Source organism: Colius striatus, chromosome 5 (assembly GCF_028858725.1).
Source record: "Colius striatus isolate bColStr4 chromosome 5, bColStr4.1.hap1, whole genome shotgun sequence".
NCBI lineage: Eukaryota > Metazoa > Chordata > Aves > Coliiformes > Coliidae > Colius > Colius striatus.
Window position 1 is genome coordinate 51,328,068 of NC_084763.1, and position 72,089 is coordinate 51,400,156.

Below are 72,089 nucleotides of genomic sequence, written 5' to 3' on the forward strand. Positions count from 1 at the left end.
GACCATTTAGCTGAGCCAAGTGGAGGATCTGGATTTGATTCTTTCACTTACCATCAGTGCAAACTTCGTGGAAATGCAAAGCAGGTGATGGCCTATTGCAAAATTTGGGGTAAGCAACTAGGCCACTCTTGGAAACAGTTGACATTCACCAGCAATAATGAATGCTTTCAAAAACCATCAGAAAGATATTAGTTAGGAAGTGAACAGGAAGGGATGCAAAAGGCATTGCTGCTTAAAAGGAGAGATTGAAGCTAAAGCCAGTGCACTTCTATATCTGAGTGGGCTGTCACTAATGTCTTTCAACAGTACTGTGGGGTAATTTGGACAAACTTAATATAGCCATTTGCAAGTAGTTCTGCTGCTACACAGGATATTCCTCTCTTGATATGCTTAACTAGCTTCTGTCACCTGATGAGGAGGTTGTAACTCCTTTGATGTGTATTCCATGACAACTACAATAATGAAAACCATTGAAAGTACTCACAGAGGGATAATATTCTTACTCTTCAACTCTCTCTGTGAAGTTTGACAAAATAAATGCACAGAATCCAAAGAATGTCACTCTTATGTGTTCAGGAAATACTAATAATTGTAGGTGTAATTTTCATGAATCAACTAATCAACTATACTGTACCTTCAGTATAACTAAGGCAAAAAGGTGAGCAAGCTCAATTGTCCTGACAGAATTGTTCCTTCATAAGAGATATTAAATATTAACATAAGCAAGTCTGTCCACAGGCTAAAAAATAGCATTGCTAGTTGAAATGTTCTCTAAATTCACTTGTCAATTACTAATAATCAATGAAATAATGAGGCAGAAAATCATCAAAATGTATCAAGTACTTCATAATTATCAAACTGATGTTTTTAAATGGTCCATATTAACTTGGATAACCATCACAAAACATGCTAAATGGGGTATGAATTGGTCAGTAAGTCATGTTGCCACAAACTGAAAATATTTCCTGTTGGAAGTTGTGCATGACAAAACTGTGTATCTATTTTTTAAAAATAGCAACATGAAATTATGATAAATATCTCACTGGCTGCTTTTCAGAATGAAACTATTTATATCCGGGAAGGAAGGGATCAGATACGGCATCGTCACAAACATAGGGAGTTCCTGATTGCCTGGCTCTGATAGAGCTGCCTCGAGCGAGCATCTGATCTGGCAGGAGCATATGGGCTCCATGTGACTGGTCTCAAAAGTACAGTGCCTTCTTGGGCTCTGCATGCATTCCTGGGCACTAAGGAAAGCTCCTCAAAACCTTCCTTGTGGAGGGGTAACCTCATTCCCCTCATGGAACAGTAAGGGAAACATTCTGTGGCAGAAATAATATGGGAGAAAGTCCTCACTGATTTCATTTTCCTTACTCTCTTGTAGGTGGGGTTTATTGTAGGAAAGCTTTGTATATTTTTGTGAAAAATTGGCATCACACACTGCTGCTATGATCGTTCTGCCACAAAGCTGACATACGTTTCAGGAAGAACAACTTATCTAACAACTTCAGCCCTAACGAAGGAGGCATCTTTCAGATATGAAAATCTCATGGCTATGCAGATTAATGGGAGTCCCAGATAAATGCTAGCCCTAGCCAACACTTTCATCCTCGCTGTTATGACGCTTATAATATTAATAATATAGTTGCAGGAGAGACAGCTGGCAAAACCTATCATTAAGCTTGCCCAAGATTTCCCATTGTCAGGGAAGCTGTGGCTGAGCCCTTCAGCTATGCGGGATCACCCACCCCGGGACCAGAGGCGTATTGAGCCTGACTGGCCAGGAGAGGCCATCCAAGTTAGCCATGGATACTTGACTCCCAAATGCCTAGACTGTATTTTTCTGTCTCAATTTTGCTCTAGCTCCCTTTGTTATGTACAATTATGTAAATAATACATGAATAAATTCAGAGGTTTCATCCTCCAGGCTAAGCAGCAGCATTATGGTAGGAATCTGAGGTGAGCTGAGTTTCTTGATTGGAGTTTTCTCTTTAAAGGGCGCTGAAGTAAATGTGACTTCCATTTCATGAAGAACATACTCTTTTTCTTTCTTTTCAGACCATACTTCCAAAAAATGCTTGTAGGTGAGCAGGCGTAGTGAAACAGTAGAATACATTCAGCTGGTCTGGTTGCTGCCATGAGGATAAACTTCTGCTCAGTCACAGTACTAACCTGTGTTGCTAATTCGTTATTCCATGCCTGCCTCCTGACTCCACAGTGTGGAGAAATGCACACAGACATGCAAACACTGCAATAACTTTGTCTTCAAACCTTTCCTCAAATGTTCTTTCCAAAGGTGCCCACCAAAAATTTAACAACAGCTGAGCTGCTGGTGAGCTGAGACTAAGGCTTATGTCGCTGACCTGTGCAGTTTCCTTGAACTCCTCTGGCACTGTAGCCAGTTGTTACTTGTCTTAAGCTAACATTTTAAGTCATCTGTCATGTGGATCATCTATTTCTCTCTTTGCATAGTGTCTAACACAATACAATTTCTGTCTATAGGTAGAGCTCGTAGGTAATAAGAATAAATATGGTAGTCTGGGGATGAATTAAGACCGTGCAATAAAGGGAACAGAATCAAGTTGTTTACCAAGAGGATGTGTTTTCCAAGAACCTTCATCTCAATTTGTTTCAGCAACTAGAAAGTAGGAGTTGAAGAAAGAGAAATGAGATTTAAAGCACTTATTCCCTGGAGCAGTATGATTTATTCATGTCTTTGTCAGAGAATGTTTTTGAAATGCAATGGTGAATGACTTATACCTGGGTTTTTTTGCTGGTAGCCATTATTACTGTATTTCTTCTTTTTGAGGTTCCTGACTTCTGTAATTTGAGCTTGTATGCTTTAAATACATATATGCCTAAAGTTAGAAACTACCCTTGAACCCAGAAAGCACTATATAGTAGTTTGAAAGCTATTGTTTCAAATGGGCCACCCAAAATTAATGAAATTAATGTCTCATTTACTCCTACTAGGTGAGAGCTCCCCTGTGGAAAATTTGGGTGACTCAAACCTGTAATTCACAGAGCTGCTGTAAAGATAGACAAGTACCTCTAGAACTGTTCCTATATTGCTTTGAGGCCTTTGAGGGCCATGTTAAAGCTGAGGAAGCAATTTCAAAATTCTCTCTTCAGAGGGAAAAGAATCAGTAGTGTTCAGCACATGGCCCCAGGCACTGCACAATGAAGAAACAACTGTGTTTTGCTGTTTGCTGTCTTTTACACAAAATATAAAATTAGGAAATGGTCTAAATCCAGCATTCCAGAACCCTTAGGGAGAGGGTCATTCTATTCAGCAACAGAGCTCAGGGCTTGGCAGGCCATGAACATTTAGGGAGCACACGCTACAGGAGAACTTGTCAGACCAGATTCTGTTTTTCAATACACTTCTGTTACTGCACTGTTTATTCTAGGCAAGCTGAGAAGTATACAAAATTACATCAAAGACAACTGAGCTATTTTTGGTGGGGAAAAGAAAGACCATTAAGCTACTATTTGTTTGTTTGTTTAAAACACTCACAGTTCCTTTGTTTTGCAGATTTTCCCAAATTTGCTGTAGTTTATTAAAAGAAAAAAGAGGGATGAAGCCAAGTGAACAACCTCCTTCAAAAACAAAGCAAACTCTTAACAGTTAAATTCATTAGACTGGGTGTGACCTGCTAGATATTTACAATTCCCTGGCTAGTTTTCATGGCTGGACATGATGAGTTTGTCATAGGATATGATGTGAGTAGCATTGCTGGAAAAGAATGCTTTTTCATTCAAATGTCAATACCTGGATAGGGGAAATATTTGCATACTATTATGGGGAAATAAAGTTTATTCTAATATCAAAGGACAAGAGGAAACTTTTGTTTCCCTCTGTTAGAGTTATAAAGAACTCTATATTAATAACATGAACCTGAAAAGCAGGAAGAGTATCTTCAGGAGGCAGGAAATTGCAAAGTGAAGCTCTCGCTGCTGTAGTCTGGCACAGTGAGATTAATAACAAACAAAAATGTAGTTTTGTATTAAAGATGGTTATCATAGACCAAATAACTCAAAGCCCAGAATTCTGTCAGGCAGTGCCTAACACTGATTTAAAGGTAATAAAAAAATGAAAAACTAGGCTAACATATTGAATGACAGCTTTTCAATGTTTTCTTGATACCAAAGTTACCGGAGCTAAATTTCAAAGCCTAGGTCAGTCTTTTAGACTCAGTAGAGGTTAATTGTGATAGCTGAATTCTCTGAGCCTCCCTTCAAGGTCTCATATGCTGCAACTGCTTTAAAGCTAAACTTTCCAGTTCCTCGAGGTGCTAATTCTGGTGAAATCAAAGGCAGACAGAAGCTAGATTCCAGCTCATGGTGCTACCCCATCACCTGCTGTAGTACAGTGCTTACAGAGGGGAAGTTGAGCATCTACACTGCTGTACATTGCAAGGTGCTACTTAGCCCTGCCTAACTGGACAGCTTTTCTTAGTCTCCCCAGGTTCTGAAATGCAGGGGAATGGTTTGAAATACTGCTTCATGTTCTCCTAGATATGTATATATAACACCGTCGGGCAAAGATGTTCTGCTGCATTCTGGGTCTTCAGCAGCCACCCTCTGGACTGGGTAACTGCCTCAGGTAATGCAAAAAAACCTCACAATTCTGTAATATATTAAAACTAGATATGAAAGAATTGCTTTCAACATGCTTTAAAGTACTGTATATGATAGACTTCTGTTTTTAGTACTCTCTTCAGTGACCATTTTACCCAAAAGTGTCCTTCTCTGCAACAAAGGGAGGGGAGGGGGGTTATTGTTTACCTTGTACCCATGACGAAATGCAGGTCTATGCTTGATAACACTGTTTATGGTTCTGCTGTTCACATAACAGCTGCAGCAACAGGCAGGACCAGAATAAATGCTCTTACTTTGTCCTCTAATTGACAAGCTTCTACCTAGGTAAGCCATACCTCTTGAAATATTCTGGATTTTCATACTTTTCTTCTTTATTTTTGGTGTTTACATATTAAACTAAGTTATTAAGTGTTTGTTATAACTTTTCAGGGGGAGAATACAGAATGGAGTTGCAAAGGCTAACAGGTAACTGCATGATAATGTTTCTCTTGGACTGCTTTATTGATACATTCCTATCCCCAACCTTTTCTTTTCAGTATTCCTTTAGAGTTGTGAAAGACTGGGTACTACATAGCCTGCTTTTATCAGTAACAGAGCAAGAGAGGAAAAGACAGGTAACTGAAATGATAAAGGCCCACAATAGAAATATGTCCACAAGGGATCTGCATATGAAGTCTTAACTCACCTTGTTTCTCTGAGTGTTGCTTCTTCCATCTGCTCCTTTATGTATCTTGGCTATATGTCCAGACTGACCCAGACCTACTTGTTAGTATGATCTACCCTAGGTTTTTTGTTCTTTCCTCCTTTGATCCATTCCCATGGTTGTATGTCTAAAAGTGTTTATTCTTTTCCTCCTATTTTTTTTTTTTTAGTTTATAAACAAACAGCTACACAAAAATAGCAGGAATGTTCAGAATGCTTACAGGCTTTTTCACAGCTAAGGCTCCCATGTAATGTTTTAAATATTCATATTTTGGTCCTAATTAAAAAGGGCTTTGAAAAATCTACTGTAAATTCATTTACTCATTCTATATCAGTTCATACTGTGAAAAAAACACAATGTAAACTTTTCTAAGTACATATACCTCCACAGCAAAATCATTAGCAGCTTCATTTCCAATATGCACACAGTCTCATTAGTCCTGGTTTCTATCAATTCTGTGACTTTACAGAACCAAAGTTCCACTTAAACATAAGAAAAAACTATTTCACTGTTGAGGTGAGGGAGCCCTGGCACAGGCTGCCCAGAAGGGTTGTGGAGTCTCCTTCCTTGGAGGTCTTCAAGACCCACCTGGACATGTTCCTGTGCGACCTGATCTAGGTGGGGCTGCTTCTGCAGGGGGGTTGGACTAGATGATCTCTAAAGGTCCCTTCCAACTCCTACCATTCTATGAAAACTAAAAAAAAAGTATTCTATTTTATGCCAATTAAAAAATATTAAACAGAGAAGAGCAACTTTGTGGATTGGACCAGTGTCTGCTGATAGCAGCTCTGCCCTTCAAACTGTACCCCAGCAAATGTATCTAGTTTTTAATTTCCCTACTCTTATTTATTGTTATTAGCAAGTTATGAAACTTCATCACACTTCTTAAGTGAGCCCTGTAGAATTGTTGGAAGAGAATAATACCGAAAGGAAGACTTGACAAAATGCAGTCATCCAACCTTGGCGGGAAGAACAAACATTTCCTGGTTAAGTTTTACAGCACAATGCCAGAGGAATCTATTTTATAGTCTCTTGTTCACGTTGATCTTTTTCGAATCATGAAGCTTCTGTCCATTGTATAGTTAGAATAATCTCTTGTATTACCATGGTCTAATAAAGAATGTTTTTAAAAAGACAGAAAACTCTAATAGTAACCCAACTAGTTCAAAAGGTAGAAGAAACCAGTACCCATACAGCAGTAGCAAAAGTATCCCAAGTTTCTAGTTGAAATCCAAATAGCTTCAGAACTAGAGAGATCAGTTCTGTGATGCTTATGCAAGAGCAGCTTTATCTGTAGTGTGGCAGTAACTGAATCAGATTGCATTAGCTTTAGGGCGAATGTGGGCTTTATGGAGGGGGTTCTTGCCCACTTCCAAGCAAGAAGAATTTTTAAATCCTGAAAAGTCATTGTACAAATCAGTAGGATTTAGTCCCAAAGTTTAAATGAAACCTTAGACTTTCTCAAGAGTTGACATGCAATTAAAATGCATAAGTATTTAGGGATTTTGCCCATTATGAAAACTCATATATATTTTACAAAAATATTTTTATTTACTTTATGTAGGTTTGTACAAGTCTGTATACACTGTTTATCAAATGCATTACTTTTTATTAAGTTTCTTTTAAAGCACTGTGAGCAGGAACTTTTCAGCATACCTCAGTCTTCACATACAGTCATCCTTTTCAAGGCTGACATTCTGGAATCAGCCTCTGCTATTTCATAAACCTGGTCTTCTTTCAGACGTTGTCAATTGTAATGGTAGTTCTAAAAGCAGTTCCTCAGTTCACCAAAAAGCAAACATATGTGGCTTCATGTAAGAAACAAAGCATTTATTATGAGATAATTTCCAATTGCTTTAGTACTTAGCCAGACTTTAATTGGTGATTCATTTATAGAAGCCTTCCTAAAACCAAATTCCTGAACTATTAATTGTTCCATTGGTTCTAGTGACACTATGTCACTATGATTCTATGTCCACTAACAGGATGCACCTAAAAAACAGCCTACACTGGACAGAAAACTCCTGGTGTATAAATACCCACAAGGTTCTCTGGATTCATCTGTTAGGACTTGTGACCTACAAATCTCAATGTCTGACAATTCTAGAACAGTACCATACCAAATTGAAATGTTCTCCTACTTGGTCAATAAAGAGCCACTAACTTACTCTGCCCAGGGGTGTTAACTGATGCCCGCTGAACATGAGCCATCAGTGTGTGTCCAGGTGGCCAAGAAGGCCAATGGCATCCTGCCCTATATCAGAAATAGTGTGATCAGGACCAGGGAAGTGATTGTTCCATTTTACTCCCCGCTGGTGAGGCTGAACCTTGAATACTGGGCCCCTCACTACAAGGACACTGAGGTGCTGGAGTACGTCCAGGCATGGGCAATGAAGCTGGTGGTCTGGAGAAAAGTCTGATGAGGAGTGTCTGATAGAAATGGTTAGAAGAGGCTGAGGAGAGACCTTATCATACTCTACAACTACCTGAAGGGAGGATGTAGCAAAGTGGGGGGCAGTATTTTCTCCTAAGTACTGAACCTTAAGACAAGAGGAAATGGCCTCAAGTTGTGCCAAGGGAGGTTTAGATTGGAGATTAGGAAGAACCTTTTCTCCAAGGTTGTTAGACGCTGGCACAGGCTCCCCAGGGAGGTGGTGGAGTTACCATCCCTGGAAACATTTAGAGACGTGTAGATGAGGTGCAAAGGGACATGGTTTAGAGGTGGGCTTGGCAGTGTTAGGTTAGTGGTTGGACTTGATGATCTTCAAGGTCTTTTCCAACCAAAATGATTCAATGATCTCAAATCTCACCTGATGGACACGGCATACCCACTCGCAGACACTCGTGTCCTGTGTGGTGCTTTCTGAACACTTACCCTGTGACTTTACCTACAGTTTAGCTTACACATTACAGTTTGCATTTTCTCTCCTCTCTGGAGACCTTTAGCCATTATGCTTGTCACGGCAGAAGAAAAGCTGGCGAGTGCCCGCCCGTGGGCACGCCACAGGCTCTGCGTCCTGGGGAGGCGATGACCGGCCCCACACAGGGGTGCAGCCCCCGCGCCGGTGCCAGCCCCCTCCGACGCCCCACGGCCCCGCGGACAACGGGCTCCTCGCCACCTCCCTCGACCCGCCGCGGCTTGCCGGCGAGCCCCAGCCCCGCGGCCCCGCCCCGCCGCAGCCCCTCGGGCGGGCGCGGCGGAAGATGGCCGGGCAAGTTGGGAGCGACTCGGCTCGGAGCGGTGGAGGCCGCGGCGTCGTGGTAAATGCAGCGCGTCACGCGGCGCGGCCGTTCGCGCCCGCGGTGCGCCATCCCCACAGCCCTGCTCCCCCGCCGCCCCGTTCCGCCATGCGCCGCTGCCGTCCTCGCGCAGCCCTCCCGCCCGCGCCGCTTCCCCGCGCTTGGTGCTCGATCCGCTGCGCCTGCCCGGCCCTTCTCTGCCGGGCCCTGGCCCCGCTCCGCGCCGTACCGTGCCCGGCCCCCGCCCCTCTCGCTTTGGGCTTCGCCGGCCGGCACTTGGGCCGCGTCCCTCGCTCTCCGCCTCGCGCTGGCGTTGCCTCACGCCGCGGCCCGCCGGCCCCGGCCCTGCCAGGGCTGCCGGAGGAGAACGCGGCCCTGCCCGGCCCGCCGGCAGCAGCGGTAAAGGGGCGTGTCGGGCTGCCCGGGCTCCTTGGCTTTCGGCAGGCTTTCGGCTTCCACTGGGAAAATACGGTCTGGGATTATCCCGAGCGGCGGCTGTGGCCAGTGCGTTTCACCAGGTTGTTTGAGGTCAGGATCCCCAGGGATCCCGGCGTGTCTGGTTCCACCGAAATGCTTAGAGGCCTTCGAGGATATGGTAGAGCTGAGAGAGAGCAGGCTGTGAGAGCAGGCTGTGAGGCTGCCCCTTCTCTTTCTCTGCGGAGGAAAAGCCGGAACTTTGGCAGTGCGTTTTAGGTACCCGTGGGGCTCAAGAAATCATGCAAAAAGGAACGAATATGCTCCCTGTTCTGAGGGACAAACCAGATTCTCCAGTGAAGCAAAACCCATTACTGCCACCGCCTTAGGTATGTTCTTACTTAATTTCGGCGTTGGGATTTTAATTGAGCGTCAGGACAACCACCCAGGTCATGTTTCAGAGCTGAGGGCTGTGTGTGGGCACCGGTTACAACCTGTCCACACCAACGTCTCTTCCCCCTTCCAAAGAAACCCACTGCCATGTGTTCAAGGTCTGCCTGAAACCACTGCGCATCAAGGACCTGTCCTCGCACCTGCATAATAAATGACATGTTTGAAGTGAGTGACTTTTTTTGGTGCCAAAGCAGCGTGAGGATAATGCAAAGGCAGAGATAGATGCTCATAACCATGTTTTGCTGTATTGGTTTAATGCCTGCTCTTCGCTACACACAAATGTGTGCGTTCACTCCCCACCTCCCCAAAAAACAATCAGAAGTAAGACAGGTACAGTATGATCTAAGTTTACAAACACTGGACTTTGCTTCATACTTGCTTCCTCAACAAAACTCACAAATGTTCTTCCAAAGGTATTGTAATTGAATGTCTCCAGCTTCTCTCTCAGGCCTCAAAGGAACACTTTTGGGTATTGACATGTATTTGTATGCTTTTTTGTATACATTCGCATCAAATTTTAAAGACCTGAGGAATTTCTGCTAGTCTGCTTGAACATCCATGAACTTGAAAAATAGTTCTTTCTTTTACTATAGGACTTTTTTTATATATTTGTGCACCAACATTCTTAGTATATATATTTGTTTACCCAATTGGATACTGTCTAAAGCCAGATGCAGAAAGAAGTTGCGTTTAATTTGGGGTGGATGTCTTTTTTAATGCATAGCTATAAAACTGAGGATAATTTCCCTTTTAAAAAAAATCACAATCAGAATACTGATTTAAATTTACAGCTAGGAAGAAGAATATGAAATAGGCTTATTGTAGTAGAAAAAGAATTGGAAAGTACGTGTGAATTTCATGTTATTTGTCAAGTGCCATTGAGCACTTAGAAGGAGAATCTCTGTATTACATGTTCCTATGTGACCTGATCTAGGTGAACCTGCTTCTGCAGGGCGGTTGGACTAGATGATCTCTAAAGGTCCTTTCCAACCCCTACCATTCTACAGTTCTATGATTACTGCAAGTGATGCAGCTCATGCTCTTTTATTAAAGAGAACCAGAAGGACACATAGGAGAACCAAAATTTCATCCTGATCTTGTTTCATAAAGGACATACTGTAACCTAAGTAAAAACTGTTGGTTTGTAGGAATTCTGAAGCCGTTTCCATCCAATTAGTTTGATCATCTGCATCACGCTGGAAACACGCAATTCTACGAGAATGCCTAAGTAAGGAACACTGACAAGTAGGAAATTTAAAGCGCTGTCTGAAACTGTTTCATTTTATGTTAAAATACTTTTGAACAAAGCTGTGCCAGACAGTTAATTACTACAAAATGTTTTAAACATATCAGCTACCTCTATGTACTGAAAATGAAGATGAGAAAATAGGCTTCCCAGGCTTTCTGCAGCAGTGTTTTTGGAGCAAGCTTTGCCTCTAATTAAAAGCCTCGCCAAGGAGGGTATTTATAATCTCCCGTTTCTATGGAAATGAGGAACATAACTAAGTAACTTTTTTGTTTCTTTTTGTCTAGTTTCAAGGCTTCTGTAAATCAGAGGAAAAGCTTTCATTGATTCTAGTGATCTTTAAGTTATGCTCTTTATGAGCAAATGTTCAGTTGTGATTACCAACAAATAACTTTTATTGAGACAGAAACTGCTGGGTAGAGTTAAGAAAATACAACAGTTGGAGTGCCTGTAACTGTCTATGAATAACCAAATAAACACTAACCAACCAAAAATCCCTGAGACAGAACACCGTATTGTTATGGCATAAGGCGGGGTTAGGCCTGAGCTCAGGAAAAATAGATGTGGAGGAACAGCTCAACACCAAATATCTTGTGTTAGCCTGGATAGTTTTGAGACATGGTTTATGGCTCTACTACATGGAATCATAAGCAGAGGTTAGTTTCAGTGATGGCTCTTTAAAGGCTGTTTTTAGCAGAAAAGTGCACATTAAGATGTGCATTTCACAAAGACAGGTTTCTCACCATTTATTCTTTTACTCAAGGTTCATGTGGTCACACTGTAGAAAGAAGAAAGACCATATGTGACTTGACAAACAGGATTATAAAGAAAACCTATCAGGTGTCACTTTTTATCCTGAACCGATATTGACACAAAGCTTCGTAATGATTCCAGAATACCTTCTGAAGCTGCAGGGCTTCTCTTCCACAAGGCATTGTGAAAATTGTTGGTTTGGAGTTTGTTTGCGTCTCGTGATGATGATTTTGTGTCTTCATAGATGGCTTCTGAAGCCTTTACCTGTTGGCTGATTGTTGCCCTACTACCTGTACTGCCATCATATGCTGTAGGATCTCCTAATTATTGTATTCTAATACTTACAAAACCAACATATATTAAATCTGTAAATATTATTCCTGTAAATATATGGATTTACAGACTAGCTGACAGTGAGGTGAGATGTGAACATTTTGTAATCACTTGCCTTTGATGACTTATCTAAATTCAGAACTTCACCTTTGGCAAGAAGTACAGTCTTGCACTGATTTGTAGAGATGCCGTCCATAAACCACATAATTTATTCTCCCTGTGTGTTGTTTCATCTATAGAATATTTGTTTATTTATGTGTGACTTTAGAATACCTCTAATCTAGAAATGTTCCATTTTAATTTATGATTTTATGACTTTTAGTCCCACTGTCTGAATCTCCCTTTGGAGAATTGCTCTTCATTGGTAATCTTTCATTTGCATTTCAAGTTTGAAAGTAAGAAGCTTAAACTTGCCACTAGTTTAGTATTAAATATTTCCCCGTTCTCTCTAGTTGTTGGTAATTTCAGGTGAAATTCCCCACATTCTGTGGGGCAAAAACTGTAGCATTTGATTGCTGAGATACACTGAGAAGCAAATAGATTAATAGGAAACGCGAAAGAGTAAATTATAACTGGAAAGGAATGTGTCATATGATTTAATCAGGCAACAGAGTGTACTAGGGCACTGATTTTATATCAGTTATGTATCATCAAACACCATGAAGTGTGTTTAACAGTACTATTTGATATTCAGATTTCAGACAATTGGCCCGGATACAGTCTGGATTTGTTCACTTATCCTCAACACTACTACGGAGATCTGGAATATGTGCTCATACCTCATGGCATTATTGTTGACAGGTATGTATAGCTGGAATGTTACTAAATACATTCTTTGGTCAGTAGTATTCTTTTTTATCAAGCCATCTGTAGTGTGCATATAACATTTGTCCTAAAATATTAGCATTTATAAAAATACTTTCTTTCATTTGGAAAGTAACAAACAGCTTGAAGGTTAGAAAGTGATAAACTTGTAGTTGCCTTTGCAAGTCCCTGTCTATTTTCTTTCCCCTCATTTCTGATTTGAGCATTGAATAGGACACTGGTCCCACAAAAAGGAGAGTGTGATGATATAGTGAAGTTGGCATTGGAATATAAATTACTAGAGAGCTGAACTGAAGGTGAAAGCACGGGTGGAAGGCTTTGTATATAGTAGAATGTCTCACTTGCACTCTAACCATCTTGTGTTTTTAATACAAAAAGGAGAAAAAACTCAATTCAGTTATGTAGAACTTTGGCAATTCCCTAGTAGAAATTATAAATGATGATTAATCTCATGGTTCCTGACTGCACCATTGACTTCTGCCACTCAGCACAACTGAACATTGTGTCATGGCCTGTGTAGGGTCCAGATGCTAAGTCTGGAGAGTGCCAGTGGGAAAGTTTGATCATCCCTGATTCTGTACCTTGTGGTAGTTCCCATATGCTCTCAGTGTAGGCATTTGATGGTGCTTTGGTATTTGTGGTAGCCCAGCTCAGTTTTCATGCTCAGTTACTATTTTGGCTTACTGTTAAAATTCTTATGAACAAGTTACAAATGGAAATGGTAATTTTCAACAGTGTATTTCTTGGTAGTATCTGAAAGGAATTTCCTGGGACATTTTCAGCCTGCAGCTTTCTACCTACCACATTTAAACAGCTTGTTATAAGTACTGAAATTGTTGGAACTCCTTGAAAGAAGACAGTAAACATCCATCATAAGGAAGAGTTATGACTCCTGTATTTGTTTTTAAACACAAGTTTTCTTTCATTGACTTTTCAGTTACCATTGTGTTGAATTTTCCATCTCTTACTCAGAGTCAACTGACTTTTAATCCTTCATTGAGTAAATACTTTACAACTTCAGTTAGCATGGAGTTCGGTATAAATTTATTTTAAGTAAGAATTGAACTCCAGTGTTGTTTTGTAATTGAGCAGAATGAACTCCACTGTTTTTTCTTACTCCAGTGGACAAGACTGATTCTGTTCTAATGGAAGAGGAAACAGGACTGAACATATTGTGATCATGCAAAATCTTCATGTAGGAAGAAGATTAAGTGCTTGAGGATGTTCTCTTGTCAGTTGGTAGCAAATAAATATAGGTTTAGAAAACTGTCATTTTTGGTTTAGAAATTGAAATTAGTACGTTTTTGTCTCTGCTGGTGTTCATACTCTTTTAAAGGACAAAGTGGAGTTGGAATATTTGGAAATTTTGTCTCCTCAATCTGAGGGAGGCAATAAAAAAATGAAAATCAGCAGAGAAATGTTTCTTCTTAATGTTAGTTTTTCCTCATTATTCACAGACTTGATAAAAGATGCTACAAGACTATTTTGCTCATCTTCCTTTAACTAATTGTCAGTAAAAGGAATCCTGTATTTGAGGTCAAACAGGATAATGGAATGAAGTCTTCTGTTTTTCAAGTTTAAAAAATACTAAATAAATGCTCTGTAGAGTTTCCTTGAGCATTACAAATACAAAGATGTGAAAATGAAGTGACAGCCTTTGTTCATAATTAATGCTCATAATTAAATCATAATTTGCTCATAATTAAATCTTAAATTTAGAATTTACTCTTCTCTGGTACGTGAACACATGTAGATTTCACTAAAATTCAATGTATTTATGTAGTGGCAAATGGATTCCCAGGCAGTAGAGAAAAAAAGAAGAAAAGACACAAGGTAAATGATAGGATTACTTAATAAATTGCATCCGGTCAAGAAGTCCACTCTCATTGAAACTACTGATCTACTTCAGAGAGCTATCAAAGAACTTTGCAGCAAAAGTGTTTACAGAAAATGATGCCATGAGCTGGTTTTCCTCCAAACATGAAATGACATTCTTCAGACTTCTGTTGATACCTACTTTACGTCTAGAAATGACCTGATACCCTCTTTTAGGTCTAGAAATGCCATCTACCTTGTTCTTTAGAAAGCAAAGCTACTTAAGATAAACATTTATGTTTATTATTTTTATATTGAAAAATTCTATGCTGTTGTATGGCAGAAAGAAAGCCCATTGGCATGAAATATTGCTAATAATTCTCTTCCTTTCACAAATTATTGTTCCTCTGTAGTAACTAATGTAACAAGTTTGGGGATTGTACAAGAATATTTTGATGTTTCCTGTGAGGTAAAAATGAAGGGTAAGTTGCATTCTCTACTCCAAAGTCTCTGAAATCCATAAGAATTCAGTATATGCTGAAATGTATTACTCTCTTTTCTACAACTGGGGAATTTATGCATTTAAGGCTAATGAGTTTGATTCATATGCTTTGTGTCTCGCTTCCATCACTTTGTATCTGCCTACTTGATCCAAACCCAGTCACGTCAAATCAAGATACTTAAACAGGCTGTCAGCTGAGCTATATACTCACCACAGTGTCTGTAACCACGTGGAACTCATACCATGAACTTAGAGGATCTGCACCTAATGTCATTTTATCCTTATTTTTTTCACCCCAGGACAGAACGATTGGCCAAAGATATTATGCAAGACATTGGAGACAATGATATTGTGGTTCTCTGTGTCCTTAAAGGTGGCTACAAGTTCTGTGCTGACCTTGTGGAGCACATTAAAAATCTCAGCAGAAATTCAGAAAGGTTCATCTCCATGAAAGTCGATTTTGTTAGACTGAAAAGTTACCACGTAAGTCAACAACTTATTCCTGTATCTTCTCGTTGTGTGTTCACACTAAGCGGTGGATTTTTGCAAATGGGAATTTATTCCTTTTTTTTATCCCCAAACTGTAAGAAAAACATTCTGAAGAATGTTTTTGTTTGAAAAACCCGTGAGATTTTCTTTCAGAATATCTGCTCATGTCTCTTTATACTTTATGGCTAGTATGAATACGAAACTTCCTCAAGCTGTATCCTTTTATTTAGTCTGCCTTCACTTATGGATAGGAAATTATTCAAATTTCCATCATGTAAAATGTCGGCATCTTGTTTGTTCTCAAAAGCCTCAACAGTTCTGGCAAGTTTATTTCATGTTACTTCATCTTCCACCCCCGCCCCCACAAGGTTTGTCATAACTGCAAGATGATAAACTTATGTCTTATTCTAAATATTTAATGCTAAGTAAATGAAATGCTTTCATCTTCATAACATGCAGCTTACATAGTTGAAAAATATACCGCTAGATGATGATAGTGTTTTATAAGAAAATTAACTAAGCCATTGAAGCAAATCCAGTGTTGAAGTAAGGATCAAGACTTCCTGTTATCTTCAGAGGAAGTTATGCAATAAGGCTTCATTTGTTTCAGTAAGGCAATGATCATGATATGACCAGCTTGTTTTTTAGCATTTGTGGTCACATTTTCTGTTTGTGTGACTTATATTTATATTTCACCTCCCTAGTGAGAGAGCATTTCTTGAAGAAGTTGTTCTAGAAATATCTGAGAAAGTACACTAAATAGCTGGAGTGATAATACAGATTTCTCTCAGCACAAATGCAACTTGAGGAGTTCAATAGCTCCCACAATAACATTACATCCTTTGCACAGACAAAGGTTGATTGGCTGGCATTTTGCTCTGACCCCAGTGACCACAAACTTGTCCTAATTGTCACAAATGCAGTCTGATTTTTTTCCATCACAGAAGAGAAGTAGGTGAGAGCCTTTCTTAGCCATTTGATTAGGATTTGGTCCTGGGATTTCTTGTTGAAGAATTAGGTCTATGAAGGACATGTACAATACTAATATTATACATTTTCTATCTGTTTAGTACTAGTACAGATTTAATTAATAAAGTAAAATATGATGTTTACCTCATATAAAGACACCTAAAAATTATACCTGATTGGTTTTTTGTGTAGCAATGATAGCACTTCAGTAATACTGCTTGGTAAATGGTGGAATTACTTAAATTGGTTTTCATTTTGCACCTACTATGTAGGTAACACACATGCTTTTCTTATTGGGTTATCTCCTATCTAGTATGAAGATACTTTGGTTGTAAAATGTCTTTCCTTGTTGACAAGTCAACTCTGATTATCCATCCTAACCCATAACCAATGAGTGACAAGAGATGTATATCACAAAAGCATGGAGATCTTCACATCATTGCTTAGGAAATAAAATGAAAGCAAGTTCTATCAAGCTGAAACTGCAATACAGATTTTGTTATGTATGGATGCAATTATCAAGACTAAGTACTAGATGATCCTAGTGTTTGGTGTCTGTGCATACTTTGGATTTTAGCCTTATGATTAAAGCAGATAGGTATCACCTTCCCTAGATCTAGTGCTTACATCTAATTTTTAGAAAATAAATCCTTTTTTTCTTATAAGTACTTCAAACAGGTGTATTTAGAGCCTGAAGCTCTGCTTGATTTAGTGGAAAAGTGGTTGGAAAAGTTCTTGGTATCTGCCTGGTCTTGGGAAGCTGAATGGCACCGCAGCATAAATGGCAATATTGGTAGATTCAAAGGCAAATTTTGGAGAATATACCCTTGGCAACATAGCCATGGTCTGAACACTTGAGGAACTCACTGTTTCTAGATTGAGTTACTCTTTATCCCAGCTTTATATGAGACTCACAAATCCCTCATATCAGTTTATTCTGTAATAACATACCTCTCACAGTGCTTTACACTTCAATCAGAGGCAAATAATCACAGTTTTAGAGGTAAGACTCTGCATGAAGTCTTGGAGCATCACCAGTTCTACTCCTTTACTTCCCTTTGCCTTTTCTATTCCCGTTTCTATTGAGACTTATTATTGCTTTTTCTTTTTATCCCTTTTTCATTTTATAAACACTGTTCTTCTCATGTTATTTATTCTACTTCCTTTTACTAACTGTTCTCTGTTTCTCTCCTAAAGGGACTCCTGCTGCTCTCAATATACTTCCTTCAGCTATGTCTCTCTTCCCCTCTCCAGCTGTTTAAATCCAGCAACTAATTTCAGCTTAAATTCATGAGCTTTTTAATTGTCTCATTCCAACTTCAATACTGAAAGGTTAGTTGACTTTTAAAGGTTGTAATTTAAAGTGGAATTTCTTGTTCTTTGCAACGTGATTAATGTAGGAAAAACGGGCTGTAACTGTGACCCAAGGTCAGAAGTTGACATAAGTGAAAGTACACCTTAACTGCAAAGTGTCAGTGGAAAATGTTGTACTCAGATGTCTGGCATACGGACATGATTACAGGAAAAGGAGATTGCAAATATGACTGGCTTTACATGGCTCTTTGTTTTTCAAACCTGTCATCATAGTCCGGAATTTAGGCAATTAGTATGTTAAGGTCTGCTTTCATGTTGAGTAGCTGAAAGTTGGGCATGTAAATTCTTTTCTAGACTTCTTCATATGAGTTCAGTTTTTCTAAAAACATAATGCATTTAGATTCTCTGGTATTAATGAGTGGCTGCTTGTACTTCCATAATCAGGAAGGTTTTACCTGTTTTGCAAAGTATTAACATATGTGTCTAAATCTGGACATTTCTATGAGAAATTTTCCTGTGTCTCACGAGTTGTGTCTTGTTTCATTATCTCAAATTGATATGTCAGGTTACTGAATTTAGTGTTTATACAGGTAATGTGGGAAAATACCATTTGATTCTTATCTTTAGAGGAAACAAGGTGAAATCCAATTTGTCACCTAAAAATATTGTGGTTATACTGTTTATATTCTACAGACATCAATGTTAGTTCTTAGGCTTTTAATAGAATTCCTGCAACTGAAGCTGGAGGTGCAATCTTGTCTGAAAGCATATGTGTATTTTCTCTAGAAATTGTAGTATATTCTTCTATTCCTTTAGAATTTCTTTTTCACTGGAATGCTAAAATCATACAGTAGAGAAAGTTAAGGAGTTTACACATGTGAACAAAAACTTACAGGCTCAGATGTAGATCAGGAAAGTAAAAATAGATGCGCTTCATTGTGAACACATGTTGTATCTATAAACCTAGAAGTACACTATTTGCAAAGAAATGTGTGATAACATTGTTATAACTGAGATTTTTAACATTGCTTAATCAGTAAGAATGATGTTAGAAATAATTATGGCATCCTGGGATGCATCAAGAAGAGTGTGGCCAGCAGGTCAAGGCAGGTTCTGCTCCCCCTCTACTCTGTCCTGGTGAGGCCTCATCTGGAGTTCTGTGTCCAATTCTGGGCTCCTCAGCTCAAGAGAGACAGAGAACTTCTGAAGAGAGTCCAGCTCAGGGTCACCAAGGTGATCAGGGGACTGGAACATCTTTCATATGAGGAAAGGCTGCAGGAACTGGGGCTGTTTAGTCTGGAGAAGAGAAGACTGAGGGGAGATCTTACTCACATTTACAAATGTCTAAATGGTGGATGTCAGGAGGTTGGAACATCCCTTTTTTCTATAGTAGCTAGCAACAGGACAAGGGGTAATGGGATGAAGCTGGAACACAAAAAGTTCCACTTAAACATAAGAAAAAACTCTTTCATTGTTGAGGTGAGGGAGCCCTGGCACAGGCTGCCCAGAGGGGCTGTGGAGGCTCCTTCCTTGGAGGTCTTCAAGACCCGCCTGGACATGTTCCTGTGCAACCTGATCTAGGTGAACCTGCTTCTGCAGGGGGGTTGGACTAGATGATCTCTAGAGGTCTCTTCCAACCCCTACCATTCGATAATTCTATGAAATGTAAAAGACTCTTGACTGGAAGATATGTGAGTAACATTCCTCTGTAGAAATAAGATTTTCAGAGAATGCCGGTTGTTGTAGACTTATAGGTGATATGATACTCTTATTCTCATTTTAATGTTGTGTATTTGAATGAGCTCAAATTAAGGAGATTGTTTAAGTAGGGGTTTGATTAGAGGCTGTATGATGACTTCACAAGCTTCTAGCACAGCAGGCAAATTAAAAGAAATCACTAAGGTGAGAATTAGAAAATAGGATTTCATAAATAAACAGCAATCAAAGTGATAAGAGTTACAAAGTAGATGGAGAGGAAAATAAATTTTAATGGTGGAGATTTGAGTGGAATTTGAGCTGGAGACAGGAGAGGATGTTGTGGCTCATCAAGTCTAATCCCCTACTCGTTGATGCAACAATATCACCTCATCCTACTCCATGGTTTTGCTGAATGTTATCTTTAAACCAAAGCTCAATTCTGAAATGGAAGAGGAAGAGTAAGCTGGAGAAGTAGAGGAAGCATGCAGAGTCTATAGACTTTTTTTGAGATGTTCTCAGCAACCTGTCAGTAGAAAAGAAGGTTAATGTGTGTGAATTAAGATTCCTTTAGTGGACAGATGATGGAAGCTAAGAACCGAAAGAATCATGCTACTTGTGGAAACTAGTGGTGGAAGCTAGTGAAAGAGGAGGAACACCATATGCTTTTATTAGGCAGACCAATGTGCTTTACACATGCAGTGCTACCCATTCTTGTGAAATGTTTTGTATTCCCATACTGTTAGCCATGGATGTATAATTCTCTTAATTAATATATTTTACAAAGTAAGTGTGATAGTAAACCTTACGTTTTGGGGAATGACAAGTGAATCTTGGTGGCACAACTCTTTTTCACTGTAAACCATGGACAGCTAAACTAGGAGTAAGACTGATTCTTTTCCTTCAGACTTTTGTGATTTCTTTGGTTATTCCCATGTATACTAAGGTAATAGAAGACCAGTCATCTCTGTTATTTTGAAATATCACTGCTATAATGAATTCTGTTATTTTGAGTAACTTTGAGACCCCATCTGGAGTACTGCATCCAGCTCCTCCGTAAAAGACATGAACCTGTTAAAGTGTGCCTAGAGGAGGCCACAAATTATCAGAGAGCTGGAATCTGTGTATGAGAAAAGGCTTAAAGAGTTGGGATTGTGCAGCCTGGAAAAGAGAAGGCTTGAGGGAGACCTTATTGTGGCATTTTAATACTTAAAAGAGGCTTATAAGAAATATGAGGACAGACTTCTTAGCAGGGTCTCTAGTGATAGAACAAGGGGTAACGGTTTTAAACTGAAAGAGGGTAGATTGAAACCAGATGTAAGGAAGACTTTTTTTACGCTGAGGGTGGTGAAACACTGGCACAGGTTGCCCAGAGAGATAGTAGATATCCCATGCCTGGAAACATTTCAAGTTCAGGTTGCATGAAGCTCTGAGCAACCTGAACTTTTTGAAGACGTCCCTGCTCACTGCAAGGGGGTTGGACTAGATGAGCTTAAAGGGCTCTTGCAACCCAAACTCTTCTATGATTCTGTGAAAGTACAGTGCACTTCTGAAAGAGGGTAATAGATGAATTGTTGATAATCAGATTATACATCATAATTGTTAATTCTGTTTTGAGCACAGATTATTACAGAATATTGATCTGTTTTCCATAAAGAATCTGAATTGCAGATTCTAGAAGTGCATTTTTCATCTTTGGATGTCAAGAAGGTATTGTTGAAAGTCGTGCTGAAAAATGTGAATGAACTTCAGAGGTGCTTACTAGTCACTTGGAGGAAACTTCTATGTGGATTTGGTCAATTCATGTAATGCTTTAAAAATGAATGCATTATTTATGGTTTCCAGAACATAAGAAAAAGTGACCTCTGAATTGTAATCCATGGACAATGGTTGCATTGAAGTCTGTTCACAAACAAAGCCATTGATATGATCTGTTTCCTCTTCAGCCTCCAGTTGTTTGGAATATATTTACAACTGTTGGTTATTAATCTTGGCATAAACAGGACCATTAGTACTGCAAAATTCTGAAAACAAGCAACAAAACAAGCACTGTTTAGTAGAAATCTGAATGTTTCTGCTATAGGAAACCATCTCAGGAAATAGCTCTGCTGCATCTCCCTACTGTAGGAGTAGGGAAGCGGGGATTTTATAATGAGTAAATTGAAAGCTGGTTGGTAAATGTCGTAATACTTTTCTGTCATGTAGCTTTACTTCTCATCCATCATTACTAAATACTTACGTCTTAAAAAACACAACTGCATGAGGCATCAAACTATAATGAGAGTGGAGAATGGTGTAAAATGTACGTTCCTGCTATGCCTAATAACCTTATTCAGTGTAATTTTACTGTATGGAACCTGTATTTTAAGATCAGTGTGAGCTTTACATCTGAAAACATTATGTTGTACTCCTGACAAGCAAGTAACTTGAAAATGGTTTTATTAATTTAACAACACAAAACAAGGTGCTTGCATTTAATGGTTCATACCTAAACCAGTGTTGTCTCGATGCCTGTGTGTCATGAAAACATGACTCGGGATGTCCTGAGAAAAATACATGTCTTCTGATGAAAAAGAATCCACATTAACTTTTGTACTTACTGGTTTTCTCCTGGGCAGGTTGTGGGCTTACTTTGCTTCATGCACACAGTTTAGCTGATGGCTGTATTGTTTTCATGAGGCTAAGTAGCCAAGAAAGAATTACAAATTGGAGCCTATCTGGAAGAATTGTTTCCTATCAACTTCAAGGCCAAATTGTGTAATAATTTCACAGGATTGAATTCCAAATTATCTGTGAATCATCAATTTGACATGCAAACAAATATCTTCAGTGTAGGCAAAATGTGGCACCGAGCACTTTCTAACCTGTCTCAGCCCACATCAGACCAATTACGAGAGACTTTCTATTTGAACTGCTTTTGCTGACCCAGATGCACTCATGCATCTCAGCCTGCCAGTACCCCCTGCCAGAGGGAGAGTTACAAACAGCTGGGGACAGCTTGTGAGCAGTAATTTCTTTAGTCAGAACAACTCTTGCTGGAAAAAGAAGTCTGTCTGTAGTCAGAGTCCTGCTTACTGAGTGTGCAAGTCTCTGACTCTCTTTTATCTGAGAGATGCTCCTCAGAGGGAGCATGGCTATTTCAACTCTAATTATTTTTGTGAAACAACCTATTTTTAACAGTGTTGTAAGGCAAACTGAGGAAGACTGTGCTATATGTAGTGAAATAAGACCTCAAAATTCAATGTTGTCAACCTTCTCAGGTTTAGAGGGAAGTGTGCTCCTTTCTGGGCATCTACAGCTTCCATGTAATGTGATACCAGAGTTGTGAGAAATGAAAGCTTAAATTCATCACTCACTTGAGGCGGTCTTGAGTGTAAGGAGGAAGAAAATATTACTGATTTATTTTAATTAAACCATACAGTATTTTCCTGTTGGACACTGCTTAGGGGCTTGGAGTGTTACTAGTAATATAAGTAGGTGTTAATTTGTGGGCATAGTTCAGGAAAGGTCATAATAAGCCTATCATACAGTGGGTTTATCAAGTTTATCTGTAATGTAAAACTTACTCATAGAAGGGTGATCTCTGTAACTGTGTGCATCAGATAACACACCTACACACCACTTAAATATGTTAGCACCATCTGAATTCTTAGTGTTCAGGGTTTAAGTATGAGTAAGTGTTTCAGTGACTCACATATGAAAGATTTGGGGGAACCAAACAGCTCAGCCGGGGGAGAACTGAGTAGGAAGTGGCCTGATTGCCATGGGGACAGAATGAGAACAGATGTGGCAGTGAAGGCAGAGTGGTACTAAGCGGTGCTACAGCTCTTCAGCAATACCAAAATATTGTTTTAAGGCATTTGTGGGGCATGTTAAAGCAAGTAATTACTTGCTTTGTCAAGATACTTTTTATCTATTGCCCCTTGCTTAGGTCTTACCTTCCTTTAGAGCCATTTGTGATTTTTATCTGTGGAGTTCTTTTTTTTCTTACTAAAAAAAAAAAAAAATCAGAGTTTTCTTGTATTGTGGGTTGATGCTCCTTTATTCTGGACTTCAGATCTAATGCAAACTCCACAAGAGATATTTTCTAATCTTTCTGGAGACGTTTGTCTCCCCAAGGGTCACATTTTTTGAACAAGCTGTAATGTTTTCTGTTGAAAAAGCTTTTCCAATGTGAAAGAATTGTTTTAAGTTACAGTGTGCTACAATGGGTACAGCTAGTATGTGTAAAAGGAATTTTAGATGTGAAGTTCATTTTTCTTAAGTGGGGTTTTTTTAGTGAGCTTAAATCTTTGGTATTTTTAAGCAATCCAGGTTTCTAGAACATCTTAACATTTGAGACTGTGGATGTTTTTAAAATTGGTCAGTTTTAGAATTCAAAACATCAAGGGCTTTCATTGAAAGTGTTCAAGAGGTCATCTTTTCAAAGAATTAGATTTTAAAGTTCCCCTGGATACAATATTTGTTGTAATGCAGTGGTTTGTTACAAAGCCTAAAAAATTGAAGCTTAGTCTTGGTAAAATATTTAGTTTCATATGCTGCCAATAATGCAGCCAGCCACTACTAAACTATGACATTTGCAGCAATACTGTATGTCATCATTAGGAGAGACTGTCGTCCATATTTTCAGTCGGCTTCACAGATTTTTACAGTGCCAGGGAGGTTGGCTCTTACGTTTAAGAAAGGTCCAGAGCATAACAGTTGCTAATCCCATTGTACAAATAAGATCTGATGAGTTTAAAACTACTGTGACTTGTTTATACACTGGAAATAGATCACCTTGACTACATATTTGAAGGCTAATAATACTACTTAGTCTGTAGGGGTTTTATATTAAGATCTGAAATGCTGTAAAATTAATTAAAAGGAGCTGGAGGGTTCAGACTTTCCCAAGGAATTCTGTGAATCTCTTTTGCTGGCATCTCTTAAATGTTGTTTCTTAAAATAGATCATAGCATGTGTGATGTTCATGCAGTAGCACACCCCATGGGTGCTGTAAGGCGTAAAACAAAAAGGTTCATGAAAGGAATATAGCAATAACAAGAAGTACTGTATTGTTGCAGTGCTTATCTGTGTGACAAATACAAAATTCTCTTCCCTCCTCATTAGAAATTAAAGTCTTTAAACAGAGAATGGATATGATAAAATAACCTTGCAAGAAAACCCACAAAGGATAGGTGAGTGGTCATAAGTTTCCAAGTTGTCACTAGGCAGGGAGCTAAACACAGTGATATGAAAGAGAGAGTTACTAGGTTGTGAGAGTCAATGATTGGACTCCAGATTGCTGGAAGGGACTAAGCATTTGAGGTTTTTATCAATCTCATCTTTTGTGAATTTGCTTACACCTATCTACCTGTTTTCGTAGCCTCTGGCTATTTGACAGATTTGAAGGTTCCTCTCCTACCAGCCTTTCATCACCAAATCCCAGGAACTGCTGATAGTCAGACTATCAGATAGTTAGTACTTCACGCTTAGTCTAGAGAAAGCTCCTTTCCCTTGTGCTTGCAGAACCCCCAAGGGACAAGGTTTTTTATTATGGAGCTACAAATTCATTATACAATTTTTCATTATATTCCTTTACTTTAGTAAAACCCTCTATTGATGCTGGGAAACGTGACTTCTAGTTCTGCTGCTGTAATATTCCTGCATCTAATGCTGAATAATAACTGGGTAAAAGGCAGATGCTCCAGTTAATGTGGACTTGAACCTACACCCTTTTCCTAGCTGAATTCAGTGTAGTTGGCCATAGCATGCTTGATGTCCTTTATGATTTTTGCATTACTACAGCATAGTAACAGGAGGAGTAACAGAAACACTCTTTAACTTAAGGTGGTCTTCTGAGAGCTGAGGAAGAAAAGAAGCCTGAGTCTCATATTCCTAGAGTGTGGACTCACGTTACATTATAATCTCAAAAGATGCACACCCTTAGTAATGCCTCCTGGCAGTACAAAATGAGTACCTGAGTGGGATTATGGCACTTACGGAGAGCACACTTCCTAAATTGTTCTTTTGCTTGTAAGTTTTCAGTTTTATTTGCCTGCTATCTCTGTAGACAAAAGTATGTGTTGTGAACCTCACCTCACACAACTGAACAGCCCTGTGAAATTGTTTCTCATCCCAGAACACATGCAGATTTTATTTCTATGTTTTAGTTATTATTTTACAGAATAAAAAGAGGTTAAAGTGCAAGGAAACCTCAGGCTACACTCTATGGAAACTAACTTGAGTTTTGAGGATATATTGTGTTTCTGATTTATATGTGGTCTGAAACATTTGGTATCATGTGTTCTTGATTGTTAGATCGTGCTGATCTTTCTAAGTGCACAGGTGCTGTTTGTGCCATATGGTTATGTGGGGTTCTGCAATCTCAGTGCCTCATTCTTAAACAAAACAACCCATTGAACCTATACCAAACAAATATATAAAACTTAACTGCAAAACTAGAAGGAAAAATCTGAAATAAATTATTGTCTATAATCTTTATTAGCTAAGTTAACTGGTCTAAATTCTGCAATTTACAACAGTTTGGCCCTTTTCCAGTAGACTTACTTTACGTTTATGCCAATAAAACTGAAGTCATGTCTCTGTTAAGAGATTTTAAGGAAATCTTCACCCACAATAAAACTACAAGAGTAGATCATGTATGCAGTCATGTTTTTACAAAACTTTACTTATTTGAAAACATTTTAAATAACTTTATTCTGTGTATCCACTGAACTTATTAATAGGTGGAAATACAGTGTTGAACACATATCTCCAGCAAAATAAAAGAGTTTAAAGAATTTACCACTTGTAATATTTGCCTCTAGCAAATATGTTCTTAGTTGCAGGTATAATACATATTAACCTGTGTTTGCTGCATTAACATTGCATGTGAGTTCACCTTTCTTGACGTCTGAGAATACATACATGTGAGATCAATTCCAAGTGCCTTGACCAAGAATGGGAAAGCTTCAATGGCAGTTTATGCTTCATTAGATACCAGAGAATCTCCATGGAAGCAACTCCTGTAGGAGATGAATTTCGTAGTTTAACCCTGGCTGGGTGCCAGGTTTAGTGGTTTAACCCTGGCCGAGTGCCAGGTGCCCACCAAATTGTTCTGTTACTCTCCCTCATAAACTGGACAGAGGAGAGAGAAATATAATAAAAAGATTCTCTAGTTGAGATAAGGACAGGGAGATCACTCAGCAATTACCCTCATGGGCAAAGCAAGCTCAACTTGGGGAGAATTAGTTTGATTTATTAACAGTCAATCAAACAGAGTAGAGAAATGAGAAAGAAAAACTGAATCTTAAAACACCTCCTCCCACCCCTCCTTCTTCCTGAGCTTCTACCTCCTTCCTCCCAGAAGCACAGGAGGACAGGGAATGAGGGATACGGTCAGTTCATCACAAATGATCTTTCTACTGCTTCCTGTCAGGGGGAGGCCTCTTCACACTTCCTACTGCTACAGTGTGAGGTCCCTCCCATGAAAGATAGTCCTCCAAAAACTTGTCCAATATGAGTCCTTCCCATGGGCTACAGTTCTTCATGAACTATCCCATTGTGGGTCTCATCCATGGGGGAAACAGTCCTTCAGGAACAAACTGCTCCAGCGTGGGTCCCCCACAGAGTCACAAGTCCTGCCAGCAAACCTGCTCTGGTATGGGCTCCTCTCCATGGGTTCCCGGGTCCTGTCAGGAGCCTACTCCAGTGTGGGCTTCCCATGGAGTCACAGCCTTCATTGGGCATCCATCCGCTGCAGCGTGGGGCCCTTCCTGGGCTGCAGGTGGATCTCTGCTCCCCTGTGACCTCCATGACTGCAGGGGCAGGGCCTGTCTCACCTTGGGCTGCACCACAGGTCACAGGGGAATCTCTGCTCCCATGCTTGGGCATCTCCTCTCCCTCCTTGTCCACTGACCTTGGTGTCTGCAGAGACGTTGATCTCGCATTGTCACTCCCTTCTGCTGCTGCTGCAGTTCAGTGTCTGTGCAGCAACTTCTTCCCCTTCTCCAGCTGTTAATCACAGAGGTGTTACCTCCATTGCTCGTTGGCTCAGCCTTGGCCACTGGCTTCTAGCAGCTTAGCTTATTTTTAGCACCCTGCTGCCAAAAGCTGGCCACACAAACCCACTACACGTTGGAAGATACCTTCTTTGGATTTAAATACAGAGAAGGCATGCAGGAGTCGTGGTATGCAAGAAATCACTGAATGTGTGATCAGATTATTGTAAACAGTACAATGTATTAAGTTTAATAACCTACTATTTCCTGGGGATTTCTTTAAGCTGAATGATCTGTCTTGCTTTTACAGCAGGGAAGAAATGTACACGTGTGTTAGCACAGGTCAACTGATAAGGAGTACCTTGCCATCAGTAAGTTTGTTGGTTTTCTTTCTCTGTCCAAAGCCAACTTCCTCATTACATAAATCTGGCCTTCCCTGCAAATGGATAGACTAGCCTGAATTTGAAGCACTTCCAAACTTGTGTGATGGAGCTTTTAGTTAAGAAGTAGCAACAAGGAAGGAAAAGAATAAAACAAAAAGTTGAAATCTTTAAATTAGTTATATTGTAGATCTAACAGTAGAGAACTGAAGCGTGTCTTACACTCTAGTAACTGCATCTCTGATAGATGTACCTTCACTGGTTTAAAATTTATGGCAGGTTATCATGGCAATAGCAATGAAGCAAACCTCAGTGCAGCACAGGCAGTGGTGTGGTTACCTGGCAGCTCAGGAAGGCAGCTTTAAAGCTGGAAGAGACTTATGTAACCATTAGTGCTTCAGTGCAAATGTACCTTCACTGACCCTGCAAGACAGGTTATGTTCTGACAGTGGGTGTATGCCAGTTTACCCTATTTGATTTCCAGTTGGTTCAGAATTGTTGGCTTGTTTACAAGGAATTTAAAGCACTTCCAGTGAATATATCAGTGACCTGGCACTTGATTATTTTGAACATGGGTGTGCCCCAGAGGTTGCAGTCTGCCCTTTGGTTCTGGGGAAGGGAAAGCATGCTTTCCAGTCTTTAGTGGGAAGCAATCCATATCATTCCCACTCATTTGGATGTCTCCAGATGAACAATACTTACTAGTTGTGCTCTGATTGTTGCTACTGAAGCCTGGATAGTCCTTGTAGTTGCCTGCCATGAAAACCACGACAGTCTGTGTTGTGACCTGTGCTGTTGAGGTCCTTCATTCATAGCTGTTCTTTAGAGAAGAAACCCAAAATGGTATCAGTTCAAGAGTATGTTGCTTGTAAGTACAGCATCTTATGTATTAGTAGTCCACAGATATTCTTACTTCTGCTGATATACTAAAGATAATTTCATAGCCTATATTTTATATAACAGATTGACTTCCATCAAAATAAGTTAATAGCAGAATACATCCAATGATGTAGATGCCATACTGACACTTCCTTGACCAACATATGAATATACTGGGTTCAGGCCCAGCCAACATGGCCTTATGAAGGGCAGATCCTGTTTGACCACTCTGATCTCTTTCTATGACAAGATGATCTGCTTAGTGGATGAGGGAAAGGCTGTGGATATGGTCTTCCTGGACTTTAGTGAGGACTTTTAACACAGTCTCCCATAGCATCATTTTGGGGAAACTGGCTGTCCAGGGCTTAGATAGACCTGATCTGAGATGGGTGAAAAACTGGCTGTATGTCTGAGCCCAGAGAGTTTTAATGAATGGAGTTAAATCCAGTTGGCAGCCGGTCACCAGTGGTGTTCCCCAGGGCTTGGTGCTGGGGCCTGTTCTGTTTAACGTCTTTATCAGTGATCTGGTTGAGGGAATCAAGTGCGCCCTCAGTAAATTTGCAGATGGCACCAAGCTGGGTGAGTGTGTAGATCTGCCTGAGGACAAGAAGGCTTTTCAGAGGGACCTGGACAGACTGGAGCGATGACCAATTGCATGAGGTTCAACAAGACCAAGTGCTGGGTCCTGCACTTGGGCCACAACAACCCCAGTCAATGCTACAGGCTTGGGACAGAATAGCTTGAGAGCTTGAGGAGAAGGATCTGGGGGTATTAATCAGCAGTCAGCTGAACATGAGCCAACAGTGTGCCCAGGTGGCCAAGAAGGCCTGTATAAAAAATAATGTGACCAGAAGGATGAAAGAGGTGATTGTCCCCTTGTACTTGGCACTGGTGAGGCTGCACCTCGAATACTTTTCTGGGCCACTCACTACAAGAAGGACATGGAGGTGCTGGAGTGAGTCCACAGAAGAGCAACAAAGCTAGTAAAGGCTCTAGAGAACAGCTCTTAGTGAGAAGCGGCTGAGGGAGCTGGGGATGTTTAGCCTAGAGAAGAGGAAGCTGAGAGGAGATATGATCACTCTCCACAGCTACCTGAAGGGGAGCTCTAGTGAGGTCAGGGTCGATCTCTTCAATAACAAATAGTAGAATACGAGGAAGTAGGTTTAAGTTGCGGCAGGAGAGGCTTAGATTGAACATTAGGAAGAAGTTTTTCACCAAGAGGGTTATTAAGCATTGGAACAGGCTGCCCAGGGAGCTGGTGGAGTCACCATCCCTAGAGATATTCAAAAGACGCATAGATGAAGTACTGAGGGATATGGTTTAGTGCAGTGATGGACTTGGCACTGTGAGTTCCACCCCTAACTATTCTATAATTCTAAAGAAACCACTGAATTACTTCTCAGGAGGCAGGCTGAAAAGCAATTCAGTTTCATACTAGTCATCAGCACCCAAACTGGAACATAAAATTTTCATTTTAATTATTATGTTCCAGTTTGGGTGGTAGAGCATGGTCATGTAGCAAAAGGTATCATAATTATTGAACAATGTATAATTTCCAAGCAGAAGTCTTTATACCTCTGTCTAAACTCTTTCAACACCTGCAATTAGTTTCTGCAATGCTGTTTTTTCAATGCAGAAAGCTTGGCCTATACCATGAATCCTTTTACTGCAGCTCAATCACATAGAAGTAATAGTTCTCTGTTTCAAAGTTGTGTGAGAGGCATTGCTTGTGTAATAGTTTTCTGTTTCAAAGTTGTGTGAGAGGCATTGCTTGTGTGGTTTCTTTTTTAAAAGGTATTAACTGGAAAGTAATTTCTTGTATCTGCTCTGTTTTCATCTGAGAATTATGTTTTTTCCTAACTGAAAGACATATCCGTAATATGTGTTAATTTGTCTGCCAGAGTATACAGTTCTGCTTGGGTTTTGTGTCATTTTCAATTTCAGTTGCAGCAGCATATTGAAGCCATGTCTCTAAAAACGTATCTGTTTCATAAGTCAGTTGTATCCATGTGATGTTTTGAAGTCTCAGCTTTACTGTATGAACTACCAAGAATTTGTTCAAATCCTCATCATTCATTAACTTTTTAAATGTCTTCTCCCATTTGGCTTTAGTGCCATGTACCTGTTCTGAGTGTGATTTAAAATGCAACTATTTGGATCACCATTAGTGTAGTCAACCCAGTTGCTATCCTTCCTCCAGTATCAAATGCAATTTACTGTTTTACTGAGGTTTGTTGAGACTCTATTCTTGATGATCATGACCCCTCCACACATGATATCCAATTGTTTTCATTATTCACTGGGTAAGCCCTATAGGTAAATCTGTATTTCTGCTCCAAGAAGTTGAGAGTGTAGAGCCCTATTAATCATACAGTGTAATGTTTTTGTTAGATTAAAATCAAACCTTTGAGTAAACATGCAAGCAGATTATCCTGAAGTGGTGCTAAGGAGAATTGTGTTAAACATTTGTATGAGACAGAGCCTGAGTGGATAGTTCAGGGTGTTACGAATGGCAAATAGCCAAGTTCATTGCTTCTTATGTGCCTTTGGTAAATGTCATTGAAAAGGATTTCTTTCTGAGAACTCAGTGAGGTTTTTAGGAAGAAAATACTGATCTCATCTCTTAAGCTGAAATTCACACAGAATCACAGAATGTTGGGAGTTGGAAGGTACCTCCAGAGAACATCTAATCCAGCTCCCTCACCTAACTTCAGATTTCTCACAGTTAAACTTCTAAGTGTAAGTTATTTTCTGTAGATTTCCCATATGATTTACATGATCTGTCTTGTTTTCTTCCTTGATGATGAAGGGAGACCAGGATGCATAGATTTAAACATCTTAGCTATTAGATACCTAAATTAGGGACAGAATAATCCTGTCTTTAATGAAAACATTTCAAGGTCTTGGGTCATGCTGTGAGAACAGAAGCAGCACAGATCGCATGCAGTTAATGACAGTCTTAATGGAAAATACACAGGTGAGGCCCAAGCGAATGTGGAGACCGAACTCTTCTTTAGTGGACATGTCACACCAAATGTATGGGTGAAGCAGGGTTTGACTCTGCCTTTTCAAACTCTGCCAAGTGTGGATATAAGTCAGAAACCTTACAGGCAGTAATTCTGTCCTAACAATTTCACTAAACCATTAGGAGGGATAAGGGAAGCCTTAGAGATGCTCTGTATTCAACATCTTGAGGTTCCAGGGGACAGGTGGAAGTGACACTGTCAATAACTTGATTTTGGTCAAAACCTTTCTGGAAAGCCCAATTGTAGTAGATGGGTCTATGATGCAAAGTGAGGGAGCTGTCCTCATGGGGATCCTCAGGTTGGAGATCTCCTGTATCAGCCAAATGTTAGAAAGCAAAGCAGAGCTTGCCTGGTAGTCACATCCTTCTTTGTTAAGAGTTTCCCTGATAAATTTGGGGATAACAAGGTAATAACATTTTTCAAAGGAATTCCATATGAACTCTGCAGAGTACAGTAACTAGATGTGTGGTAACAACCCACTGTCCATATTTCATAATTTAGTTATGCATTTAAACTGTTATGTTAGAGCTACTTTTTTGCTATGATTAGAGAGTCTTTGTTTCCCTGAGCCCAATATTAATGTACTCCAGATTTTGTTTCTGTAGAGGAGTAACAGATGTTCACAGTTTGGTGCAATTTTCAGATGAGCAATGCTGTTTATTATAAATTTTCCTGAGACCACCCAACTCATTCCACTTGTAGCTTTAGCTATGTCCAAGTGTTGATCTCAGGAGATATAAAAGAGATGCAAGAATCCTGTGCCCCACCCAGTTCAAACGACATGACTTAGTATAGATGGAATTTAAATATCTATACTTCCAGTCAGCATAGAAAGTCAAAGTTTCATCTTGCATGCCAAGAAAAGTGGATATGGAAATAGAAGCATTCTTGCTTTCATTCATCAGGGATACATAGAATCTGAAGATGTATATTGACAATTAATTAATGAAATTAAATCATAAATGGAAGAGGAGCAGGTGAGAAAGCACAACTCAGCAGGTGAAAACAAAGAAATTGGGATTTATCCTGGAAAATGCAGATTTATTAAACATAGAAAAACAATCAGAAATGCAGTATGAAATGTCACTTGGAATGAGGTGTAAGGGTGTGACACAATGCCTCTTGTATTGTTAGAAACAGCTGCAATGAATTTTGTGCTGCACTAACCAAAACGTGGCGTGATTTTTATGTCTTTATCTCAGAAATTTTCTTTAATGTCAAGCATTTAATAGCAAAAAAATGTGTTGATAGGGTTTAGGGATGTTAGAAAGCAAATACTGGGTGATGGAAAGCGAAATTTTAATTCACATCTCTTGATTTATATGAAATTGTAGAGACTCAGTCAAATCAGTTTTGTCAAAGTATGGAACAACTCCCAAAGAAAAGAGGAAGCTCTGAGTGATTTGAGACCATGAAGATTAAACAGCTCTGAATTGACAGTAATAGGTACTGAATGAAACAGATTTTTTTTCTTTCCTGACATTTATTATACTTTATACTGGGGTGCAGTGTTGTTTTGAGATGATAAACGGAGAACTCAGAAAAATACAGAGAGGTTACTATGGCAACCTTATCTATATGAACATGATCATGATCTAGGTGAACCTGCTTTAGCAGGGGGTTGGACAAGATGATCTTTAGAGGTCCATTCCAACCCCTACCGTTCTGTGATTCTGTGTGTGATTCTGTGTTACTGAGTCTTGCTATTTGGCAGGTGTGTATTTCACATTGGCAGTTAATTGGTGAATGCAAAGGTAGTTACAAATGACATTGAAATCGATTATCTGATTTTTTCTTTTTGCAAGAAAATTCCTCTGCAGCATGAGGACAGTAATTTCTTTAAATTTCTTAAAAGCACGTTGGCTGGAGGGTTCAGAGCTCTTATGGTTTTTAGGCGCGGTGAACACACAGCCCTGTCCTCTGACAGCAACCATTCTCCAGTCAGAACATGAGCATTTTCATTACTGTGTGCAGTTGTGTCACAGCAGCCCATGTGTGAATATGCAGATTGATAGATGCCGGGATCTCCCAGCTCTCAATGGCTTTTGTGTTTGCTTAACTGCTTGCCAGCAATGAAGATGCTATTTCAGCATCTTCCTTTCAGCTGAAGCCAGAAATACCAAATGCAAAGGAAACAGTGCTGCTGTGAAGGCTGATGAGAGAGATTTATTCTTTTTTTTTTTAGTTAAAAATAAATTAATTCTTTAGTCATTGCACCTCACTTTTAACTTTTCTTCCTCTCTTTTTTGACTAGTAAGGAAGGGCAAACTGCCTCTTCAGTAATTCTGGTGTGTTGGTTGTTAATGGAATCCCAGACTTTTTCATTTGCAAATAAAAAAATATTTTGTCAGTGCCTTGGTTACACATGCCACGGTAAATATTAGAAACTATCTGCTTTTTGCAGTCTTTTAAAAGTCTTGACCTGAATATGTCCCTGACTTTTGAAGTATGGCCTGTCCTGCTCTACAGCAAAAGGCTTACGCTTTTTTAGCTTGAACTTAAAGCCTTCTCCTTCTCCTCTTTTATTTGGTTTTTAAATAGTCTTCTGTGGAAGTTGCTTGCTTTGATTTGAGATTTTTGGGGTTTTTTTCTTTTCTGTTTTTCTTTACAGAAATAGATGTTGAGACTTATATTGGAAAACATGTGCAAAGGCAACCTTCATTCCTGCTCTAGCTCTGTTTCCCAGGAAACGCATCAGAGCAGCATGAAAAGGATCTGAAGCTCCTAGATCCAGTGCAGAAAAAGTGAAGACAGGTCTAAAAACTGGCTTTTAAGGCAGAGACTGCTAAGGACCTCTTACAAAGCTGTAGTGTCAGAGTTTTTTGGGGAGTGGAGTCTGAGTAAAAGGGGAGCCATTTGGTGGGTCCACAGTAGGCAAACCTGAAGAAATTCTCACTTGGGCAATTTTGCAGCCTTTACTTACTCAGGAAGGCTATATTCATTTAGACAATCCATTCCTGTGGAGGTGGCAAGTAGTTCCTGGGGTTGTCAGATCACTTGTGATCAAGAAGCTGCAAAGGTGTCTTGGAAGTCTCTGGGCTTGTGCCACCTGGACAAGGAGCGTGGGCAGCTGCAGTTTCCATCCTCTTCTGGTGCTGCTCCTTGAGGGGAAGGAGTGATAAATCCCTTGTCTCAGTATACCTTCACCTACTTGATAAGATCTGCTGTGCCATTATTTGTTAATGGAAAAACAATTGACTTAAGAGCACTGGATAAAAGTGAAATAAGTATTAAAATTTTGCGTTTTTGTCAGTTGTTTCCAATGGTAAAAGCTTCCTGATATTACTAGTAAATATAACCAGTGTCACGTTGTGGTACTGCATATTATTGGACTAATGCTGTCTTCCTCTGGATAGGGAAATTAGGAGTAGCACATGAAACAAATTGGCAAACAATCCACATTAACTATACTTAGTATTGCTCTTGATTACTCTGGAAAGTTCATGTAGCCTGGTCATGACTGTATATTCTTTAGTTTAGTATCTTTTTTAAGGCCTCTTTTGTCTTCACTTAGAAGTAGGGCTTTCCTATGTCTCCCTTAACTTTGTGTGCTGCTGGTAGTGAATTTGAACTAGAGCTGGTTGAGAATTTTCCATCAGAATGAATTTCAAATAAAAATGCATGTAAAACAAATTTGTCCAAAAAAAGGAGTTTCACTGAATCTTTTTTAAACATACCCCATACCTCTTCTAGTAGGAAAATCAAAGCCAACTATTCTGTTTAGTTCAAACTGATTGACAGTACTTTATTTTGCAAAACTGACCTCAAGGATTTGTACTTTTAGTGACTGGGAAAGCAAAACCAAAACTTTTGAAACTGTTCTTGATAACAAGGGATAATTTTTGCAAAACTTCCCCCCCTCAAAAAAAAATACTGAGTGAATGTTTTAAAAAATAGCTGAGTTCTTGGTGTGAGTGACAGATGTAAACACATTTTGCCTGTGTTTCTAAAGACTGTTCCAAAAAAAGAATGTGCTTACCAGTGCTGGTCAAGTGTTGAGATGCTCCTGTCCTCCTGTTGTGAAAGGGACAAATACATTACTCAACACTTGTCATATTAGGAAATGACAAGTAAGAGAACAGTATATATTTTAAAAGGAAAGAGCTTTTTCTAATTCAGTAAAGTGAACTAGAGCTTGATGTTAGCTTAAATACAACCAGGGAATGATACAGGAACAAGTGAAAGTGTGTTTTTTGTCATATACCAACAGCAACAATTAGAAGAAAAATGGAAATAAAAGAATGTGAAAGATCAAAAAAAAGTTAACATGTTTATACTTTTATTTTATACAGTTACATCCAATTTCAGAGTGTTGTTTTTCTTCTTTCAGAATGACCAGTCTATGCAAGATATGCAGATAATAGGAGGAGAGGATCTTTCAAAGCTTACTGGGAAGGTTTGTTAATTTTAAATTTGAGAAAGAAAATATATCCACTAAAAACACTGGAGAAAAGCTGTGTAATATTGTACATGTACTGTCAGATACTAATGCTGGAATCAAATATATTTATTAATTTCTATGGCATTGCTGTAATGCCATTCCTTTCAGATTGCAGCTGCCCCAAAAGTTCTCATTGTAGCCCCTCCATTCTAGTGTAGGGATTTCACTACAGTTACACACATACCATCAGCAAGACCGTGGGCAAAATTTGTGCTGAAATGCTTCCCCTGAGCTTGTTTATATCTTAGAGCCTTGTTTTTTTGGCCTTTTATGGGTGCATGTGAGGAAGCTGCACATTGAAGAGCCCTGTGGAATTCAGCATATGAAGAGTTTCATAGAATCATAGAATGGTAGGGGTTGGAAGGGGCCTTTAGAGATCATCCAGTCCAACCCCTCTGCCAAAGCAGGTCCACCTAGTTCAATTCATACAGGAACGTGTCCAGGCAGATCTTGAAGACCTCCAAGGAAGGAGTTTGGTACAATTTTGCCTGCTGCACAAAGCTCAGTTATGGAACCTGTCACTCAGATAATCAAATAGGATTTTTTATTTCAACATCAGTCTGACTGTGTGACTGAATTTGCTTTGCACTATGCTTGAACATTGTGGTAATGAAAGAGAGTGGTTTGGGTCAGTGAAAAAGCTATTTTCATCCAGCCACGATAATACAAAGCAGTACTTTGAAGAGGAAGGAAGACTCATTTCATTAAGCAAATGGTCTATGTGGAAAATGGTCAGAAATGGATTCTTTACTTATGCATTATAAGGCAACATAATACTTACCTTGTTATTTGTGCTGTACATGCAGTTACTTTTTTATTAGCTGGCGCTAAATAATATCATTTTTTTCAGAGCACTCAAATGTAGCAAACCCGTTTGTTTTGCTGTACTATGGACCACAAGAAGAGAAAACCTTAACTTTAAATATTTCATTAACATTGAATAAATTGTGATGCATCTAGAACTTAAACTGCTGTTAAACACAGAACATTTTAGTGACACATATGTCCTGAATTTGCACTTCTACATACTCCTGCTGAGTGATGGTTTCCAAATTCTTTCTAAAGGATTAATCATGTTCTTGGGAAATATTCATTCATTTGCTGCTTTATAATATTCAAACACTGGAGCTACCTGTTTTCCTACGAAGATTTCACATATGTTTCTTCACCTCACAAGCAGAACTGGCAGGGCACCTATTAATCTTACTGAACATTTCTCTTTCCCAGATAGGCCAAACACTTTGTAAGCTTCTAGACCTAGCTCCCCTGCCCCATCTTCCAGTCCCAATTTGTTGTGATGAATTGGGTTATTAATATATTTTCCAGGCATAATCATTCTAGTATCATTTGAATTCAATGGGGCAAAACATTATTTTCTTTTGCAGGACTTTTGTGTATTTGTGTGTGTCCACATGTGTGTGAGAGAGAAGGAAAATTTCACCCCAAGTAGCTCTGCTCTTTCCAAAAATAAGCAAATCATTTACATATACTGAAATCCCAGTGACCCTTTTTTCATTGGCACAGCCATCCTGTTGTGAAGTATGGGACAGGGTGTAAAATGTGACTGTTGGGAAGCCAGGAGATGTGTAGGGAGAAGACTGGACAGCAGCATCGTTTAAGATTGCTGGGTAAGGAGTCTGGACTCTTGGGTAGGTGTGAAGGGGCTGGTTTGTGAATGAAGGCAGTTGCTGGTGAGGAGGGGAGCACAGTGCTGGAAGCTGAGTGTGGAGTAGCTAAAGTGGAGCAGGAAGAGGGGGGTGGGACTACCAGGGGAGCAGACTTGCTCAAAGGGCATATTTGGTGGTTGGTTGGATGCATGCTTGTCTGTGACACAGCTGATATATGGGTAACTGAATAGCATTTTCACTATAACACATGAGAACGGGGTTTCCTTAAGACTTTATTACTGATTGCAAAGCTGAGAAGCAAGGCTTGAGCTCAAACGTTCATTCTTACATGTCTAAAGTTGGATATATGAAGGAGTGGCCTTATGTCCACGGATGCCAACTCCTCCATCTGTTGTTGACTTAAGCAATTAGTGCAAGTATTCAGCACATTTTACTAATCAGCCATTTGCAGACTGATTCAGAACCTCCTACAGTCAATGTAAATCTTTCCCTGAAGTGTTTTTTAGTACCTTAGTTTAGCTGCTGGCTTTTAAAGTTGCTGGCTTTGGTAACTATTCCAAGTCACTGAGCAATTTGAATTAGTAGAAGACTTAAAGAACTTAAGCTTCACCTTTAAGGGAGCTGAATGCTGCTTCTACCTACTTGGAGTACTTATTAGGAAAAGATTGTAATTATATTGAAAAATTCATATGCCAGGGTGAGTGCCATTAACATGATGATCATGGAAGATGTTTTCAAAAGGATTCAAAATGTAAGTTCCATTATGTTTCTGTGAAGTTCAAAAACATCAATAATATAAACAGTTTTGAAACCTATAGGCCAAGGATTCTGAGATTTTGATCTTTAAGTGCTCTTCATTAAGTAATAATACCTGGAACCTTGGCTAGCCTATAATCTTACTGAACAGCTACATCATTTCTGTGAGTTACTTATTGTTGGGAGAAAAGATTACTACTTATATTCATGAACGTGCTGTTCAAGAACAATGTGAGGTTTTGCGAGAGCTTAAAGAAAGAAAAAGAGCTAATTAAAAAGAGGCTGTTAAAGGCAGTAGCTCTTCAGAAGGAAGAAGATCTCCTCTGTACATCTCTATAATATGCTTTTGTTTATAAAAATATTATAAGCCTGGGAAAAATGTTCAAAGACCCAAACACTGAAAACTGGAGATATTATAAAGAGAGATGAGAGTTAACATACAGACTCAAATTGTTGCCTGAAGAATATCATCCACAATTTGAAATTCTTCTTCTGGTAAGAAGGTCGTGGAGGGAAGAATGAAGACTTCCATGGCATGAATCATTTATAAAGGTACTTGAAAAATGAGTCCTGATATAGCTTAAGACTCTAATGGTCTGTAACTATTCATTTCTGTGCAGGAAAGATATAATTTCCAAATCCATCCTTTAATGATGTAAATGGTGAACGTAAAATTTCTCAGTAGCTGATTTCACAGTTAAGTAGCTGCTTAGCTTTCAATTATTTTAAAGCTGAAATGCTAATTTGGCTAGAAATTATCATTAATGTTTGTAAAGAGTAATAAGAAAATGGGAAGGTAATTAATTAGTCCAGAAATTAGGTCATTAATTCATCCAGAAAGCTAGAGGCACTGTTTCAAAGCAAGATGGCTCTGAAAAAGTATGTAGATGAGGTGAAAGACCCTGTTTACTATGAATACTGTAATCATACTGTCTCATACTGTAAAAAATTGTAAATTATTTTAAGGTATTTGTGCCATTTAAACAAATTTTAAATCTAGAAACTTCAGTAGACTCAGCCATACCAGAGTTGTCAGTTACCACTGCCATTTATCATTTTTATGCCTGCACGTCCCAAGAGCTTTCCAGCTGGTCACATAGTCTGAAGTCCCTACATAACCTAGAATGTGAAGAAAATAAAGCATTTTTATTTGTTAGGTTAATAAGAACTTCTATTTAAAACAATAGTTACATAGTTAGTATGATACAGTTACAGAGCCTGTGAGTTTGTGATACTCCATCTGTCTGTAATATGGATTATGTTCCTTGTGAAGGACTATTCCCCTTGACCATACTAAGTACATCTTGTTGACAGCAGTGGTTTTTGCATCTCCAAAGAAGTGTAGAAGGTAATAAATAATGATCAACAAAAAAAGAATGCGAACATCTTGTGTTGTCTCTGCACTTTATTGCACTCCATCACTACTCTGATGCTCTCTTAAAATGACTGATCGGCTCATATCAAAACACCTCATATCTGAGGTTTCACTCAGAGACAGTATCCACCATGCAGTGCTCCTCATTTCCCTCTGGCAGCATTTGTACTATAAAATCTCCAAACTTCCTTTATATGCCTCACCTAAATCAGTTTTCTGCCACCTACTGTTTTCGTGCCCCACTTGTCATATGGGAAGATGTTCCGGGAACATAATGCAATCTCACTTTCTCTTCTTAAGCCTCTCATGTCTTCTGTTATTTCACTGAGCCATTTTCTCTGCATGTCATAGGTCTAAAAACAGTTCTGAGAGCTATTTCTCTAGCATTCTCCTTAATATGTTAGTACTTTAGTATTTAATGAACAAAACACGTGACAGCTGTGTAACAACATTTTATTCCCCTCTCCCTCACTATTCCAAGTTTGTTTCTCAGAGTTCTGTTGGTTCTGTAATTATTATTTTCTCCTTCAGTATTTACTGCTTTAACTAATGTTGTGCTTTCTCTCCCTGTACGTATTTATTTATGGAATAATGCCCACAAATTTGCATTAAAAAATGATGTTCTCTTTAGAACATTATGTACATGAGTCTGTTTATATGACAGTAAAGGTATCCTCTATACTCTTCTGCGATAGTCATGTCCCACACTCATCTCTACATTTTACTGTATTCCTGTCAGACACGCAGCCTTGCCTTTTTCATTTTTACAAAGCCTGATTTCATGTGTCCTGAAGCATTCCATATCATCAGTACCTCTTCTTAACTGCCATCTTTAGTCATTTTTGTTGTCCTGCATTTTTTCTTAGTTAGATATTATACTGTCTACTCTTCTGATGGTTGCCATCCTTATCTGCTTTGTCCACAGCAGAAGACATTCTTTCCTTCATAGAATCTTAAGGGTTGGAAGGGACCTCAAAAGATCATCCAGTCCAACCTCCCTTTTTGTACTTCCTTCTTAGATAATCTATTCTACTGCTCATCTTTGTTGTTGTTGTTCTGGAGGAAGGAAAGTACAAAGGAAACTTCCCAGCCTTCCTATCCCCTTTTTCACCTGCGCTCTGCTCACCCGATGTCCACCTGCCTCTACATCATATGTGTTCCTAATTCTGTTTATTTTACCTGTGTCCAGAAAATCCTCTTCCAATTCTAGATGATCAGAAAATTATACCTTTTCCTTCAAGTAAGAGAATGGAGATAGTGATCCATTCCTGCACTACCTTTAGATCCATTGTGGTCATTTGCTCTACCTCTTGTGCACAACAGACCGTACTCAGCAAAGCATGTGCAGATACAGCATTCACCACAATCCTCTCTGAGAGAGAACAACACATCAGTGAGAGAGTCACTCACTCTGTCAGGTCTTGATGGTCCTTGAACCAGTTTTACATACCTTAGGTAGCTGGAGTCTGTATATGTAGCCTCCTAACACATGAACCAGGCTGCTCCCATCAGTTGCTGACACTGACCAAACTGAGTGCCTAAATGAGATATGGTGTCTGTTCTTTCAGGAATGCCATAAGATGTGGATCAGCCCTGCAGAAAAGATTAAAATCAGACTTCATCACATTTTCTAGAACCCTGTAGAAAGCTCCTACTTGCATGTCTAATGTCTGTAAAGTTCCGCATGATCTTCTGACATCTTGATGAAGTGTTAGTGTATGTAGGTTTCATTCCTGTGCATGCTGTAAAATGATTTCACTTTTAACAGCAGTCCTTGTAGCTTCCTTTGGACCTTCTTGCTGAAAAATGACAAATTATTTGTTTAACCTTTGTTTGCTGACGATTCTTCAGCACTGTAGCATTGCTTTTTCAAGCAGTACCAGTACCAGTAGTACCTGAGGTTCCCCAAATACAATGCTAAGAAATTAAGTACTGCAGCTGTGATGAATAAGCTGATAATCCATTAACAATTCAGTTTGAAGAGTCATATTATCAATTCATGTATTTGTGTTGGTATGGAGTACACGTGGAAGGAAGATGTCTTTAGAAATAATCTAACTGAAAATGCAGACTTCTAAATGGAAATTGATGTAGAGGGAATGAAAATACAGTGTTTGTAGCCTTTCACCCCCACTCCCCAAAAAAAACCTAACAGAAAACCCTAAAGATGGGTAAAAAGAGCCTGGATCTTTTTATTTTTTAGTCTTTTGTATTTTTTACAGCTATGCCTTCATCTGTGGAATTGGATGAATAAAAGAGCTGACCTTTTCCAGCAACTGTATATTGATGCACACTTTATCAGCTGGTATAACTAACAATATGTTAGATGTATCCCCAAAGAGTTTTGGAATAGCTCTGTCCAAGAAGGAAAAAGGAAAGAACTTAGGGCACCAATCTGGAATCATAGAGGAAAGTATTTCCATCTATGTTCTCCACTTTTAAGACTGCCATTATCACCATATTAAATAGGATGAAAGTTCTGTCTAGGCTTGTGTCATGTCTTCCAGCAGCAGACAACTGGAATGTCTTTGGGAAGAGGAGATATGAAATGACAGGAAGAACAGAGACTTCCAAAATCCCAGTTACATCATTTTGAATACATCCAGTGCTAGAACTGTTACCCACGTTTGTGTCATCTCCAGTTATACCTCTAGTCCCACAAGATCCTGAAGCAAGGAGTTTCATATTTAAGTAGCATGGTAAAAAATTCTTCTTTCTTACAAGCTTGCAACCTGCTTCCCTTCAATAAGCTTTACAAGACTTAGGTAAATCTACCTTTATGAATTGCTTCCTTTAAAATTGCTGCAAATCTTGGTTCATTTTCATTTTTTTTCACTACACTTCTTTGGCCTGATCGTAGACAGAGCTTTGTTAAGAGATTCCTTCATTTTAAGCTCCAAAAGTTGTATTCTTAATCTGAACTTCTGGGTAATTAGATTCAAGGTTCCCAACTGATAATTCCTACACTGGGCCTACAGTTTCTCTTTTGAGCTGCCAACTATTTTGATTTAAAGGCTTGGTGGAGAAGCCTCTGTCCTTCAGACGTGCTTTCCCAACAGTCAGCCGTCATCGCTGCTAAAATGATGAACCTGATTTTCTCTTCTGAATTTGTGTAGCTCTTTGCCTTTCACTGTTGCCTTTTTTAATACCTTTGCCTGCTAGATTGAGCAGCTTGCCATTATAAAATCTATATTGCCATATGGTTGCATGCTTGCCTGTCATCCAGTTTGTCTAAACTCCTTTTAGACGAACTAATACATGAGAGCCTGCTGTAAAGTACTGGCATACTGTAGGATGTGAATGAGACAAGGTTTGAAGCTACAGTTAATAACAGGAAATTAATACTAGGTAAGGGATACAGTTGGAAGAAAAGAAATTTTGAGCATACAGATCCTTCTGTTGGCTTGAATGGAACCAGCAAACTTCAAGTACAGATTGGGAGAAACTCTTAATTTTAACTTAATGTGTAATCACACAGTTGGGGAGAAAAAAGTGGTTGCCCTACATGATCACCTGCCCTGAGAGTAAAAGAGAAGATAAAAATGTTAAGAATTACTCTAGGCTAAAAAAAAAAAGAGCAACTTATCAGCTTTGGAACACTGATAAATGAGTTGGAGGTCAGCTGCAGGGGAAGATTATAATGTGCCATAAAGCCTGTGTTTTATTGAGTCTATAATTTCTAGTGCTTACAGCAGTTCTGAATTTTTGTTCCCAGGCTCAGCTATTGAAGGTATTTTGTGGTCTCTTTGAGGTTGTGGGCTGAAAGGTCAAAGTTCTTTTGTGAAAAATGTTCTCCTACTGGGAACTAGGCTGTTAATTAAATAAAAGCTATTACTTCCTGTTACAAACCTTACTGTGCTGTAAGGTGTTTTTCCAGGTCTCAAATACTCCTTATTTTATTAGTCTGAGTTCTTTTTGGTTTGTTATTTGTTTCTTAACAGCTTCTTTTAAAATAAATGTGTGTGCATGTTGTTTACTGATTTGATGCTGAAACATTTAAGGAGAAAATAAGCTCTTTGTGTACCTACCTGATTTTTTTTGCTGTACATGCAAGAGCTGTGTTTGTCCTCTTAGCTGTAGTATTGCATTAAATATGTTGTTTATTTGATTACTTAAGTAGAGCTGCTGCTTTCCAGGAAACTCTCCCCCTTTCTAAATTTGCAACTTAGAATTTTACCTTGTCAAAATTGTACATCTACATGAATTCAGAGACAACCTTTCACTCAAACTCATACTCAGTGTTAATTTCAAAGCACTGCTCTTTCACAGCAACGGTTCCCTTGAAATCTGCCTTCTGAATGGAACATAGAATCAAAATCTAGAAAAAATTGTTATTCTTTTCCAGGAAGGTGAAAAATAGTTTCCATAGCCCTTACTACTGTCAGGCAGGAGGCACAGATGATATCTTTACTGTGCTTGGTCTTATTAGCTGACTTTGTTCCACTTATTACTGACCTATGGGAAGGTAAACAATAGAAATGTATTGACTCAGTGCCAGAGGATTTTTCAGCTTATTACAAGTCAGGATTTTTCTTATGTGTGTTATGATAACAACTTACTTTCTTGCCCTATGTAAGTTCATGTGGCTTTGCAAAGCAGTAAGTTACAGATTTTCAACTTCTGCAGGTTTCCAGTCCTTTACAACAAATTTTTAAATCCACAGATAAATTAAAATGTATTATAAAAGCTAAAATGTGTCTCTTTAACATGACAGACAAGCTCACACGGAATGCAGGGATTAGAAACTATTTCTTCCTTTTACATAGTACTAATATTGTCTAAAACCTCTGGCCAGACATCCCCAGACTTGCTGCTATGAACTATTTCTACTGATGTCTAAGAAAGAATATGAGGGCATGAGTTTTTATTTTTAAGCAGACCCAGTTCACACCACAAATACTGTTTCTGCTCAGTACAAACGTTTATGTGCAGAGTCACAAGTTGTGTGTACCCTGATCACACAAGACTGGAAGGTTTTAGGCTTCACAGCACCCCTTTGCATTTAAAACACAGAGTACAGTTGTAGGGCCAGTGCTTTTTGGTGGTGTTATAAATTATCTGAATGCAGGAATCAAATGTTTGCCAGTACTACTAAAGCAGGAGGAGCTGTGTTGCTGTGGACTCACTCAAGGGTAGAAAAGCCTTACAGAGTCTATCTGGATAGACTAGAAAGCTGGGCAATCAGCAACCATAGACAATGTAATGAGACCAAGTGTTGGATTCTCCCAGTAGGATGGGGTAGTCCTGATTATATGTGCTAGTGGGGCAACGAGAGGCTGGAAGCCTCATGGAAAGAGATCTGAGGCGTTGGGTTGATGGCAAGTTTAATGTGAGCCAACAGTGTGCCTTGGCAGCCCAAGGACTGACTGTGTCCTGGGGCACATCAAGCACATCATAGCTGGATGGCTGAGGGAGGGAATTGTCCCACTCTGCACTGCACTGGTGGATACTGTGTGCAGTTTTGGGCACCTCAATGTGAGAAAGACATCAGACTATTAGGATGTGTCCAGAGGAGGAAGGGGAAATATCTCGAGGGTGAGACTTATGAGGAAACGCTGAGGTCACTTGGTTCATTCAAGCTGGAGAAGAGAAGGCTGAGGAGTGACCTCATGGCAGTCTACAACTTCAAAAGGGGGCAGTGGAGGGGGAAGTGTTGATCTCTCTGGTGACCAGTGGCAGGACACAAGGAAATAGGATGATATGCATCAAGGGAAGTTCAGGTTGGATATTAGGAAAAGGTTCTTACTCACTGGAACAGACACCCCGTGGAAGTGATCAGGGCCCCAAGCCTGTCAGAATTCAAGGAATGTCTGGACAATGCTTAGTCATATGGTTTAGTTTTAAGAGATGAACTCTGATCCTTACGGCTCCCTTCCAACTTGAAATATTGTTGTACCAGTCTACTTCCTGACAGCTACTTGGTAGAAACAGCTGTAAACACAGGATGAATCACAGTCTTCCATATCTATCGCCTCCCAACCATCCCTCTGATCCACCAGCAATGAAAGCTGCTAACAACAACTCACTACAATGGTGTTTCAGTCTGTGAGAGATGAGCCACCACCCCTTCTTTATTTAGAAACAAGAAATCTTTCTAGGACACATTTTGATAAACTGATGTGTCTCACTGTAAGATATATTAGCACCATTATTAGATTCTGTATGTACTTCACAGATTGAATTGATGAAGGTGACTGTACTTAGAAATTAAGCTATCTTCAGTCTGGTCAGTATATCAGAAAATATTCCCTTTTCCTGTTCTCCAACCTCCAAAACCAGACAGAAAAACCAGTCCTTTAGTTTCCTGTTGTTTGTCCAGCTGTCAGTTATTGCTGTAGCACCACAAGCTGTTGAATTTCACCATTCTCCTGCCCACCAGCTCACAGGTGGATTTCATGCTGAAACTGAATAAGATCTTTCACGTAACATTTTGCAGTGTGTATACTGGATGCAGCCCACAGTCCACTAAAGATGATGGTGACATCACTGATAGTGCACCAATTTGTTGTATCCATTGCATTCTTCTGACTGTCTGATAAGCTATTTTAACCAGGTTCAGTTACACATCACCATTATCTAGTCTTAGATACTGCATAGTGTAAGATTGACACTTTGCTCCTCTACTACACTACCCTGCCAGCCCTTTTCTGGAATCCTTCCATCAGTAGCCTGCATCAGCAAGAGAAAGGTGGGGGATAGGTGGCAATGCAGTCAAGTTTCCCACCACATCATGTCATTTTGTAAGAGAGTTTCTGGTACCACAGGATGGCAATAATTTTGCATGAAAGTATGATGGCTAATCACAGTAACCCCCAGCCTAATCAAAACAGGGATTAATATATCACACTCTTATTTATATATACAAAATGTTGTCATATCTAAATATTTTATAGTGTCTTTTTGACTACAAAGTCCTTGCATCCAGGATTTCTCCATAGGACAAAAAATCCTCATCAATATTTTGGAAGTAAGGAGAATGTGCATTATACAAAACAGCACCTGTGTTTCCTGATCTGGAGAACTGCCTGATTAAAGGGACTTTCAGAGGACCAAGTCTCCCATGCATATCATTCACAACTGTTGGATTCTTTGAGGAGAAGAGACAGGAATAATGTAATGCTGTCAGACAATTTCTGGGTCCTTCTGACTTCCTTCTCAAGTTAGTCAGTCACTATGAGATCTTACACTTCAGTTGAAGTCATGCGCAGGTGACTATCAGTCTTGTGGCCAGACAAACCCTTCAGGCATGTCTGGATCCATGTTAATCTTCTTTGCTTATGAGTCATTGTGATAAGGAAATGTAGACAAGATTAAATTCCCATTAGGCAGACGTATAACTGGTTAGGAAGCTGTTCTCAAGAAACAGTTAATTATGCTTCACTGTCAGACTGGATGCATTAAAGCATGTTCTCCAGGGACTGCACATTATTTAATTCATGATTTTAAAAAATGAATTAACATTTCTTGGAAGTGATGCTACCTGGAAAAATACTCCAAGGTGCTATTATGATCTTAAGAAATTCTTTTAAGAATTTGGTTCAAAGAATGACACGTAATGGCAATACAGATGAACACTAACTTCTGGGTTTATAGAGAAGTAATCTTTCACATAAACATAAGAGGAAGGACTGACTTAAGCAACAGTTCTAAACTGGAGACAAGAGGTGCATCACAAGTTGTACATGAGACAACAGCATACCTTTATAAAAGATCTAACTGGAATATATAGAAAGGAGAATACTTTGTAAATGATACAAAGTGGTTTTTTTATTCTTCTCAGCACTGTAAAAGGCTTCTCCCTGGCTTGGGGCAGCACAGCTGGAGAAGGATTCTGACAAGTTCCAGAGGAGAACAAAAGAGTGACCAGAAAGCTAGAAAATAAAACCTGTGAGAAAATACTGAATAAATAGGGGGTTCTTAATCTGAAGAAGAGGAAAGTGAGGAAATACATCTGCCTTCAAGTACAGAAGTTAAAAAGATAAGAAAATAAAGCTTTTACTATGTCCACTGCAAAACAAGTCCAGCTCAGATAGCAACAGAAGTTTTCTAATTATATTTTTGCTCTTAGATAATGAGGCACTGAGACATATTGCCTGGGGAAGTTCTGAAGGCCTCAGCACATTCAAGAAGAGGTAAACCAGGTATCTGTGAGGGATAGTTTTGATTCTTTGGTCTTGATGACCTTTCATGGTCTCCTCAACCCCTTTTTTCTATTAATGTGTGTGTTTGGGGGTTTTTTTTTCACAAGTTAATTAGTAAGGTCTGCTCCTTCCTTTTGGCATGATCCTGATTCCACATACAGGGAGGCCGTTTTCCTCTCATTCTGTGTAATGTTATGTTTTCCACTTGCAAGTAAGCTGCTCATCGTAGGATAGGTGAAACAGCAGTGGTGGCAAAGAAACATATTTGTCTATCAACAAAATGTCCCAGGACTATGCTTTTCTATCAGTTTGTCACGGCCTTAGTGGCCACTACCTGTGCTACTTGGGACCCCTGCCCACACCTGTGGACACAGGAGCCTCATTTCAGCTTAACCCTGGGCTTCTGGTCCATGTCTGAGCTATGCTGTATGGGTACCAATCTGCAGCTCAGGTACAGCCACACCTGCACTTTACTACACAGCTTGATCCAGACCCTAACTCACAAACGGACTTCCCAGTTTAACCTCAGGCTTGTCTCATCACTATGGACCCGCCTGGAGATCAGTGGGCTGTGTTTGATCATGGTTACTCTCGTGGTACCCAATCTCAACCTGTGGACTAACACCCCAGCTTGACCTCAGATGTGCCTCATCACCATGAACTCATCTGATGATAGGCACTCTTGGTTGAGCAAGTCTCAGTGGCTCCCAGCTGCCGACTCCTCTTTGCTCAGGGATGCCCAGCTTTTGCTGCACCCTCACACAGGCTGCTAACCCAGCACTTTCCAGCCTTCATGGCATAGCTGTGGGATAGGTCTTGTCAGTACAACATCTGTGCTTTTCCTTTGGGAGGAAAGTTCTTGTTGACAGTATGAAAAGCAGGAAGAGATGCGAGAGTGGCAGAATGGGTCAGGATGTCAGGCTGATGTCAGGTCAGCCTCTCTTACCAGAGGCCACTCCCAGTCATGGACTGTTTGCTCCTTTAGAGCTCATTTCTGTCTTTAGTTCTGGTGAAGTTCATCTCGTGTCAGCTCCACTGCTCTCTCCCTATATTACATATAGATGTAAGATATATAATATTATATAATTATATAGCATATCTATATTTCGGGGGGTGTATGTATATATACACATAAATATTTACATGTATTTACATGTGCAAGCTCCCTGGGAGATGGTTAAACCATTACTCCTTCACTTATCTTCAGATATCTACCAACTGAATCAAGTGATTTGTTTATGCCTCAGACCCAGGTGTCCTGGGCTAGTCTTTGGAAGTGTTTTTCCTAGTTATGATTTCATCCAGGAAGCCAGATGAGAACCAAACCCTCTTGAGATCCAAATGTTTTCCTTAAAGAAAATGTGCACACCTGTTGTAAGCTTCTCCTGATCATGGTTTTGGTCTCTTCATCATATGTAGAGGACTGGCATACTTCCATTCTTCTTTGAAAGAAGAAATTTCTAGAGGCAAAGTGTCTTTGGACTTCATTAAGAAGCCTGTGACTTTTACCTCCACAGGACTAGGTCTTTCAGAGTTGTTTGTGTCAGCAACTGAGAGGTTGAAAATCAGGAGTGGTGAGCAGTAAAACCACCAGTGAAACCTGTTACGAAAACAACAAAAAAGGAGCCACCCTCCAAGATTAATACACATTCTGCTGGAGCTCAGTCTAAATTACTGGCTTTCCTGAGTGATAACTCTGTTGCTGACATCTGCTGAACTACTACCAGCAGTTCCCTCCACACCTTTACCAAGTATTGTGCCATTTCAAAAGCATGCAGTATAATATGGTGTGTGTGCTAACATGTTTCTGCAGTGGTTGATGCATGAAGCATGCTGCATCTCCTTACCAAGCACTGTGATTGTTAGCAGGAACTGCACTATGAATATGAATAGAGATAATCCAGATAAATAATTTCTGTTTAGAAGATTAAAAAAAATATTTACATATCAGTTAATGGAACTATCAAAGGTGTGATGTTTATGAGCACACTCTCTTCAGATACTCCTTCTTCATAGTGTTTGAGTCTTTCTCAGAACTCTCAAGCTCAGGATCCTGTGATTGAAAAAGGAGTCAGACAGTCTCCACATCATGTATGTAGCAAAGCCAGCAAGCCTGATAGAAAGGAAGTGGAATCTAGGCTGTTCTGGTGAATACTACATGGATATGAAACTGTCCCAAGGTTTTGTGGGTCGTAACAATGTGCACATGTATGTAAGATGTATAGCCAGATATACAGGTACAGGTATTTGTGAAAGAACTTTCCTTTGCTATTGCAGGTTTCACCTCAGAAAGTAGCAAGGTTATAGGAGTCCAACCTTTTGAACATGCCCACTCATGATAATGCCCACTCATAAACAGATTTCTATTTCTTTTAAGAAGACCATTACTTCTTATTATTGTTTTTAATAGAAGAACAGAAGTCACCTTGGATATTGTGATTCCTGGAACAGTGATGAGCCATTTCAGCAAAAAAGGTCAGCCTGTGTGATCATGCTGTCATAGGCTTGAAATCACTGCTCTTGACTGGACTCCTCCTCCTCAAGTAATGCTGCTGATTTCAGCAACAGTATTTTGAAGAGTGCTTCACCGGATGAGAATGGGTGGTACAACTTGGCCTGTAATCCTTTACTGTGAGGTTTATGGGGTGTGAGCGAGGGGAGGCAAGAACTTTATTTCAAAATAATGTTGCTGTAGTCTTATCATTGGAAATAGTCTTTTAGTGAACTATAGAGTACACAGTAGTACATGGCTAGACACACTGGAATGAAGTGAAGCTCATCCCATTTGGAATTCTTCCATCTAATGTTGTTCTCTGGAGCTACATCCATTCTTGCACAAACAGGATAATCTAGATGGAGCTGAATTAAGTCATAGCCCCTGACTACAGGGCTTGCTTTTAAGGCAGGCTCTTTTTCAGGGCATAAAAGTGAACTGGGAAACTCCTTGTGTGCACATGGACTGGTCTGTCTTCACTTTTTCAAGCGTTTGTTTATTTTTGTTTATGAATATTGTGTAATTGTATTTCCTTTTGTTTGTTTCTTTCAGAATGTTCTCATTGTGGAGGTAAGTCAGGTGCTTATGTCATGTTATAGTTTTATGAAGTCACATAGCCAAGTCGTGTTTGTGTGTTCAGTTTGTAAAACTCATCTGTGTTCACACTTCTTTAGCTGGGAGATGATGAAGAGGGAGAGGGGTTAATTTGCTTAATGACCTCTTCATCTTTTGACAATTACATGATGAATCAAACTGTATTGCTGCCACTCCAACTGCTACTCTGCCTTGTGATACCCAAGAGCCCTTGTTTCTCTGTCATTTGATTTGTTCTTTCTGTTGTTTCATCAACCCCTGTTCTACAAGTTGTTCCATTCCTTGGAGGACAACTGCAATGGTGCTCTACACTTCTCAATTGCATGGCTCTGAAACAGTAGCATAACTCTTTGCATGCTCTGCAACTTCAGGGTTGTTCAGATGGTAGTTGGGAAGGTCCTTCTTTCAAGTTCCCGTGACTCCTACTCATTAGCATTACATCCTGCAGTGTACCCTGGGGAGGGCTCATCACAGATACGTGTCTGATTTAAATCGTCAGTGTTCACTTGTAGAGAAAAAAGAGTGTGTGACCTCACTGGTGCTGCAGTTTTTCTTTAAATTAACATAGGTGGTTCTGCTTTGAAATGTCAGAAAAGCTGCTGGGATGATCAGAGGGCACACCAGGATCTGGCTGGCATTTCAGGCTCAGTCTGCTTGGGCGAGAAGTGAGCTGGACAGTGTAGTCTAGGACATGTATGAATGTCGGAATGTCTTTTCTTAGCAAAGGAGAGGAAAAAAGGCATCAGCCACAGAGATGGCTGGTTACCTGAATAACTGCTGGGAGCTACACATTTGCTGATGCTAACTGCTGTAACAGAAATGGAAAACATCCACAGCGAATGTTGTCAATGATATTAAGTAGCTGGGGAGCGGGGACAAGGCGTTGCTAATAAAAAATGCACACCCACAGAGTTCAGGATCAACAGCTGCTCTCCATGTCATGGTCAGTTTTTTAGCCAGGTACCTACTGATCTCATTCAGGTCAGGTTGGGTGCAGCAGCTCTGGAGAATGCTTGTTTGTCCTGGAGCATGGGGCAGACAACAAATAGGGCAGATTTAGCTGTGTCATGGAGACATATTGATATAATATGAAAAGTCTGATCCCTGCATCCTTACAGTGCCCAGTAAAGTCATCTCCAGTCCCATGTTTTATCCAAAGTACTAGAAATACAGCTATTTTCAAGAGGAAGTGGGCAATCCTTTTAATTCATTAATTTATGAGTAGAAAGTGCTTGCCTTGAATTGTGTGACCTCAGGTATAACCTTTTTTTGATGTGGCTCACAATACACTGGGAAAAATGCATCATTTCCACAAAGTGAGGAGGTGGAACTGTTCACTCATTGTCTGGATTTCTTCTTGCCAGCTTTCCTTTATTTTCTATTTAATTACCCCATTTTCATGTTTTTTAAGGATATCGTTGGAACTGGAAGGACTATGAAGGTTCTGCTTAATAATATAGAAAAATACAAGCCAAAAATGATTAAAGTGGCAAGGTGAGTAAAACAACCACAAAACTTAGTAGTTCATTAGTCTGGCCCAAACAGTGGAGGTTCCCATTGAGAGATCCTGCTTTCATTCCATGCTGCAGTATCACACAGGGAACTCTGCAGCGGAGCTGCCTGAGTCACTGGGAGGAGGGTGGGGGGGTGGAAATGCATTTGTATTGTTCTGCAAGTGGCAATGACCCCTCAGCCAGTTCAAGCCTGGCACTGGTGGAGTTTGAAGAACACACCCATCTCCTCTGTGCCATCAGGATGTTGTTGGCGTGAGAAGCAGAAAGAGAAGAGTGATTCACATAGCTCAGGAGTTTTTTGATAAGGGGAATAGGTTTTATGCATGATATTCAGGTAAATATCTAGTTTTACATGGGGTTTATTCTGTTTTTAATTGCAGTTTGTTGGTGAAAAGAACATCTCGGCCTGATGGGTACAGACCAGATTGTAAGTGGTGCTGTGAAAAGCTGTACATGACAGTAGAAGTTACCATGATTCTACCACTTGCCTTTCCTGTCATTCTGTGGACTGCTAGAAGCATTGTAAAGTGTCGTTTGTCAGTGGGACTATGGGATGCAGTGGATGTGGTTTGGAAAGCCTAACCTCCTTACAGCCTGATGTTTTCTGCAGAGTGCTAACTTTATAGGGAAGTTATGAAAGGGTTTCTTTTTACCCATAAAAATTCAGTGTTTTTTCTTCAGCCTCTGACAAGTTATAGAGTTCCTGAGTTCCTAAGTGGTCCTGCTCTGGCAGGGCAGTTGGACTGGATGATCTTTTGAGGTCCCTCCCAGCCCTTAAGATTCAGTGATTCTGTGAACTGGTTACAAAGCTACTGCTGGCCTTGGTGTCTCAGAGTTGAAAGTAACATAACATCAACTGGCTGCGTGTATCTACAGTTTGCTTGTCAGAATGAATGCATGAACTTACCGATCCTGTACTGATGATGTTTGTTATTTGTCTCCACGCAGATTATGGATTTGAAATTCCAGATTTATTTGTGGTAGGTTATGCCTTAGACTACAATGAGCACTTCAGAGATCTAAATGTAAGTTTCTTTTAAAAAAGTAGTTTAAGAAAAAAATCACTGCTTTACTTTTCCAGGGTGTCTTAAGTATCCCATAATTTGCCTCCTCCATGAAGTCTTGGTGGCATGGTTGGGATCCTTTCAGCAAGTATAGAACTCCCTGCAAAACCTCAAATAATCCAAAGGAGTCACTGCCCAGCTCTCTGAGCAGTTCCTTCTCATGTCTTCGCCCTGAGAGCAGAAGTCACACCTCTGCAGTGCTTCCCTCTTCTGTGAGCCCAGGACTTGTCAGGTCCACTCCTCCCCACACGTGCAGACAGCGGTGAAAAACGAAACACGGCCACAGCTCAGGCAGGGTTGGACTTTTACTGCTATGTTGCCTGCCCTTTTTCTCAGCAAAGTAATGATGGCTGAAAGGTGCAAGCCTTGCTTTTACTTCCTGTGGTGCTCCTAGGAGTGGACCTCAGAGCTGGGAATTGCAAGTGAAAAAACTTACTGTAGCTAGAAAGTGAAATCAGAATTCAATTCCAGGTCTCTGGAAAGGAAGAGGTACTTAGAAGATCACTACTTTGTATCAAGCAAAAGTATTTCCTGCCTATTCATTAATAATCAATCATGTAATCAAGTATGCTGTTGCAATCTTTGTTACCTTTTTTTTTTGCAGCACATATGTGTCATCAATGATCATGGCAAAGCAAAATACAGAGTCTGAAAGGTTAACATCCTCACATGAAGATCTGTGCTCAGTGAAGCAGAAATTTGACCACACTCCCTCGAGCGTCTCCCAGAGGAGCAGTTCAACTGGCTTGTGTTTCTTTCAACTCAGTATACTAAGGGCCTTACTCTAGACATACTGATTGATACTTACAGAAGTGAGAGCTCTTACTTAAAATGTGAAGTAGAAGGCTTTTAAAGTTATTACCTTTTTTAAAGTATTAAAATTACTGCACAAAATGCCTTTTGACTTATATTTTTTCTGCCTTAGGTCTCATTGTGAATGGATGTTTTCCTCCCCTAGTCCCTCACCCGTACCCATCGCAACCCATGTGCTTCTCTGTGTTGCATGAGTCATTCAAAATGCCATTCTGTGTATTGAGGTGATGTTACAGTATTTTATTGACTTCAGGACCCCTTCTGTCTTGGTCAGATACGCTGCTGCCAAATTGAAAGCGTTGTTTCGATAGAATTCCACAATTCCGAAGTTTCAGCTGAAGCTGTATGTTGTATCACAGAATGGTATGATGGTGCATTTCTAGCACTAGTTCATTACTGCCTCTTCTGAGCAGAAATTTTCACTCTCAGAATGCACCAAACTGGTACAAAGTGAAGCCTTGCAGGACGCTGGTTATCTGAAATTGGAAGATGTTGTGGTTTCGTAGCCGTAGATGTAACCTGTTTAATGTGCTGAATTCCAATCGAATGAAAACAATGCCAGGCAGGTTTCAGTGTCTGGTATCCTTTTACTTCCATAGGACACAAACAAGAGCCAAACATAGTGTTCTGTGCATATATTCTTAATTAAACCTCACTAAGAACACAAGTTTAATGCTCATCAAACAACTGTTGAGCTATGACTTGATTTCTGTAGCATATCTTGAGACTTTTCTAACCATTTGCCTGCCTTTAAGAATACAGATCTGACAAAGTTGGAGAAGACTTGTAAAAGAAAAGGGTACAGGTAAACATAGAAAACAATCTGTGAATACTGCAGACTCTAGAGATTCCTTCCATCCCTTATACATCATGTTTGAAGGAGTTTGTTAACTACATGCTGTATTAAATGTGAAAATTTTAGTTCTGTACTGTACATGACCGTTCTGAACAACTTTGAGGGAAGCCAATGCAAAGTAGCTGTGTGTCAGTAGCTTTGCTCTGAACTCCAACAGGCAGACTGTTACTAACTTTAGGTTCTTTAATAAAGAAAACTGTAAGAATATCTGTTAGAATGCACAGTTGTTTATTTTCCTGCTTCACCATATTTCGTGCATCCCACAAAAGCTCTTAAAATAGTTGTTAATCCAAACATATCTTATGGACGTAGCCCCTGGCTCCTAAGCTTATCACCATTGTTGTGGTTTTGGCCCAGGCAGGCACAAGGACTGTGCAGCTGCTCGCTCAGTCCTCCTCCACACCCCCATGGAGGAATGAGGAAGAAAAAAGGTACCAAGGGCCTCCTGGAGATCCCTGAGAACAGGGAGCGCTCACTCGTCGAGAACAGTCCTGGCCAAAACAGACAGCTTGACATGGGGAAGAAAACACAATTTAATCCACCAACAACCAAAACCATAACAAACAGAAAACAACACAGAGTGGCAGGGGATCTCTTCTCTGGTGCTCCTCCGTCCTCCCTCCTCCTGTGACTATGGGGTCCACATGATCACCTCCGTCTTGTCCCACCGTTCCATCTCTTCTTCCACTGCAGATTCCCCTTCTTAAATAGTGACTGTAGAGGTATCAGATTGGCCTGACTGAGCTGGAGGTAAGTCCACCTCAGAGCCAGGGGATGTTTTGGTAGCTGCTTACAGGGACCAGCACTGCAGCTCCCTCCTCCTCTTACCAAATAAAAACAGCTCCACACAAACCCATCACAGTCATTTGGATAAAATGCATGACATTAATGGCAAGAATAGCTATGATCAAAGAATTATTGTGGCTGCTAGAGAAATGCTTTATCCTTCTTTACTCTTTTAACCTGTTGAAAAGCTTTTCTTCATAGAATAACTATCTTCTGTTACAGAGAAGAAAGCACACCCATACAGTCCCTGGAAGAAGCTGGTGAGAAGAGTTTAATCTCCTTTTCTTTTGTGGGAGTATTACCTTTTTTCTCAGTTCTTCTGGTTTCTGTGAATATAGCAGTATTGGCATATTGCACAGACAGACATGCTTGGGCTTAGTCCAGGAGATCCATTGGGTGATTTCCATATTTTCCCTTTTCTTACAAAGGCACAATCCAATTCAACTTGCTTCTATGATCAGCCTTCAGCAACAACTAAAACGTAACAAGTGAAGCAGCGAGAATTAGTGTGAAACTATGAAGTAATATCAATGCACATAATTCAGGCTGTGTTAAAGTTGTTACATTGAAAGATTCAGGTTATTAAAATCTACATACTTAATAGAAAAGACCAGAGTTATAGAAAAGATAAGAACTGGAATGTTTCTTCAAGTTAGTATTATTTCCTCCTGTCATTGTGCTTTTAACACTGTGATAAAGCAGCATCCAGATTTCACTAGTGAATTTACATGTGCAGTTATACTGTGAATGAGAGGTGGTTTTCTCTTCTAATATCATATATGTATTTGGTACCTGTGTATGTCTGATCATGTCCACGTGTCTCAGTTCCCATTCCATGTTACTCTGTGCTTGAAGCACTTCCACCTGAAGAATTAGTTTTCCTTTAATAATCTTGATTCCCGGTTATCATTAGTGTAACCAAGGGGACAGGTAATTATGTGTATACGTGTGATCATTATTTGAACTAGTTTCTTTAGTTTGCTCAGATAGTTTAACAAAAAAACTTTTCATTTCTGTAGCTGTCTCCTCATCCAACAATCCTATTGATTCCCTGTGTTACATGTTGTGGTAGTTTGACCCTGGCTGGATGCCAGGTGCCCACCACACCGCTCCAATCCCCCACCTCCTCAGCAAGCCAGGAAGAGGAGAGAATAAGATGGGAGTCTCGTGGGTTGAGATACAGTTTAATAAAGAAGGCTAAAAATGAATCTTGCCTCCCCTTCCTGCTCCTCTCCCTCACTTTATATTACTGAGCTGATGTCATATGGTACGGAATATCTCCTTGGTCAGCCTGGGTCAGCTGTTCCGGCCATGGTCCCTCCCAAGATCATGCCCACCCACAGCTATTGGTGAAGGTGGGGGAAGGAATGCTGGAGGGACAGCCCTGATGCTGTTTGAGCAGTAGTCATAATATTGATACCAACAGTAAGCACAGCACTGCAAGAGCTGCTGTGGAAAATCACTACCCTCCCAGACCCACTACACATGTGCTTTAGCTAAAGGCCATGAAACATTTTCTCACTTGCAGTTGCACCCTTTGACCCACAAAGCAATGTTGTTTGGGTTTTTTTTTAAATCAGTTCAGCAACATCTGTTACTGAAGAAGAGAGGATGTTCTTTACAGTCAGTTATTTCTCTGGACATTGTGTTTATGTATTTGGCGGGCATCCATTTTTATCTCAGTGCACTCTTAACACCAGCATCCTTTCCCTAACTGTTGAATACAAATCAAAATAGGCAGTAAGGTCTTTTAGAGTTACATAAATGTTTAGCAGCCATCAAGTTTCCGACTTTATCCAGTTGATTCATGCTTACATCTGATCCAGTTCCAAAATACCTGAAAGTGATTTTCTGGAGAGAAAGCCAAAGTAGGAATAATAATTCCTGCCACTCAGTTAACTGAATATCATTTAGGATTTCGTGTTACAAACTATAGATAGGGTCTGAATATCTGGTAGCTTCTGCTTAAAAAATAGAGGTTAAATAGTCTAAAAGGTCTGTAATTAAAGGGATTTTTTTTCAATTAGCTTCTGCATTCTTGTATTTATAGTTGAAGAAAGTAAGTGTCCATTTTTTGACTGCTTACTGTTATTATTTCCTGACCATATTGTATTAATCCTCAAAGTTTTATTATTAGGTTTCTATAATGTAAAATTCCAACATTTCCCCCCAAAATACCGTATTAGCTGTATGTTGTATTCAGCTGCAGAACAGCTTCTGGTCTGTCAGATAGTCAAATCGTCACAGTTTATGCACACTAAAATGCTTAACTTGGAGATGTAGCTGTGTCATGAGTTATCAAAACAGTCCTGTGGTGAAAATGACATTTATTTCAGTGAAACTATTAGAGTTTTAAATTTCAGTATTTCTTTAGACTGAGGAAGATAAAAGGCCAAATCAGCTTCTCTTTGCATGTTTGCATTTTGATTTTCTGAGGTAAAATAGCACTGTAATCAAACTTGTTACACCTGCAGAGTGTAATTGCTTCTACCTACCTCTAAAAAAATTATTTTTCAGTTAAAAATGAGCATCTCAAAAGAAAAACATTACAAGGGAGTATAGAAAAGCTTTTACCTTTATAAGTATTTTCCAAAACCTCTGATAGTTTAGATATAAAGACCTGAGATAGATTAAATATCTAAGTGTACTGCAAAAGGTGTCTTAAAATCTTTTTAGCTGGAAGGGAGAAATTTACACATGTGAGTTCATGCCTCAGTTCAGTCTTCCAAAAGTTAGCTCTGGCTGCACTCACCAGAGAGCAGAAGATAACTGAAGAGGGTGTCAGCCTCTTTCTGTGCTTATTTCAGCGGTCCCTGTTTGCAGCCTTGTGGGTGAGAGAAGCAGAGTGTCAAGGACTTTACTCATTGTCTCAGAAAAATGAAACTAAAGTGAAGGGAAAAGGTTTCATCCTAATTTCATACACCTTTCAACAGTTACTCATTTAATGCTGTGTGCCTTCCTCTGGGAAGTCAGCTGCACACAGCTATCCCAGTTCCTGAACTGGTTTGTGTACCACCAGGCCAGGACCGCTGTGTTTGCCAAGGATGGTCAGAGCAGTGAGAACACCACAACTGGTGGTTGGAACCTGGCCATCTGGAAAAGATTGATCACACATCATAAATTGTACCGTGGGATCATTTTGTGGTGTTAAAAGGATAATTCTTTGTTAAGAAAGAGCAATATTCTGCACTTACATAAGTGATGAGGGAAAGGATAACCAAAATAGGGAAGGCAGTGCTAGAGTACTGAGGAAAGGTTGTCATTTATTTTGCAGAAAACACAGAGCATTGGAGAAAGGAGACATCAGTTCAGGGTGAGGATCTGTGAGCCCCTCGAAGGTTGTCAGCTGTAGTTGGGATACTTTTGCTGTTACAAAGTACTGGCTGACGCTACCTTCCCTTCTGTCCATAAACTAGCGCTTGGTTTCTTTGTACCTTCACAGGAACACTCATGTATCTGCAGCTGAACTTTTCACTGTTGCCCGTTATTGTCCTAGAACACGAAAGGGGTTCTAAATCTGCAGAAACTTAGACTCAATTAGTTAAATACTTGCTGTCATGCCTTATTCCTGCTGCTGCTGCTGTGTGTGGAGCCATGAACTACTGACAAACTACTGGAGTTTGCAGTACAGCGATTTATTTGTTATGCTAAGAGAGAAAAAGGTTTGGATGCCATTCAAAGGCTGACCTTTACTTTGTTTCACGAGTAGCATGGAAGATTTCCCCTTTTTTTCCGTAGCAGAAAGAGAGGAAAAGGACTTGTAGTATTGTGCTCTAGCAGTCTCTCTTAGACCTGCGGGATTGGTCCCCTGACGATGGTAAGAAAATCTTGTTTCTAATCATGATGCAAAATTTCATTAGGTTAAATCATTACTCTGCATCTTCCAAAATCCACTGGTCCTACTGTTAGTAGTGTTGTACGTTTGTCAGCACCGTTAAATCATGACGTTATACAAGGGCCAACTCTATTGCTGAGAAGGTATATGTTATGCATTCATAGCTATTGAATTTGCACAGGAAAACATTGGAATTTAGCTAAGATGTTTTGGAAGCCATGTCAGAAGAGAGTTATTGTGATAAGCCCTTCCTCAGTAATTTTCCATTTTCCTAAACTATTAGAAGTATTAATCTCTTCAGATTGCTTTTCTCCAGGTACACACTGTTTTTATGTTCTGTCCTTTTAGCCAAATTCTTGCCAGTCCTGTAGTTTTTAATGGCACACAAACTTTTGTTGTTTTCTAGGAAAGATAAGCCCTGGTTCTGAAACCAGGTTCAGGGGCAGATTTTCAAAGGTGCTTAATCATCCAGGAAAATGTTACAGGATTTCACCTGCTTGGGTAGGTGTCTCACTGCATCCTTCAGTGATTATGTACCTTTGAAAATGTGTTTCTTGCCTAATCTGGATAGGCTGGGAAAACGTGCAATAATATAACTTGGCATGAAAACATGAGGTACCAGGATAAAAAAGCAGAGGCAAGTACAATTGTGTCATTCTTTGATGTGGGCATGAATATCTCTTTGTGTCTCTGAATCATGCAAGAGTTGTTTATTTGATTTGTTTGTTTTTTCATGAGAATTGTTGCAGTGTTTCTGCTTTTTTCTTTGGAAATTTGGAATGAGGTGGGAGTGCTCAAAATTTAGCTTTTGGAAATAATAGCTCAGCATAAACTATCACAGAGAGACAAAAAGCAGACCAGATACAAAGGAATCTTCAACAGAAGCATGAGCAGCGGAACAGTCAAGGAGGGTGGAAAATGAAATCTTATTCAAAATTAACTGTAGAGTATTGATTGGAATGGATCCACCAGTGAGTGTACAGGAGGGATACTAAAATCAGTTAAGTGTGAGCTACTGAATGAGCATGGATATGGAAGGCTTTATGCTGAGAGCCAGTTGGTCCTGGTCCTATTTGTGCCATATGGGAAAGAAAACCATAGTAAACTGAAATTGTTGACTTTCCTCCAGAAGGCATTTCACGTAACAACAGGATGCTATTAACTGCACAAACACCCAATTTAAGCTTCCAGGACTATTGTGCCTAAGATACATACAAAACAGTCTCAGCTCTGCAAGGTCAATCTGAATCTGTCTTAACTTTAATCAGCCACATTAGACACTGATGTTACTCCATATGATGAGATCTCAGTGTTGTTCCTAACAGTATCTCTGTCTTATTTTTTAAGGTTTTCAGGTTTTCCATCTCAGTCTTTATTCTTTAGGTCTTTATTTCCATTTCTCCCAATTCCTCTTAGTCCGTGTTGGGCAGAAACCAATTTGGAAGCTCAGTCGGTGCTGGGAGTGAGGTGTAGGATGGTCTGGAGATGTGACACAAACACCAGTGAGTTCTCAACCCTTACACAAACTCTGTGAACCACTGAGATCTTCTACTAGGTGGCAGTTACTGGTGTTTCGTGGGAGATTTTAAGAAAGGCAGAAAATAATTTAAGGGGAAAAAAAAATCTCTGGTTTGAGTACAAAAATATCAGAGAGAAGGTAACTGTTAATGAATCCACTACCAACCAGAACCATAAGAACCAAAAACATAACAAACAGAAAACAACAACAAGGAGTGGCACAATGATGATGAGCACAACCAGCCCTTTAAGACCACCTTCCCCCAACTCCTCCACTCTTCCTGGGCTCAGAGCACTGATACTGATTTCTTTACCTCCTCCCACTCTGAACAGCTCAGGGGCAGGGAATGGGGGTTTCAGTCAGTCCTTTCCCAATGGCTCCTGCCATTTGTCCTCAGTGCCACTCCTCAGTTCCTCCCTGCTCCAGCTCAGGATCCCTCTCATGCCAGGCAGCCCTGCATGGGCCACTCTGACCCGAGGGCTGCAGCTCTTCTCCCCTCCTGTGTGTGTCTCTGGGCCCTCAGGCTCTCCAGCACGGCCTGCACCATGGCCACCTCCTCACACAGGCTCTGCCCATCCGGGCGCTCTTACCCAGAGCTGCCATTGCCCTCCATGGGTTACAGGGGGACAGCCTGTGTTCTCACCACAGGCTGCAGGGAGGTTTCTAGTCAGGCACTCCTCCTTCTTCTCTCCTTTCCTTTCTCCTCTGACTGTGGGGTCTGCATGGTCACCTCCTTCTTGTACCACTCCTCTAACTCTTCTTCTGCTGCACATTTCGCTTCTTAAATAGTGATGGCAGAGGCAACAGAGTGGCCCAGCCACGCTGGAGGTGGATCCACCTCAGAGCCAGGGGATGTTTGGAGAACTGCTTACTGGGACCAGCTCTGCAGATCCCTCTCACTGTTGCTAAGCAAAAGGTAGCTCCACACAAATTCGTGACAGTGTGCCACCACCATCACCCAAGGTGGTTTTGTTTCTTCCTGGAGCTTAGTCTGCAGCTGTGGCTGGAAGGGGAATCCAGCTATTGAGACACAAATCTGCACAACAAACATCCCCCTTTGCTGCAGTATTTCTAGCTCCTGCACTCGGACAAGCACAGAAGAGGGTTTGTCCAGGTCAGGTCACACGGTTGATCCTGTCAGGCCTCAGCCATATCTTGCAGCGGCCCAGCTAAAATGTGCCTCAAAATATTTTGATGTTTTCCCTACGCAGGTCACAGAGTCCAGAGCAAGCAGGTGTTTTCCTGATTATGTTCCATTTATTTATAGAAAAATAGTCAAATATAACAACACATTTCCTGTGCAGAAGGGAAGAAGAAGTCAAGGCACACCATGCCACTGCCTCGGGCTGGTCTGAAGTGTTCAGTCACACACAGATTTACAGCGGGCTATTTTCCATCCCTTAAACTGTGTTTAGACTATCTCAACTTCAGCAGTCTCTGAGACGTGTAAATTACATTATGCAGAAGGACAACAGCATTTTCTGAAGCCAAAACAAGTTGTGAAAACTGTATATAATGCTACTCAAGAAGAAGGAGGGTATGTTCTCTGTACTTGAGTAGCCAACTAGTGTCACAGTGCCCCTTCTTGAACACACCTGTTCACACACCCCAAGTTAAGCTCCTGCTGAGTCAGGGCAAGATTTGGGGCACAGTTTTTAGTTAGTGTGGGTATGCACATGAAAATATTATGATTTCCAATGTGGATGTTATTCCAAACAGTCCTCTAGCCTCCATTAGTATAGCAACATAGGCCTAAAAATAGAAATGCTTGTGCTACTATTAATTACAAGAATTAGAATTTTTGGTACAATATTTATAACATTACTTTAGTAATTCAGTAATAGCGTGGAAATGTGCTGGTGCAGTTTGTAGTGAGGCCCACCAAATGTTCATCTCTCAGCATTCTCCAGCATGCCACGGCTCTTGAGGTAAATCTTCGTTACCTGAGGAGAGATAGGCAGGCCATAGCTGTTCTCAGCCATCAGAGTTCAAAAGAAAAATGTGCAAGTCCCATTTCTAGAAAGAAAAAAAGAGCAGTAGAGCCTCAACTCATGGCTATGAATCGTTAACAGTCAGGGTGTAGCACAGCTGCTTTTTCCTGCTCTGTAGTTCACCTGCTCACAAGTGCCAGTGCATCCTTCTTGAGAAGCTCCTCAAGGCCAAACCTGGCCTGCCCAGAGCCATAGTTTCATTCATATCTGTTTGCAGCCATTATTTTGACAGAACAGATAGAACCTCTGCGTTCTTCTACTTTAAATTTGTACAGAGAAGCCCTTCACCAGATGAAGCCCTAAATAATGTGAAATTGATATAGGTATTGCAGGAGTGGCCCCAGAGTAGTAGGTGTCATCCAAGCCCATGGGGCAGCAGACTTGTGTTGAACTGGGATGGGGATGGTGGTGTTTCAGGCTGCCATTTTTGGCAAGGTTGGGTTGGGAGGGTGAGAAGGGCTGCAACAGCCTGTGATCCATGCAGCAGCCTGAGCACCTCACCAGCAGCACAGTGCTCCCTTGGGGGCTCTCGTGGCAGACGCAAGGCAGCGGGACAGCTACTGATGTCAGCTACTGATGATGGTGTTTTCCAAGCTCAGCTCTCCTTGTTACAGCACATGGGATCACAGTTTAAAACTGTAAAGGTGCAGGAGTTAGCTTTTCACCAAGAATGAGCTCTAAATGAAAGATGTCATCCAGTTAACCTCTTTAAACATCCCTGCTCTTCTCCCAGGCATCCCTGTCAGTGCTACTTTTATTCAGCTTCTTTACAAAACCAGTTCTTCTCACTGTTCTTCTCTGCTGGCTCTCACTCTTGCCCCCAGGCTGCTTTATAAATGTATATTTTAGAGTCCAAAAATACCATTCCTGACTCACTGTTCCCTTGCCAGCCCGTGGCTACGACTGAAATAATTCAGTGGGTGTGAAGTTATTTTGGAAATCAAGGAAGTAGGTGATTTCCATGTTTAGATTTAATCAAAATTATATGTGAAACGCTAAGGCAACAAGGCCTGGCTAATGTCCTCTGCTGGTGTTGAAAGAAGCTGCTGCTTTCACTCCTTCAGATGGTTTTGATATACAGGGAAATGCGGTGTCCCAGAACATCCTACTGTGTTTATCCACAGCACAGCTGATAGCTAAGAGATAAAGAGCTGCAAACTTAAGAATTTAGGATTTGGGGAGGTGTGGGCTTTTAAAAGTTTTCCTCTGCCCTGACACACTTTGCAAAAGCCCTTTGCCAGCATATTTTCAAAAGCTTTCTAATTAGTCATTCCAGGAAAACAAGCGTTTATGATCTAATCTTTTGTCTATAGGTTCACCTAAGGTGAAAAATCCTGGGAAGTTGCCATCACTCTTTTGAGTTAATTCAATGCAAAGCCATCACACCAAAATTGTTCTAAACCTTAGTTTTAAAATGTGCAATTAAGCATTCATCTGTCAGCCTCTGCACTAATTACTAGCCAAAAGACAAAAAGTAGTTCTTACGTATAATATTGCTATAATAACAGTTGTTAGGAGAAATGTGGGCATAGAAAAACAGCTCAAAATAAAAACCACTTATCTTCATCCCTAGTTTTAATAAAGCCCCAGCTAAAAGGTATTTTTCTATCTCTCATGTTCTCAGGTATTTTCCAGAGTTCTGGAGTTTTCCAGAACTTCTGTGTTCAACCTTTTAAGTCAGTCACAGAACTCCCGCTCGATTGCCCAGTGAGTGGCTTTCATTAGCTTTATTTTATTTGCCCTAACGGTTAAGGAAACCTTCCCAAGTGTGGTTTTAACCAAGGATGCTCATTTTCCCTCCTTCCAACCAGGTGGCATCCAGACTGCTCATCCCAGTTACATTTCTTTTTGCCTTTCTCTGTGCTTTGGGCAGCAGGTCCTCTCACCTCATTTCTTCCATTACATCTTGTGTGTGTTGACAGCACATCACAGCGCTCCCATTTCAATGCTGAATTATTTCAGCAGCTAGGAAATTGTTTTCTCTTGCTCCAGTGACATTTCATGGCACAACAAGGCAGCCTTAAAGTGAGAACAACCATCTTTAGAGCAATATCCTTCATCATTTGAGCCCTTCTGGCCACAACAATAGCATAAAATATAAGTTGGGCCTCATCTTATTTCCTGCCCTGGATTTTTGTGGCAATGCCAGAGCTTGCTGATCTGCTTTTCTTGGTGCATTGCAGTCATCAGTTCCCTCAGCAACCTCACATTTGGGTTCCCTGACTATCAGTGCTGGGTAGGCTCCTGCACAAGCCTCACACGGTGCTGTCATGGTTTAGCAAGGAGCAGCTTTTGCTTGGTAACAGGGGGAGCGAGTTGCAGCGAAGACCTGGTAAAGAGTTTTTGGACTCTCCACCGGCTCCTGGGTTCAGACCCACCTCTGGCCCAGCTGGGCCAATCTGGCGCCCCTGCCATCACTATTTAGGGACGGGAATTTGAAGTGCTGGCAGGAGGTGTAGGAGTGATACAAGATGGAGGCGAGCACATGGACCCCATAGTCAGAGGGGGAAGGAAGGAGGAGCACCAGACCAGAGACCCCTCTGCAGGCCGTGGTGAGAATGCAGATGTACCCCTGCAACCCATGCAGGGCTATGGCAGGACTGAGAGGCACCAGCAGCTCCATGTCAGTGCACCCAGACGTGTGAGGGACTGTGTGGGGAGGCGGCCATGGCACAGGCCGTGCTGGAGCCTGCGGGCCCAGAGCAGCCCCACACGAGAGGCAGAGAGGAGCTGCAGCCTTTGGGACAAATGCGCGTGGGAGCAGCCTGGGCAGGGCTGACGTGTGTGTGAGGGACCCCATGGACTTGCAGGGAGGACTGGTGCAGAGCCCACCTGCCCTGAGGAGGGACAAAGGGCAGAAGCCATCAGGAACAGACTGACTGAAACCCCCACTCCCTGCCCCCCTGGGCCGTTCTGGGGGGAGGAGGTAAAAACACCGGGATCAGGGCTCTGAGCCCGGGAAGAGGGGAGGAGCGGGGAGAAGGTGATCACAAAGGGCTGCTCAGGCTCTTCATCGTTGTACCACTCTGTGTTGTTTTATTTTGGTTATGTTTTGGGGTTTTAAGGTTATAGTTTAGTTGGTGTTGCATGAAGTTATTTTCTGTTTTCTTCCCCAAGCCAAGTCGCCTGGTCTGTTTTGTCCTGGACCTTAAGCGGCAAATTAAGCTCTCCCTGCCTTTTGGCAATCCTCAGGTCTTTGGTACTTGATGCTAATGGTGGTCTTTTGTTCCCTGATGGGCCTAAACCAAGACAGGTGCCAAGATGCTGTAACCTCATGCTCACTCCCACCCTCAGTGCCTGTTCTGCAGGCAGGCACCTTGCAGTGCAGGACTACAGTGGAATGCCTCCTGCCTCTCCTACTGTTCTACCTGGAGAAACTTCTAGAAGTGCTGCTTCTGCTTCTAGTCTCCTTCACGTGTGCGCCAGCTCACTCCTCCTTGTCTCTAAAGATCCGTCAGTCTCTTCAAAAACAAGAACTTTTTTTTCCTGACAAAGCCAGATTCTTGGCACATTCTTTCAGCATTCCTTTGAACAGTCAGTCAGCAAACAAGAGCACAAACACTCGCCTGCCCTCTCATTGTTTCCTGACCCTGATTTATGAGAGGTTGGTGTGATAGATGTTTAAACTAACCACAGGCTCAGTTTATGCCAGGCCATTCCATCGGAGCTTTCATGTCTTATTAATTACAATTCCTCTAAATTCTATTGCAATTAAAATCAAAAGCAACAGTTGCATATTTTCAGCACCCACCACCCAAATATTGCCTGTTGTTCAAGGCCAGGTTCTACCCCTCTCCTTTTTTTTCTGGATATCACCTTCCTATTATTCATATTTTCAAATCACTCTTCAAAAACATGGCAGCAGGTCTAACCGAGCGGCCAGCCAAGCGCAGCGACACCTAAGAGCAAGGTGCTGCTTTAGATAAGACAGCTACAAGCTCACCCTTTGCAGAAATTTCTAAGCTGTTTTTCACAGCATAAACACGTGATGGGGGCAAGCACACAGTCTCAGCTTTTCTGTTCTGAAAGCTGAGAAGTTACATCCCTGATTTGAGAGATCCATACCAGCTCTACTGTCAAGCTATTAGGGAGTGTGCCACAAACTAATGAACACAAGGCGCTATAAGAGCCATAGTACCAATGCTTCTTCATACCCAGCAGTGACACTGCACTTGGCAAAGTGTCCTATTTAGCAGTAGCATCCTGAGGGGATGCCCTCATCACTGAACCCAGTTGTGCTGGGGTTTGGCTACTCAACTCCTTGCCCAGTCAATCAACAGCTAGATCCTACTCTGCCTGCTGCACCTTGGCCTCTTCCTAATATCTCACTGCATTTCTTTTACTGTATTCCTTCATCTTTTGGTGTATTTTTAATTCTGCTTTGTCTTAATTTTGCTGGAACTAGCAGCCTTCTAGCAGGTCCTCTGAAGGATCTGCTGTACTTCCTTGCTGGTCTCACAGCACTGCTGCTGAACCTTCTGGTGGAATTTCTTTCTTGTAGCTTTTTTTTCCCCCTCCAGACTCGACTGAAATAGCCATTTGACTTTCCAATAAGAGATGCAGCATTACTACCAGGAGCAGGTGGTTCTCATTTCAGACATTTCAGTCAGGAAACTGAAGCATGTGACATCTTGTGAATCACAGATTTCTTGCTTTCTGTTCTGACATTTCTCTTATCTTTTTTGAGTTGAAGGCTGGTCCTTAAAATGGATAACTAAGTGAAATTACACACCACACTACTACAGCCCAGCCAAATAATATCTAGACAAATGGCTTAGGTGGAGTCACTGCAAACTGCAGAATTTAAAAAGATCACTGGAGTTTGGCTTACAGAATGTTTTTATGTTTGTACTATTGCTTTCCAGATGAAATAAAAATGGCATAGCCTGACAACTCCTAAGTCGGTATTTAAAATCTCCCCACATCTTATGGATCAGTAATAACTTCATATTTATTTTCTTTTTCAAAAAGTTCCACCTGAGATCCTGTTTGACATTTTGCAGGCTTTCTTCACTCCTGGCTGAGAACTGGTGTGCTGGCAACCCTGGCCAGCCACCAGGCACTTTGGTTTGTTCCACGCTGTAGGATGTCAAACTGAAAATGTGCCATTTTAAACCTTATGATCTGTCCAATGAGAGAAAACGCACACAGAGAAAAATAAGGGAAGAGGTCATAGAGAAACTTTTTGTTTTAAATGTACATGACAGAAGGTTCATAGAATCACAGAATGGTAGGGGTTGGAAGGGACCTTTAGAGATCATCTAGTCCACCCGCCCTGCAGAAGCAGGGTCACCTAGATCAGGTCACATAGGAACGTGTCCACGGGGGTCTTGAAGACCTCCAAGGAAGGAGACTCCACACTCTCCCTGGGCAGCCTGTACCAGGGCTCCCTCACCTAAATAGTTTTTCTTATGTTTAAATGGAACTTCTTGTGTTCCAGCTTCATCCCATCACCCCTTGTCCTGTTGCTAGATACCATAGAGAAAAGTGATGCCCCAACCTCCTGGCACCCACCATTTCAATACTTGTAAATATTAATGAGATTTCCCCCTCATTCTCCTCTTCTCTAGACTAGGTTATTTGCAGCAAGAGTGGATATTGAGTTTAAACATCTAAAATTGAGAATCTGAATGCCTTACATGTGTTAAAATGTGTCTCTGGGCTTGGACGTCTCAGGCTAGTGTCTGTCTCTCCATTTGGTGTTATCTGAATTGAGCTAGTTGAAAGGAGATTCTGCTGTCTCCAGACAAATTTATCCAGTTTCTATCACTAGCCCATCAAATAACAACAACAACTTTACATATAGCTCATGAAGTTATACCAGGGAACCTTCTTTTGCACCTCGCTGCAGTCCAGATGGGCTGGAAGGCACTGCAGTGTTCTGGGAGCAGCTGTGCCTTCCAGCCCGTAACAACTAGGGATTTGTCCTACTTGGTATCTGAATGTTCTTTATGTTTTCAGTCGTGTGCAAAAGACAAGAGCCCAGAGCTTGTGCACAGGCTATTTGAGTGGCCCTTGGTAATGTCAGTGCCGCAGAGTAGCAGTCATCATGCCTGATAATTCTCTTGCTGCCTCCTCGGTGCACTCACTGTGAAAGAGGAAATGGCCTGTTTGCAGGTGCAAGGAGCAGTGCTTCCCAAGCACACTTTAGCCTCTCCCACCTTGAGAAACCTGTCCTTGACTGCAGCTGCCTGTTCAGGTGCTCTCTCCTCCTTGCTGTGGTCTGCTCCTTGGGCAGCATCTCTACAACTGTTGCTCATAGTTTTCTTCTTCAGTTCTGAGCTAGATCTTCCCGGTTTTGGCTTCTGCCACCAGTGCTCCACTGAATCAGTGTACTAAGCTCATGACTTCCATGAAGTTCAGAGCTGGAGGTAAAGTGAGTCATTCTGATTTTAAACTGTCACTTTAAAAACATTTTAAACCATTACTTGTAAAACTCAAGTGTTTTAAAGATGGGAGCTTGTGAAGGAAGGAAAAGGAACAGTGCCTGTCTCTCAGCAGCTTCTGATGGAGACTAACAAGGAACAGACTGTTCACTTGATGCTGCATTTCAGCCCAAGCTTCTGGAAAATCCAGTTATCTCTTAAGGGTCTCACAAAAGCCTCTACTGATTTATTTCCAGCTAATAGTACTTACTGCTCCTTCCTCTGATCCGTCTCCCGCTTTCACGAGGTTTGCTCAGGTTACTCTCTGTGCTTTCATTTGGCTTCCACAGTTCTTTTTCAGCTTCCACATCTTTAATCTTTCTTACAAGGTGTTAAGGGATCCTCGTTCTCTTTTCTGCATTTTCTGTGACTTCAAGTCATAGCTGTGTTCAGTCACCTTTTCTTCACTCTCTGTACTTTGCCTCTGAAGGCTCTTCCCATAAATACCATTTCAGCAGCTTTCTCGGTGCTTCTGACTCACCAGCCTTTCTACTTCAGGTTTGTCATATTCCTTCCAAGTGAAAATTTTGAGTTGTCTCTCTGGCATTAATTGCCACGCTGCTGTCTGGTATTTCCTATGCTGAGCTACTGCAGCACCCACATTGAGATATTTTTGGTTATCTTTTTCAATGTCACTCCACTAAACACATTTTCTTGCAATCCTTCAGCTTCCATGTCCCCTTATTATAGAAACCTGACTTTGGTTTCCCACATCCTCTACTCCTACCTTGTGTAACTTGCCTTCCCATAGTTCTAATGCAGCTAGGAAAGAGGTTGTAGGTTTGTGTGGGCTCACCTGTCACTGCACCCTAAAGAACGTGAGCAGGTCTCAGCAAGGTTTGGTGAATGGAAGTGGATTAAGTCTGGGAAACATCCTTTAAGACTAACTTGTGGGGTGGGTTTTTTTTTTAATCTCTGCATTTGAGAAGGTGAATAACACATAATCAAGCCTCCAGATTGTTCTAAAGACAACTATATCTATTCAGCTCTGGAGGTGTCAACACAAAAGAGAGAGGCTGGGTGCTTAGCACTGACCTACAGGGAATAAGTGGGAGTAATGAGATTAAAATGAACAAAGGAAAACCACTGAAGGTTGAACATCAGGAAAATATCCTGGCCGTGTCTATCAGACCATGGACTAATTTCCCATGGGAAGTGGTGGAAACTCCATCTCTTGAGTCATTTAAAATTTGACCAGATAAATCACTAAAGAACAAAGGGCTGGGGACGACCCAGTTGGAATTGTGAGGATGAACTAGATGCTTTCAAAAGACAGTTTTAGTCTCAGTTTCTCCTATTCTGAAATTAAATAGCATGCCTTGTTTAGGGTCTGCTCATGCAGGACTGCCAAACCTGCAGCTGCACTGTGTTCTCCTCTTTCTGGGCAGGTTGAAATGCTAATGTGGCTCCAGCTGATCATTTTTGCTGTGTTGTGGTTCCAGCTCAAGCCTGCGAGTGACAGCAGACACCAGTGACCCCCACAGACCCTCCTCCTCCTCCCCATATCACAGGCCTGGCTGGATACTGTCATAGGATTTTTAAGCCCAAAGGATTGGTTTGGACTGATTTCTTGTGATTTCCTCTAGCACACACCCTTTTGAGCTGAGCTTCCCCAGATGGCAGAGCCGAAGCGATTTAAAATGCAAAGCGCTTTCTGCAGCCTTGCTGTAACAGGGACTGCCACAGACAGCCCAATCAGTTCTTGAGAGCGATTTGCTAGGAACAGCTTCTGTTGTCCTGCTTCACTCTTTGCTGCACGTGAGAGAGGATCCAACTCCACGTACAGTTAATGCAGTTAGGATTTAGCCCCCAAGCGACATCGCTTCCCATAAAAGATTCAGCTTTCCATCTCTCAAAAACAGCTCTCTGAGACAATGGTTCATTTATGGTTCTGTCTTCACAAACCCCCATGGTCCAGCTGTGCTGGCTTTTTAAAAAATAATCAGCTTTGATACAGTTGTTCAAATGCTTGGAAAAACAATGAATGTGATGAGGCAAGTTCAGAGAAGCTACAAGTGACCTTCTTGTCCATTTACGCTGTTCAGGCTTTTGGTTACATAGAACTACGGGCTATCACATTAGCAGTGCTAGTCACCACAGCTTTTCTTTCTGTCCATGGACAGGTGTTTTTCCAGCTTATTCAATTCAATTGAAGTGCTGAAGAAAGCTGAACCCAAACTGGGTCATGTTTAGAGGGAACAGAGGATACTGTCAGCAAGTTTGCTGATGATACTAAA

At 40.6% G+C, this 72,089-nt stretch overlaps 1 protein-coding gene across 3 annotated transcripts; it reads left to right on the forward strand.

Moving 5' to 3' along the window:
• Positions 1-8,485: 8,485 nt before the first annotated feature.
• Positions 8,486-55,503, forward strand: PRTFDC1 (phosphoribosyl transferase domain containing 1). 3 transcript variants are annotated; one of them, XM_061996541.1, is made up of 9 exons: positions 8,486-8,566; positions 12,439-12,545; positions 15,186-15,369; positions 35,951-36,016; positions 51,008-51,025; positions 52,461-52,543; positions 52,944-52,990; positions 53,512-53,588; positions 54,232-55,503. In XM_061996541.1, exons 1-9 carry the CDS (start codon positions 8,510-8,512, stop codon positions 54,277-54,279), a joined length of 687 nt encoding a protein of 228 aa, XP_061852525.1. In that variant the 5' UTR covers positions 8,486-8,509; the 3' UTR covers positions 54,280-55,503. The 3 variants fall into 3 exon arrangements, with proteins under 3 accessions (XP_061852525.1, XP_061852524.1, XP_061852526.1); XM_061996540.1 differs by lacking the exons at positions 53,512-53,588; positions 54,232-55,503 and having other exon boundaries at positions 52,944-53,504; XM_061996542.1 differs by lacking the exons at positions 35,951-36,016; positions 53,512-53,588; positions 54,232-55,503 and having other exon boundaries at positions 52,944-53,504.
• Positions 55,504-72,089: the final 16,586 nt, after the last annotated feature.

Bases quoted from the DNA above. Each gene is read 5' to 3' on its own strand.
- PRTFDC1 (XM_061996540.1), top strand. From the start codon at position 8,510: ATGGCCGGGCAAGTTGGGAGCGACTCGGCTCGGAGCGGTGGAGGCCGC. The intron at 15,370-35,950 runs GTAAGTCAACAA...TTCTTCTTTCAG, and splicing joins TTAGACTGAAAAGTTACCAC to AATGACCAGTCTATGCAAGA. The intron at 52,544-52,943 runs GTGAGTAAAACA...TTTTAATTGCAG, and splicing joins AAAATGATTAAAGTGGCAAG to TTTGTTGGTGAAAAGAACAT.